The sequence below is a fragment of the Strongylocentrotus purpuratus genome, unplaced genomic scaffold (genome assembly GCF_000002235.5).
Source record: "Strongylocentrotus purpuratus isolate Spur 01 unplaced genomic scaffold, Spur_5.0 spur5_scaffold_20, whole genome shotgun sequence".
Classification (NCBI taxonomy): domain Eukaryota; kingdom Metazoa; phylum Echinodermata; class Echinoidea; order Camarodonta; family Strongylocentrotidae; genus Strongylocentrotus; species Strongylocentrotus purpuratus.
Genome location: NW_022145606.1, coordinates 22,238,206 through 22,310,294, shown reverse-complemented (window position 1 = coordinate 22,310,294; position 72,089 = coordinate 22,238,206). Strand labels below are relative to the sequence as shown.

The following is a 72,089-nucleotide window of genomic DNA, read 5'->3' as shown; positions in this document are numbered from 1 at the left end:
CTTCTTTGTCTCTCTTTGAAATGATGTAGGTTTTCTAGGTCACTAAACCCCGATCAAGATGCATTGTGTGTAAGTACGCTCTAATTGTTCGTGCCCGTACACTAGTCTGCAAGCACAGACCCTAATATGACACTTTATCAAAATAAAATCATTGTTTCTTGAAAGAAGCCTTACTCAGCTACTTACTGGTTGTGTAAATTTAGAACCAGCTATAGTACATGGCCTATGGTAGTTTTATAGTGCAAACTCTCTTTTACGACTGACCAGGGTTTGTGCCTGCAAACTACCCGTACGCCTCATTTGTCTCTTAATATTGAAGAAGGCAATGTTCACTTCCTACCGACTAGGTAACTAAAGTATCAAAAATAGCACTTCTTTGAACAATGTCATGACTTCAGTTCAGATTGGTCTTTACTCATATAATCTATTTTACGTGACACATTATATAATTTCGTTCAAGCCATAATTATAATTATACTAGCAGTACACAGCTATTTGCAATGCACATGGAATTTGGACTGTCGAGTAAAAGATTTTGATAGGAAATTGTAGCTAAGAACTTTATTAAGATAGGAAAATCATTTAAGTTCTACGCGTGTGGCGATCAATATATCAGGTGTGTTCCAAACAAAATCGAGTTAATTTTTATTGATGTTTCTTTATTCTCCTTTCCTATCCAAACAATCGATATTTTTTTCGCCAGAAATGTTGTCGTACTTGTTTTTTTACTCCCTTTTTAGCAATGTGTATGTTGTGTGTTGTAACAATGACGAGTTGTTCTTCATGTATGTCATCATAGGTTGAAATGGGGAACATCAAGGACTGCCATCTATCTACTGAGATGACGGAGAAGTTGTGGTCCAAGTTCAAGTCCTGCATCCTACTGAACCAGCTCACTATCTCAGACTCCTCTCTCAGTTTCCCTCCATCTCCTCCAGAGCTTACATCCGTCACTAAGCTATCAGCCGAGAGAGTGACGTCACAAACCTACGAAGGAGTGCTCTCATCGGTACCTGGTGTGAGAGAGATCGATGTCTCTATCGATGTTACAGAGGCGAGCAACACTCATACGATCACCGCCACCTCTAGATCTATGAGTCGGATCAGGGCTAAGGATGAAAAGTTCTTCGTTCATGTCGGACTACACGCTTGGCCACTACTCACCACACACGGGAACATAGATTCAGGCAGAACAAATGGAAGACTTAGTCTTCTATTTGGAGATCAAACCAGGAACCAACAGCGGTTGCATGTGTCCGGGGTAAAAGCCAGAGACGACGAGGCCTTGGTTGACTTGTTTGTTAGGACTCAACAACTAACGTCCTTTAATTCGGGGTACGTAGAACTAAACATAGATCTTAGTTCGTGTACAGATATTTGTATGCATGATGCTTTTTAAAACGACATGAACACAAACTATATTAAAATGTATAACTGTTGATGTTCTTTTTATCATTACTATTATTATTACTTTCAAAAGATGAGTATTATCATAATTGTTATTGTAAGTATTGCTGTTTTCAAAATGATCTTTATTACCCCTGTGCAGAGGAAACTTAAATTTCACTTATATTTTTTTTATTAATTTCCCAATAATTAATTGAATCATTTTCTTTCCCTCATTTTTGTTAATGAATGTTCTATGTAGGACTGGAAGTGGTTCTCTAAGAGACACAGACGCCGCCCAGGTGAGTAGAATTTCGAAATACGGGTGCTTGCATTTCGCTTTGATATATTTGAGAAAAGAATATTCTCTGCACTAACCGAGACATTTGCAACAAAGTACCATGGTTTGTTTGTTAAATCTTATCCTGCAACAAGGCTAATCCCCATTGTGCCAAGCCACATATCTCCCTAGTGCCAAATTTATAACAAGATAATCGGACTAACGCGATGGTACAACCAATAGCGGGTGCAAAACACTAGGCACAGTCCCATGGGCATAAACAATAATTGCTATTACGGATGCGTGTAATCATGCAAGAAGCAGAGGAACAGTAGCTTGCTCGCGTGTACAAAGCACTAGAACAATAGCATTAATACAGCCTCATGGCAGGCTTTGAGTTAATGAAATAATCAAATCAATTATTGGATTGTGAATTTAGATGTTTCAATTAATCATTGCATTTTCAACTTCACTGGTGTTGAATTTTATCTCCCCACATTAAGTCTCTTTGTTTATGTGTGCATTTCATTGCAGAATACTAGGCTTGAGATAAAGCAGTGCCAGCTTTCTACTGAGATGACCGAGAAGTTGTGGTCCTACCACAGACCCCTCACCTCACTGAATCAGCTCAGCATCTCAGACTCCTCTCTCAGTTTCCCTCCATCTCCTCCTGAGCTTCCATCCGTCACAAAGCTATCAGCCGAGAGAATGACGTCACAAAGCTATGAAGGTTTGCTCTCATCGCTTCCTGGCTTGGAAGAGGTCGATATCACTATCGGAGATGCAAATAAAGTAGACATATCTCGGATCCAGACTAGTCTACATCGACATCTGAAGGGACAAGATCTCGCACGCATCAACCCCCATTCCTTTACATCAGAGGGGGACGTATCAAGCATGTCGACACAGAGGATGAGAGGATTGGGCATTTTGGTCATAAGAAATCAGGTGATATTGTCCGGAGTAGTTTTTTTCGGACCCAAAGAAACAGTGAGCGATCTTCTCCAGTCTTCAGCGCGTTTAATGTCGGCTAGCCTGTATGTAGAACAGTGAGTAACTTATAAGCCTAGTAAAATTGATAACAGTTTTCTATTCTCTCCCGTTTTTTCCCAATTGTTATATAATAATAATAATAATAATAAGACTATATAACAATGATTATAATGCAATACATTATCGATAATTTTAAAACCCTATCCCCATTCCACCTCACTTGATATCATTTTCGATGCATGACTATATCTCTGTTTTTATTATTATTATTATTATTATTATTTATTTTTTTTATTTTTTTTTCGGGGGGGGGGGGGGGTTGTCGACACAAAAAACATTTTATTGATTTTTGTATGAGTGTATATGTTGTATATATATGTATCGCAATACCATGTAACACGAAGTATTTCCATTGTTAAATGGACAATAAATATGAACCTAATTATGAACCTTATGATATGGTAATCACCAAAAATCATATCAAATACCAAAGTATCAACCTGAAGTCGGTTTGACTTGCCAAAACGATTATTGAAGATTTTGTTTAGACAAAGGCTTTTTAATACTTATTCATATCTTTCAACGTTTTAAAGAAGATTCTCAAATACGAAATATAACAATTCTCTTAAAACGAAGCTTTTACCATCTGGTCACTAAACGATTTAGACTTAGAGAACAATTGGTTAAATTTTGAAGAAAAAAAATATAATTTGTGTTTGTCATATTTCCAGGGCAATTAAACAAATACCAAATTATTAGGACCGCTCCATGTGAATGGACATAATTTGCGGAAAAGAGTGGTTTCACAATATTATTTGTCAAATCTAAACATTTCAAACTTTGTACTGAATAATATCGGTATCATACGATCCTTGCTGACAGATTATTTTAGGTCACACATACGATGAGCCATGAATGATATTTAGAATAAGACTTCATTTGTCTTCATTTGTAAAAATTTAAGTCGTAATTTTTTATTCACACTCGTTTAAAGTGGTTACATGTCATCCTTACTTCTTTGTCTCTCTTTGAAATGATGTAGGTTTTCTAGGTCACTAAACCCCGATCAAGATGCATTGTGTGTAAGTACGCTCTAATTGTTCGTGCCCGTACACTAGTCTGCAAGCACAGACCCTAATATGACACTTTATCAAAATAAAATCATTGTTTCTTAAAAGAAGCCTTACTCAGCTACCTACTGGTTGTGTAAATTTAGAACCAGCTATAGTACATGGCCTATGGTAGTTTTATAGTGCAAACTCTCTTTTACGACTGACCAGGGTTTGTGCCTGCAAACTACCCGTACGCCTCATTTGTCTCTTAATATTGAAGAAGGCAATGTTCACTTCCTACCGACTAGGTAACTAAAGTATCAAAAATAGCACTTCTTTGAACAAATGCCATGACTTCAGTTCAGATTGGTCTTTACTCATATAATCTATTTTACGTGACACATTATATAATTTCGTTCAAGCCAAAATTATAATTATACTAGCAGTACACAGCTATTTGCAATGCACATGGAATTTGGACTGTCGAGTAAAAGATTTTGATAGGAAATTGTAGCTAAGAACTTTATTAAGATAGGAAAATCATTTAAGTTCTACGCTTGTGGCGATCAATATATCAGGTGTGTTCCAAACAAAATCGAGTTAATTTTTATTGATGTTTCTTTATTCTCCTTTCCTATCCAAACAATCGATATTTTTTTCGCCAGAAATGTTGTCGTACTTGTTTTTTTACTCCCTTTTTAGCAATGTGTATGTTGTGTGTTGTAACAATGACGAGTTCTTCTTCATGTATGTCATCATAGGTTGAAATGGGGAACATCAAGGACTGCCATCTATCTACTGAGATGACGGAGAAGTTGTGGTCCAAGTTCAAGTCCTGCATCCTACTGAACCAGCTCACTATCTCAGACTCCTCTCTCAGTTTCCCTCCATCTCCTCCAGAGCTTACATCCGTCACTAAGCTATCAGCCGAGAGAGTGACGTCACAAACCTACGAAGGAGTGCTCTCATCGGTACCTGGTGTGAGAGAGATCGATGTCTCTATCGATGTTACAGAGGCGAGCAACACTCATACAATCACCGCCACCTCTAGATCTATGAGTCGGATCAGGGCTAAGGATGAAAAGTTCTTCGTTCATGTCGGACTACACGCTTGGCCACTACTCACCACACACGGGAACATAGATTCAGGCAGAACAAATGGAAGACTTAGTCTTCTATTTGGAGATCAAACCAGAAACCAACAGCGGTTGCATGTGTCCGGGGTGAAAGCCAGATACGACGAGGCCTTGGTTGACTTGTTTGTTAGGACTCAACAACTAACGTCCTTTAATTCGGGGTACGTAGAACTAAACATAGATCTTAGTTCGCGTACAGATATTTGTATGCATGATGCTTTTTAAAACGACATGAACACAAACTATATTAAAATGTATAACTGTTGATGTTCTTTTTAATCATTACTATTATTATTACTTTCAAAAGATGAGTATTATCATAATTGTTATTGTAAGTATTGCTGCTTTCAAAATGATCTTTATTACCCCTGTGCAGAGGAAACTTAAATTTCACTTATATTTTTTATTAATTTCCCAATAATTAATTGAATCATTTTCTTTCCCTCATTTTTGTTGATGAATGTTCTATGTAGGACTGGAAGTGGTTCTCTAAGCGACACAGACGCCGCCCAGGTGAGTACAATTTCGAAATACGGGCGCATGCATTTTGCTTTGATATATTTGAGAAAAGAATATTCTCTGCACTAAATAAGACATTTGCGACAAAGTACCATGGCTTGTTTGGTTACGCAATAATTAAAACAATTATCGGATTGTGAATTTAGATTAATTAAAAAACAATTAATCATTGCATTTTCAACTTCACTGGTGTTGAATTTTATCTCCCCACATTAAGTCTCAATATTTATGTGTGCATTTCATTGCAGAATACTAGGCTTGAGATACAGCAGTGCCATCTATCTACTGAGATGACCGAGAAGTTGTGGTCCTACCACAGATCCCTCACCTCACTGAACAAACTTAGCATCTCAGACTCCTTTCTCAGTTTCCCTCCATCTCCTCCTGAGCTTCCATCCGTCACAAAGCTATCAGCCGAGAGAGTGATGTCACAAAGCTATGAAGGTCTGCTGTCATCGCTTCCTGGCTTGGAAGAGGTCGATATCGAAATCGGATATGCAAATAAAGTAGACATATCTCTGATCCAGACTAGTCTACGTCGACATCTGAAGGGACATGATCTTACACGCATCAACCCCGATTCCATCGCATCCGAGGGGAATGTATTAACCATGGCGAGAAAGGTGGTGAGAGGAGTTGGACTTCTCATCGCAAAACGTGTGGCGATTTTGTCCGGAGTAGTTTTCGGACCAAATGAAACAGTGATCGATCATGTCCAGACTTCAACGCGTTTAATGTCAGCTAGCCTGTATGTAGAACAGTGAGTAACTCTTAAGCCAAGTAAATTTGATTCCAGTTTTCTATTCCCTCCCGTTTTTTCCCCAATTGTTATATCATAATAATAATAACTAGACATCTAATACTTGTTTGGAACAAGTTTGGGTGGGCTAGTCCAACTAAAATTTGAGACAAAATAGAGCGAAAATAAGCGAGATACTGCTAAAAAACATTGTCATGTAGATTGATGTTGTGAACGAAATTCACCTTCCATAGGCATAACAAGCAACTTAAGATTTCTAATATGTGCCCTTTAATCGTAATTTTCACTATGATGACGTCATCAAAATGAAAAATGATGATAAGGAACTTGTAGAGAATTGTCTTAACAAACACATATCGAAATTTGGAAGGAAATCAATCAATATTTACAGAGATACAATCAACTTTACATAAATATGCTGACGTCAAAATATGCAAATTCGTATTTTGAGTTCCAAGGCCATTATAAAAATGTCACGATAAACTTAATGGCCACATGAGACATGAAATCATATCTCCCACTCATACTCTATCTAAATATGAAAAAGAATTGAGGGTCCCGGTGCATTCCAAAGAGCTATAATGGGATTTGTGTAGGCATGTTTTTGCCCATATATGCTATGTATTAAAGGAGCTTGCGCGTACGGACATTTATCTTGAATTGACGCTTATCTTGTTATTAATGTTCATAAAGAGATAAACATGGTATCAAATTTTACGAAACAATTATGAGAAATATCATAGAAGAAAAAAAAAATGGCGATTCTATGTTGTGTAATGGTGTAACGCGCGAAAACGCTCGCGCATGCGCGTGCGCGCGATTTTTTTTATAAAATGCTTTAAATGACCTGAAACGTATCCAACAAATATTTGAGACGATTTTGAGCACTGAAGCGCGGACCTACACTCACACGCGCCTTTTTTGACTGGAAATTGACTGGACTGATATCGACCTTGATCATGATAAATTTGAATGAGAAATGACTTTTAGTTATGAAGATATGATCATGAGTTAATTTTCACAAAATGGCGCTTAGATGACGTCATCAGTCAAGGTCAAGGTTGATTTTTTTTTTGGATATCTCTCTATGCCTATACATATGTGTCTTAAATTTCAAGGCATTTGATTGAGCCATTGTCAAGTTATCTTGCTAACAAAAAAGTGGGATGAAATTTAAAAAAAATAAACTAGATTTGTAATACTTGTTTGGAACAAGTATAGGTGGGCTGGTCCAACTAAAATTTGAGACAAAATAAAGGGCACACTTGAGATAGCATTTTGTTTCAGCTACATATTCAAAGTTCAGCGTAAACTAAGCTAAAACGACGTAGATATTGCTCGCGAAAGACGGGAATGTAGAATCGAGTTTTGAGAAAAAGTCATGTCCCATAGAGAATACACGCAAAATGTGAACAATTGACATGCCTCCTTTAATCGCAAAATTACACCATGATGCCTTTGTCATAATGAAGAATAATAAAGATTGCAATTGTAGAAAATTGTCTCAGCTAGAATATATCAGAATTTGGAAGAAAATCGATCAATATTTACAGAGTTACAATCAATTTCCCATAAATATGCTGACGTCATAATATGCAAATTGGAATTTTGAGTTGGGAGACCGTTATGATGACGTCATGAGTTAATTGAGGGTCGATCATTCCGGTATTAATAGTCATAAAGAGACAAACATGGTATAAATTTGTTTGTAAAAGTATGTGGAATATTATGAAAGAAAAAAATGGCGATTCTATGTTGTGTATTAGTTTTACGCGCGAAAACGCGCGCGCATGCGCGTGTGCGCGATTTTTTAATTAAATGCTTAGAATAGCCTAAAACGTATGCAAAATGATTTTGAGACGATTTTGAGAAATTTAAAATTTTGCGCGCTCATTGACGCGCAGACGTAAGCGCACGCGCGCGTTTTTTGACCTGAAATTGACTGGACGAATATTGACCTTGATCGTGGTAAATATGAATGAAAAATACCCTTTGGTTATGAAGTTATGATCATGAGTTGATTTTCTTAAAATTTTACAAAATGGCGCCTAGATGACGTCATCAGTGAAGGACAATGTTAAAAACGTTATTGTGCCTTGTACATATTCCTATACATATGTGTGTCAAATTTGAAGGCATTTGATTGAGCCATTTTCAAGTTATCGTGCTTACAAAAAAGTGGTTAGAAATAAGAAAAATAAAGAATAACTAGACATATAATATTTGTTTGGAACAACTAAAATTTGTGACAAAATAGAGCAAAAATAAGCGAGATACTGCTTAAAAATTCTAAAAAAACATTTTCATGTAGTTTCATGACGTGAACGAAATTCACCTTCTATAGGGATAACACGCAAATTAAGAAATTTCTGACATGAGGCCTTAAAGATGTAGTTGAGTTCTGGTCATGCGATTGCATTGTGAAAGAAACGGTGTGGAACCGACCAGAAAAGGTTGATCATCTAGCATATAAGAATTTGTGTGTATTGCAAGGTTCTGGAATCATCAAAATGATAAGAAATTTGACCAAGTCTTGGTAAAGTTACAAACACTTGCCCAGAAAGATGTATATGGGACTACACGAACACGTGGCGTAAAAAGCCGGCCCCCCGATTTTTACGATGTTACATGCATATTTAGAATATGAAGGCATTTGAAGAGCCATGCTTTTCAGGGAACATGTCTTAACTGATCTACACTTGCATAATAAGAATGAGTAATGCTCACAAATTATTTTTCACCTCTTCCCAGAACTCAACCTTCTCTTTAAATCAAAATTTTCATTATTTTGAGACAAAATAGAGCAAAAATAAGCGAGATACTGCTTAGAAATAATATCATGTAGTTTCATGATGTAAACGAAATTCACCTTCTATAGGGATAACACGCAAATTAAGAAATTGTTGACATGAGGCCTTAAATCGTAATTTTCACTATGATGACGTCATCAAAATTAAAAAATGATAACTGAGCTCGTAGAGAATTGTCTTTAATAGCTACAACATATCGAAATTTGGAAGAAAATCGATCAATATTTACAGATAAACAATCAATTTTCCATAAATATACTGACGTCATGATATGCAAATTTGTATTTTGAGTTCCAAGGCCCTTATGATGATATCACGATACACTTAATGGCCAAATGAGACATGGAATCATATCTCCAACTCATACTCTATCCAAATATGAAAACAGAATTGGGGTTCAGGTGCATCCCAAAGAGCTATTATGGATTTTGAATAAGCATGTTTTTGCCCATATATGGTATTTATTACAAGAGCTCGTGCGCACGGATATTTATCTTGAATGGACGCTCATTTTGTTTTTAATGGTCATAAAGAGGTAAACATGGTATCAAATTGTTCGAAAAAATATGAGAAATATCATGATAGAAAAAAAATGGCGATTCTATGTTGTGTAATGGTGTTAAGAAAATGGCGCCTAGATGATGTAATCAGTCAAGGTCAAGGTTGAAAACCTTACTGTGTTTTGTCCATATGCCTATACATATGTGTGCCAAATATCAGAGCATTTGATTGAACCATTTCAAAGTTATCTTGCTAACAAAAAAGTGGGTCGAAATAAAAAAATAAAAAAAAAAGGGCAATTTTAACTAAATTATGAGGTGGTCTGTATGAGATACAGCCCACCTGATAAATAATAATAAAGGCAATTAAAAAAAAAATGAGGTGGTCTGTATTAGATACAGCCCACCTGATAAAGGCAATTTTAACAAAACTATAAGGTGGTCTGTAATACTTGTTTGGCACAAGTATAGGTGGGCTATTCCAACTAAAATTTTATACAAAATAGAACAAAAATAAGCGAGATACTGCTAAAAAAAACAATGTCATGTAGTTGCATGATGTGAACGAAATTCACCTTCCATAGGCATAACATGCAAATAAAGAAATTTCTGATATGTGCCCTTTAATGAAAATGTTAACTATGATGACGTCTTCAAAATGAAAAATGTTGACGACTGAGCTTGTAGAGAATTGTCTTAACAAACACATATCGAAATTTGAAAGACAATCGATCAATATTTACAGAGATACATTTTCCATAAATATGCTAACGTCATAATATGCCGATTCGTAATTTGAGTTTAAATGCCATCATGATGACCTCAGAATATTTTTAATGGCCAAATGAGACATGAAATTATATCTCCGACTCATACTCTATCAAAATAAAAGAGCAATTTGGGGTCTAGGTGCATCCCAAAGAGCTATGATGGATTGTGTGTAAGCATGTTTTTGCCCATATATGCTATGTATTACACGTGCTCGTGTGCACGGCCATTTATCTTAAAGGTAATACAAAGTTTTGGTATGGGGTCATGAATTTGGTTCAAATGAACATATTGGAAGCATATGCGATCCTACAATATTCAGTGATCGTTGTCGCTGTTGAAATCGAGTCTAAAGTTATATAATTGTAAATAATAAACTGTTTATGCTGTATAGCTCCCTCTCAAGGTCAAGATATTTATTAAGCTTTAAATCAATGTTTGTTGACTAAAGTCGACCGATTAGCTATTCCCGTTTGGAAATTATATATCACAACTACATATTCTGACATTTTCATGGTCGCAGCTACCACTGTACGGCCGTAGGCCCTATTTGAAATTTATTAAAATTTACTAAGAGCACCGGTACGTTTTTATATTCAATTTTTCTCTAAAGCAGGAGCATTTTAGAGGCTAAACTTGTTAGTTTTGATAATAAACCAACAGGGGCATCCAAATGTATCAAAATTGTAAAGAATCACTATCAACCCAATTTTCCAAATTTCACAAAACTTTGTATTACCTTTAAACGGACGCTCATTCTTTTAGGAAATATCATGAAAGAAAAAAAATAGCGTTTCTATATTGTGTAATGGCGTTACACGCAACAAACGCGCGTGCATTATTTTTTCGAAATGCTTTAAATGGCCTAGAACATACTCTGTTTTGATTAAAAAGTGATTTTGAGCATTCTAAAATTCAGACGCCCGCGGATTTTGATGAGATGTTATATCGAACCTTGACCTGAAGTTCATGTGTTTTAAATATGGTTCAGTTTTGATGACTCGTTATGAAGATATGACTAAAAGTTGATTTCCACAAAATAGCGCCTCGATGACGTCACGATGATCTTGAGTTACTGAAAAGTAACACATTTCTAAGTTAGACTAATATTATACATAATGGCAAGTTTCATGATAATGGCTTTATTCATTCTTGAGATCTCCTGCGAACAAATTAATGGCAGAATAATAAATGTTAATAATAATTTGAATTTGTCACCTTGACGATTTAGGTGATACGTATGCTAATGTTATAAATAATGAAGAATGCATTTTCACGATTTGTTATTATCTTCTAAAATGCTCTTTATATCAAGGCATATCCATATGAAAAGTTTCAACTCTGTAGTATATTGACCCTTATGGATCTATGGAAGATAGATTGAGACAATATATGACCATTGACCCCATACAAGCAGTTACACCTTTGACCCTAATTGACATAACCAAGAATGATTTTTCACAATTTCATCTTCTTTCATGTTTTACCTATATTGTGCTGCGAATAGATTCAATCAGTTTATTTTTGGGCCATTACAAGAAGTGGGTTATTGATGTGGACAAATGCTCATTTACCCTTTAAGCTCATTTTATATATTTTATTACCAGAGGAAAAAAAGTCGGTCAGTCACTCAATAGTGTCTGACGGTAAAGTCTACACAGTAAAGGGGTTTCCTTGCTTATAATAAATACTAGGAAACGGCTAACGTTAACATTTCACAACTTGAATAGGGCATACGTGACATATGCATAATGCCTGCAATGTTCTACATAATTTGCAATTTTAACTTTCAATTGAAAATTGTGACATGTTCCCACCATCTGATTAACAAACAAAAGTCACAACTTTTTAAGCCCATAGTCTCAGCTATAACATACCAACATTTGGGAGATCATAGAGCACAAATAAGCTAGATAGTGCTCAAAGATGTCATGTAGATCCATGATTTGAACGAAATTGGCACCTTCCATATAGACCATGGGCCGAGTACTGAATATCAGGCTCTCTATTTCTTCATTTTCGTCACCCACCTCTGGTAACTACCCAATTTTTTGTATGAGAGGACATAAAAATTCATAGAATAAGAAATCATAACTCGGCAAAGCCGAAAGTTGCACACTAATTAGTATTCATAGTTAATGGAAATTAAGCATATCAACAGCGCCCTCCACGTCAACTAAATGAAAACCATGTACAAACGTATGGGGGGGGGAGTAAATGACTACTGCAAATTTGTGATAAATACATTTTTGATATCATAGCAATAATAACAATATTAATGATAATAATAATGACAGTAATAATAATAAACAATATCAATGATAATAATAATGACAAATAATATCAATAATAATAATAATATAATAATAATAATGATAATATAAATAATCATAATAATAATAATCATCTTCATCATCCAGGGGCAGACACAGCCGGCGACGAGATAGGGGGCCCAATTCGTCAGAAAATATTAAGCGATAAGCTGGGGGGAGGGGGAGGGGGGGGGGAGGTAGTCAGCACTCAAAAATACAACAAAATTGTAAATTGTGGTTACCATTTTATTTTTGCCAGGGGGGGGGGGCGTTTTCTTTTTTAAAGGTAAAATTAACGTTACCATTTTAAAAATATTTTTGTGGGGGCCAAGTGAGGGGGCACGGCCCCCTGGATACGCCCCTTTTATCATCATCATCATGCTTTATTAGCTGTTAGGATTATTCAGGCTGATTCAGAAACGGATTTATACCTCATCAATAATGTCACACACAGCAATCATAATGTCTGATCATTCTTACCACCCCCCCCCCCCATCATACTCCATTATTATCTTCTATTCAATTTCATATATTACATCTTCTTGTCATCTTTTTTTGTTCACATCACACTAACTCATGAAGCTTTCACTGACATTTCACTCACTCTCTGAACTGCATACTCATCTTCTTATCTCAGTATAATTTTTGTTAGATGTTTGGAGTATCCAGATGCTTTCCTTAATTACAATCAAACAACCCCCCAGTAACAAAAAGTAGTAAGTTACATTTGGTACAAATATTGCTTGCTTGCTCTGCTCGCTATAGCTCTTTAACATTTATGACGTTTTATTACGGGATAATCTTAAACCCTGCAACATTAAATAGGTAGACAATTTGGTAGCGCTCACTTGTTCCTCAGGGCTGGCCACATTGTAACAACTTTTCGATTCATTGATTTTAGTCTGAGTAGTCATAATGAACCTTCGAAGGTGGATACAGATACTTATTGTAGTGTGTATGACCTTTAGCCGAAAAGTACCCAATTTATTTAGGAATCACAAAACATGCTGAGACAAAAAAAAAACCATCTTGCCCTTTCAGGGCTAGAACATGGCAAAGGCGAAACAATTTGGGCGTTCGCTTGCGAGAGTTGATTATATTAATATTCAAATGGGGAGTTCAAGTGACAGTATCCATAATAAAGCATTTAAAATGAATTAAACGTAGAGATATCCCCCTTTCGACAGATTGGATTTATGCCACGCAATAAAATAGTATTCTTGCACATCCTTGAGGCAGAAAAAATGGCCTATCAAACACGAAAGCAAAACATACAAATTACTTAATTATTACTTCATAACTGCCAATTATTAAGTTAAGTGTACATATATATCTGGTCAATTAAAATAAAGATACATCTTGTGATACTGCTTTACTAGTTATTCTTAAACTGTGAGATATGGATATAAAAATTCACCAGCAGAAGAAATTCTATGAAGATTTCTGGAAATTAGAATATGTGAAACAGTCAAATTCGATTCTTTGATATGATACATGTACAGCGTATATGTTGCAAATCATACAAGAAACTTAATTATTACTTCATAACTGCCAATTATTAAGTTAAGTGTACATATATATCTGGTCAATTAAAATAAAGATACATCTTGTGATACTGCTTTACTAGTTATTCTTAAACTGTGAGATATGGATATAAAAATTCACCAGCAGAAGAAATTCTATGAAGATTTCTGGAAATTAGAATATGTGAAACAGTCAAATTCGATTCTTTGATATGATACATGTACAGCGTATATGTTGCAAATCATACAAGAAACTGGAAATGGTAGATGAATAATACTGACTGCCAACTGTTGATGTCACAGCCGATTCCAAAAACTATTAAATTCAAATAATAATTCAGATATTATTTTGGTTAAAAGATGGAGTATTAAATTTACATCATCAATATAGTGATTTGTCAGTTTACGACAGGTTTAGTGACCCAATCAGAGTTCTACTTCAAGTTCTACTCCAAGTACTTCGGTAATTAACATCTGCCTTTGTGTAAGATAACATAGCAAATGAATCTACAGTGGAAACTTAGTATAAAGAGATCTGAATATATTAAGGTAATATTCCGGTCCCATCTGTTTATATGTTTTTGTTTCTTAACCTGATATAACAAGATTCTTGCTATAACAAGGTAATTTTGATGGTCCCAAGGACCTCGTTGTATTGAATTTTTCGTTGCATATATTATGTATCTACCGCTTTCTGATACATGCGTAATTAGTAAGTTAGACATCACAATTATATTTGATTTCATAGAAGAAATGTCCTTCCTTGTGCAAGACATTTCCAGTCAAGACACCCATATCAGTTGCAAACGTACAAATATATAAAATACAGTGTACAAGCCCTTCAGTATTTAGACACTATTCTTCAATGATTTGTAATATTAATATGATATTCTGATATACTTCTTCTGGTTTGTTGTCTCAAATTAATTTGATTAATGTCTCAATACAAATTCAAGTAAAATGAGACACACAGATGTACATAAATTGAATACAACCTATTGCGCTAACAAGATGAATACAACACGTCTTCATCTTCAGTGTCTGTGTCTTCATCTAAGGATGTGCCATCAACTGGATTTTCACTATCAGTTCACTTGCACAGATCGGTGCATGGCACATTATGCTGCCTGCAAGAGCATCTTCCCTTGTTTTTCCCACTTGGGACTTTGCAGTTTGTCTTCTTGCAAAATGCAGTGGGTTAGTCTAGTGAACTGCTAGGGGCAGGGGGTTGCTCTCCCCAGACAATATCTGTTCCTCCATCTTCCACTTTCCAACCATGACCTGGAATGTCAGGGGTCTGCTCAAAACAACATTCATGTACTGCGGCCTGATAATTAGCTCTCCTTTGTTGGTGGGAGACAGGCTTCTGACTTTAATAATCAACATGAGAAACATGCTGTACCTTATTGACACTGTCACTTTCTTGTTCATCAATTATTGGCAAACAAATATCTCCAGTCCAGAGAAAACATCCTCCTCTATTGTGAATGGGCTACCTAGCTGCTGGAACGTGACTTTGAACTGTGCACTTTCTGCCATCAACTTATATGCTTTAGCTTTGGACTTCCATGGAAAGTGCTTTTATATACAGAGTCGCATCCAGTGAAACAATGGAAAGCATGATGATGATGATGATTATTTTAATTATTATTGATATGATTATGATTATTATTATTCTTCATAATTGTTGTTGTGATTGTTTATTATCATTATTATTAATGTCATTTTAATTTTTTTAATTATTATTATTGATATTATTATCATTAATATTGTTATTATTGATATGATATCAAAAATGTATTTATCACAAATTTGCAGTAGTCATTTACCTTTCCCCCCATACGTTTGTACATGGTTTTCATTTTATTGACGTAGAGGGCGCTGTTGATATGCTTAATTTCAATTAATTATGAATACTAATTAGTGTGCAACTTTCGGCTTTGCCGAGTTATGAATTCTTATTCTATGAATTTTTATGTCCTCTCATAGAAAAAATTGGGTAGTTACCAGAGGTGGGTCACGAAAGTAAAGAATTCTGGCCCTTGGCCCATCGTCTAATAGGCTTAACACTCAAATTAAGAAAATCTGTCAAGTTACCATTAATCGCAATTTTCACTATGATGACGTCATCAAAATGAGAAAAAAAATGTGTAGTGATCTTGTAGACAATTGCCTCAACTACAAGATATTAACGATAAGTAGAGAATAAATCAATATTTACAGATATACAATCAATTTTCCATAAATATGCTGACGTCATAATATGCAAATTCGTATTTTGAGTTCCAAGGTCAATATGATGATTACACGATATACTTAATGGCCAAATGAGACATCAAATCATATCTCCGACTCATACTCTATCCGAATTTGAAAAGAAATTTGAGTGTTCCCGTGCATCCCAAAGAACCATTGGGGTTTTGTATAGGCATGTTGTTGCCCATATATGCTATGTATTACAAGAGCTCGCTCGCACGGACATTTATCTTGAACGGACGCTCATTCCCTTATTAACGGTCATAAAGAGATAAACATGGTATCAAATTGTTCGGGGATAAAATGAGAAATACTGTGTCAAAAAAAATCTAGGAGGAATTATTTTGCGTTCGGCCGTGACAAACGAAAACGCATGCGCGTGCGCGGCTTTGTATAAAACGCTCTTGATAATAATGGCGTACGCGCGCGTTTTTTGACCTGAAATTGACCGGACTAATATTGACCTTGACCTTGATAAATATGAATGAGAAATTACTTTCCGTTATGAAGATGTGATCATATTTTGATTTTCACAAAATGGCGCCTAGATGACGTTATCAGTAAAGGTCAAGGTTGAAAACCTTACTCTGCTTTTTTCCTTATTCCTATTCATATGTGTGCCAAATTTCAAGGCATTTGATTGAGCCATTTTCAAGTTATCTTGCTAACAAAAAAGTGGGTCGAAATAAGAAAAATATTCTAACGAAAACATAAGGTGGTCTGTATTATATGCAGCACACCTGATAAAGGCAATTTTAACGAAAACATAAGGTGGTCTGTATTATATACAGCCTACCTGATAAGACTATATAACAATGATTATAATGCAATACATTATCGATAATTTTAAAACCCTATCCCCATTCCACCTCACTTGATATCATTTTCGATGCATGACTATATCTCTATTTTTATTGTTATTTAGGGTGGGTTTTTTTGTCGACACAAAAAACATGTTATTGATTTTTGTATGAGTGTATAATTATGTTGTATATATATATGTATCGCAATACCATGTAACACGAAGTATTTCCATTGTTAAATGGAAATTAAATATGAACCTAATTATGAACCTTATGATATGGGTATCACCAAAAATCATATTAATTACCCAAGTATCAACCTGAAGTCGCTTTGACTTGCCAAAACAATTATTGAAGATTTTGTTTAGACAAAGGCTTTTTAATATTTATTCATATCTTTCAACGTTTTAAAGAAGATTCCCAAACACGAAATATAATAATTCTCTTAAAACAAAACTTTTACCATCTGATCACTAAACTAAATTTTGAAGAAAAAAAAATTGTGTTAATCATATTTCCAGGGTAATTAAAAAAATACCAAATTATTAGGACCGCTTTATGTCAATGGACATAATTTACGAAAAAAGAGTGGTTTCACAATATTATTTGTCAAATTTAAACATTTCAAATTTGTACTGAATAATATAGGTATCATACGATCCTTGCTGTCAGATTATTTTAGGTCACACATAGTATTACGATAAGCCATGAATGATATTTAGAATAAGACTACATTTGTCTTCATTTGTAAACATTTAAGTCGTAATTTTTTATTCACACTCGTTTAAAGTGGTTACATGTCATCCTTACTTCTTTGTCTCTCTTTGAAATGATGTAGGTTTTCTAGGTCACTAAACTCCGATCAAGATGCATTGTGTGTAAGTACGCTCTAATGGTTAATGCCCGTACACTAGTCTGCGAGCACAGACCCTAAATTTACACTTTATCAAAATAAAATCATTGTGTCTTGAAAGAAGCCTAGCCCAGCTACCTACTGGTTGTGTCATTATAGAACCAGCTATAGTACATGGCCTATGGTAGTCTTATAGTGCAAACTCTCTTTTAAGACTGACCAGGGTTTGTGCCTGCAAACTTTTCGTATACCTCATTTGTGTCTTAATATTGAAGAAGGCAATGTTCACTTCCTACCGACTAGGTAACTAAAGTATCAGAAATAGCACTTCTTTGAACAAATGTCATGACTTCAGTTCAGATTGGTCTTTACCCATATAATCTATTTTACGTGACACATTATATAATTTCGTTCAAGCCATAGTTATAATTATACTAGCAGTACACAGCTATTTGCAATGCACATGGAATTTGGACTGTCGAGTAAAAGATTTTGATAGGAAATTGTAGCTAAAAACTTTATTAAGATAGGAAAATCATTTAAGTTCTACGCCCGTGACGATCAATATATCAGGTGTGTTCCCAAAAAAAATCAAGTTAATTTTTATTGATGTTTCTTTATTCTCCTTTCCTATCCAAACAATCGATATTTTTTCGCCAGATATGTTGTTGTACTTGTAGTTTTTACTCCCTTTTACGCAATGTGTATGTTGTGTGTTGTAACAATGACGAGTTGTTCTTCATGTATGTCATCATAGGTTGAAATGGGGAACATCATGGACTGCCATCTATCTACTGAGATGACGGAGAAGTTGTGGTTCAGCTTCAAGTCCTGCATCCTACTGGGCCAGCTCACCATCTCAGACTCCTCTCTCAGTTTCCCTCCATCTCCTCCGGAGCTTCCATCCGTCACAAAGCTGTCAGTCGAGAGAATGACGTCACAAAGCTATGAAGGTCTGCTCTCATCGCTTCCTGACTTGGAAGAGGTTGATATCACTATCGGAGATGCAAATACAGAAGACATATCAGTGATCCAGACTAGTCTACGTCGACATCTGACGGGACTGGATCTCATGCGCATCGACCCTCATTCCTTCACATCAGAAGGGAATGCATCAAGCATGTCGAGAAAGAGGATGAGAGGACTGGGTCTTTTCATCACAGACTCAGAGGCGATATTGTCCGGTGTAGTTTTTGAACCCAAGGAAACTATAATCGATCTTGTCCAGTCTTCAACTCGCTTAATGTCAGCTATACTGTATATATCAGAGTGAGTAATGTAAAGCTAAGTACAAATTGATGAAAGTTTTCTATTCCCTCCCGTTTTCTGCTTATTTGTTTTTTTATATGGGCATCACCTTACATTATATTCCATCCGATAGGCTGATGCTTTAAGCCAGTCCTTAAATTATGTTAATTACTAGAGTATTAACTTGAAGTCGATTTAATTTTCAAAAATGAATTGATTTTTTTGTTTTAATAGACAAAAGTCATTTAATACACTGTTGTTCATAAAGATACAATCATTATTTTTACCCCAATTTATGGAATGATTTTGACAATGCTTTATTTCATATAGATCTAAATAATAGTATACATTCTCAGATTTTATTGAGTATTATAAACCTTACTTAAGAAATCAAGCCATCTGATTGGTCGAAATTGCAATCGTGATTTTAGCCATTCCCGTAAAGAAACGTAAAATGCCAAACCTATGTAATAGTCCAAGAGTAAAACCCCGGCAAAATTCCAGTTACCGAGAAAATAATAAAATATCGGTGCGATACCTATTGGTTTATGTTTCTAATTTTTTTTGAGCGAGCGCGGATACCACACATTGTGTGTGCGCGAATTGGTTTAGGTTTTTTAATAAGACGAGCGGCGATATAGATCATATTACCAAATATGGCCTAGATTCTTCTTTTAGTTTCCAAACGAGGCTAAAATGGCAGAATAATCTACCTTGTCGAAATTTCTAGAGCGGGTAACCTTCTATAGATGGTATGATACCTGCAGGAGAATGATCTAATCGACAATCACCAGTCAGCTTACTGTGCAAATCACAGCTCGTCACCCTGTCCAATAACATCCTGACAGAAATGGATGTTGGTAGGATGACAGCAGTCGTGTTATTAGACCTGTCTGCAGCATTTGATACTCTGGACCATCGTATTCTGTTCATTGTATTGTCATCCATTGTAATTCAACACCACGCACTTGAATGGTTCATGTCCTATTTGGATGAACGGCAGCAATTGGTACGTGTAAATCATGAAAGATCCGATCCTGTCAAGCTCAGGTGTGGCGTCCCGCTGGGGTCAGTTGGAGGGCCGTTGCTGTTTTTCCTTGAACATCACTAGGCTCAAGCAACTTTTACAGCAGCATGATATCAAGTATCACTGCTATGCAGATGACATCCAGATCTACGCATTGTTTCTTCCCAAACAGAATGTCGCAAGTCGGACTGTCAAACTACTCGAAGCTTGCGTCAAAGATGAGCAAACTTGGATGAACTCGAACTCACTCAAACTGATTGATAGTAAAACTGAACTAATTTTATTTGGTTCGAAATCAAATCAAAGATACAGTCGTTCAATACATCCATATCAGATTCTGTAATCAGTCATTCCTCGCATTGTCATAACCTTGGTGTCATGTTAAACACGTCTATGTCATTGTCAACTCATGTTTCTAGTATTTGTATGTCAGTCAGATATCAACTGAGAAATCTAGGTTTTGAGAGAAACCACAGAGAAACTTGTACATGCTGTCATTTCACCACGCTTAGATTTCTGTAATTCTATTCTCTATCTGCTCCCTAACACACAACTTGTTCGACTCCAAAAAACTGCAAAATACTGCTGCATGTATTGTCACACTTTCTTCTCGTAGAACTTACATCACCCCCATTCTCAAAACTCTTCACTGGCTCCTGGTATGTAACCAAATCATTTTTAATTTGTTGTTGCTAGTTTTCCATTCCTTGTATGACTCTGATCCTTCCTACAATATCAAGTTGATTGTTTAGTATAAGCCTACAAGACATATTCGGTCATCTCAATCCTCATTATTAGTTGTCCCTAAGACGCGCAGTTCCTGTGGGGATAGAGCATTTTCTCATTCTGGTCCGTCCCTTTGGAATAAGCTGCCAATCAGGAATCGTAACTTAACTGCCCTCCATGACTTCAAAGTTGCTCTAAAAACCCATCTCTTTCTAAACAGTGCTATTTAATCATGTCACTGTAGCGTAATAATTGTGTTGTTTTAGTTAAGAAAGTTATATGTTTGTGAAAGTAATATGTACAGCGCCATGAGCGTCAGAGCCTGGCGAATACCGGCGCTATATAAATATCCATATTATTTACTATTATTATTATAAGAAACTCTTCCTAGATTTCAACTTCTTGATGATGATCAATTGCAAGACTTGATTATTTCTGCTGACAGCAAGATCACCAACAATTCCGTGAAATTCTCCATAAAAATATTCGAAGACTAGGCTACCTGCAAGTTATCACCACAGACATCGATAGACAAACTTCCAAATTCGGAGCTGGACAACGTATACTAGGCCTACTCCAAAAGTTTTACGCTGGTGGTATAGACGGAAAACGGTTCTCTATACATGAAGAAGTCAATGTTAACTATTAGATTCGGACTTCAGCGTCATTTTCCCCATTCTAACAATGTCGACATCGTTAAGCATGAAGTTGTTGTCCAATTCGACGAGAGTTTTTAAGTGTTTCTTGCAATGCTTAGACAACAAGGAAGGGGAGTTGTGACTCACAAACCGGCTATCTCAGCAGAAGACATGAACAAAATCCAAGGTTCGCTTGATTTGGATGATTCTGTAGGACTTCAGGACAAGGTATTTATTGATGTTACGTTGTATTTTTGCAACCGCGGGAGGGAGAATTTGCGTGAAATGACACTCGACAGCTTTGAAATTTGTGAGGAATTAGGGGGAAAATGCTACATAGATCTAGTCTAACTCTCATAGATGCACTAACAAAAAACAACCGTGCAGATAAACTAGAGAAAAGCCAAGGTGGTGTCATAAGTTGACTTCTTTTTTCAGTATATAAAAGTTATAATGACTGCTTTAGTATTCGAGGCATAGTTGTTTCTCAAAGCAGTCATTATTTCAATAATAGTTTGCGAGTGTTTGGTTTACTTGAATGCTAAAGCATGTATGCGCTACTTTGCTAATAAACTAGGGAACCTACGTCCATACGTCATAACTGAAAGTAATGAGGATTAATGCCTCACAAAACGGCACTAATATAGCTGATTAACATGTTTTTTTTATCATGGGGTCTCACATTAACGGGGCTATTGCTTAGTAGTACAGGGAATAAGCTCCCATATAATGAAAATGCACTTTTGGATAAAAGCATGAAACTAGCATAGTTTAGACCATAAGATTTATTTTCAAATGTGGAGGTAAGTCAGATTTGACATCTGATGACCCTGAGAGGTCAAATCCAAAATGGCCGCCAGTCTTCATGGTCTAATGGTCAAACACGTTTAAATTTTAAACGAAATTGTCCAGAAAAACCTTTAAGTGTAATTTCCAACTAAATTGGGGATGCCAATTCATTTGCAAATAAAGACGGCCATGGACGGCCATGCATTATGGCTCAAGGCATGGGCACACAGAAGATTTTTTTATGTTGGGGACCGGGGTAGAATGCAATAAATTATTGAAAATTTATTGCATTTTCTGTTTTTTTTTTCAATTTATGGAAACTGCCCCCTACCCTAGCCCCCGCTGCGTACAGTCATGGTTCAGTGACAAAGCAATGGCCTCGTAACTGTGAGGCCCCAGGATCAACACCGTGTCGATGTGCTATATTAGTGCCCTTTTGTGAGGCATTAATCCTCATTACTGTCATTTATGACTTAAGGGCATAGGTCCCCTAGTTAATAAACATAGTAGCATAATATACATGCTTTAGCAGTCACGCAAAACACATATTGGCAAATTATTATTCAATAAAATCTGAGACTGTATACTATTATCTAGATCTAGTATTTTTAAATTATTTTTAAAATAATTCCATAAATTGGGATAAAAAAAAATATTCCACCGTTATGAGCAACAGTGTAGATTAATGATGTGAACGAAATTCACCTTCCATAGGCATAACACGCAACTTAAGAAATTTCTGATATGTGCCTTTAATCGTAATTTTCACTATGATGACGTGATCAAAATGAAAAATGATGATGACCAAGCTTGTAGACAATCGTCTCAGCTAGAACATATCAAAATTTAGAAGAAAATCGATCAATATTTACAGAGATACAATTGATTTTCCAAAAATATGCTGACGTCATAATATCCAAATTGAAATTATGAGTTCGGAGCCCATTATGATGACGTCATGAGTTAATTGAGGGTCAAATCATATCTCCGATTCATACTCTAACAAAATATGAAAACAAAAATTGGATCACCATGTATCCTAAAGAGTTACAATGGATTTTGTATAGGCATGTTTTTGCCCATATATGCTATGTATTTCAAGAGCTCGCGCGCACGGAAATTTATGTTAAACGGTCGATCATTCCGTTATTAATAGTCATAAAGAGACAAACATGGTATCAATTTGTTTGTTAAAATATGTGAATTATTATGAAAGAAAAAAATGGCAATTCTATGTTGTGTAATAGTTTTACGCGCGAAAACGCGCGCGCATGTACGCGCGCGCGATTTTTTATATAATGCTTAGAATTGCCTAAAACGTATGCAAAATTATTTTGAGACGATTTTGAGCATTTTAAAATTTTGCGCGCGCATTAACGCGGGGACGTACGCGCACGCGCGCGTTATTTGACCTGAAATTGACCGGACGGATATTGACCTTGATCATGATAAATATGAATGAGAAATAGCTTTTGGAAATGGCAATTCTATGTTGTGTAATAGTTTTACGCGCGAAAACGCGCGCGCATTTACGAGCGCGTGATTTTTTATAAAATGCTTAGAATTGCCTAAAACGTATGCAAAATGATTTTGAGACGATTTTGAGCATTTTAAAATGTAGCGCGCGCATTAACGCGCGCGTTATTTGACCTGAAATTGACCGGACGGATATTGACCTTGATCATGATAAATATGAATGAGAAATAGCTTTTGATTATGAAGATATGATCATGAGTTGATTTTCGTAAGATTTTACAGAATGGCGCCTAGATGACGTAATCAGTCAAGTTCAAGATCAAGATTGTTTTGTACATATGCCTATACATATGTGTGCCAAATTTCAAGACATTTGATCGAGCCTTTTTCAAGTTATCTTGCCAACAAAAAAGTGGTTAGAAATAAGAAAAATATTTAATAATAATAATAATAACTAGACATATAATACTTGTTTGGAACAAGTATAGGTGGGCTGGTCAACTAAAATTTGAGACAAAATAGAGCAAAAAATAAGCGAGATACTACTAAAAAAACAACGTCATGTAGATTAATGATGTGAACGAAATTCACCTTCCATAGGCATAACAGGCAACTTAAGAAATTTCTGATATGTGCCCTTTAATCGTAATTTTCACTATGATGACGTGATCAAAATGAAAAATAATAGCAACTAAGCTTGTAGAGAATTGTCTTAGCTACAACATATCAAAATTTGATAGAAAATCGATCAATATTTACAGAGATACAATCAATTTTTCATAAATATGCTGACGTCATAATATGCAAATTCGTATTTTGAGTTCCAAGGCCATTATGATGATGTCACGATACACTTAATGGCCAAATGAGACATGGAATCATATCTCCGACTCATACTCTATCTAAATATGAAAAAAAATTGAAGGTCACGGTTCATTCCAAAGAGCTATAATGGATTTTGTATAGGCATGTTTTTGCCCATATATGTTATGTATTAAAAGAGCTCGTGCGCACGGACATTTATCTTGAATTGACGCTCATCTTGTTATTAATGGTCATAAAGAGATAAACATGGTATCAAATTCCTCGAAGAAATATGAGAAATATCATGAAAGAAAATAAATGGCAATTCTATGTTTTGTTATGGTGTTACGCGCGAAAACGCGCGCGCATGCGCGTGTGCGCGATTTTTTATAAAATGCTTAAAATGACCTGAAACATATACAAAATAAATTTGAGACGATTTTGAGCATTTAAAAATTTTGCGCGCGCAATGACGCATGGACGTACGCGCACGCGCGCGTTTTTTGACCTGATATTGACCGGAGTGATATTGACCTTAATCATAATAAATATGAATGAGAAATACCTTTTGGTTATGAAGATATGATCATGAGTAAATTTTCAGAAAATTTCACAAAATGGCGCTTAGATGACGTCATCAGTCAAGGTCAAGGTTGAAAACCTTACCGTGTTTTGTCCATATGCCTTTACATATGTGTGCCAAATTTCAAAGCATTTGATTGAATCATTTCAAAGTTATCTTGCTAACAAAAAGTGGGTCAAAATAAGAAAAATAAATAAATAACTAGACATAATACTTGTTTGGAACAAGTATAGGTGGGCTGGTCAAATTTGACACAAAATAGAGCAAAAATAAGCGAGATACTGCTAAAAAACAATGTCATGTAGATTAATGATGTGAACGAAATTCACCTTCCATAGGCATAACACGTAACTTAAGAAATTTCTGATATGTGCCTTTAATCGTAATTTTCACTATGATGACGTGATCAAAATGAAAAATGATGATGACTAAGCTTGTAGAGAATTGTCTTTGCTACAACATATCGAAATTTGGAAGAAAATCGATCAATATTTACAGAGATACAATCAATTTTCCATAAATATGCTGACGTCATAATATGCAAATTCGTATTTTGAGTTCCAAGGCCATTATGATGATGTCACGATACACTTAATGGCCAAATGAGACATGGAATCATATCTCCGACTCATACTCTATCAAAATATGAAAAAAAATTGGGGTCACCTTGCATCCTAAAGAGCTACAATGGATTTTGAATAGGCATGTTTTTGCCCATATATGCTATGTATTACAATAGCTCGCGCGCACGGAAATTTATGTTTAACGGTCGATCATTCCGTCATTAATAGTCATAAAGAGATAAACATGGTCATTAATAGTCATAAAGAGATAAACATGGTATCAATTTGTTTGTAAAAATATGTGGAATATTATGAAAGAAAAAAAATGGCGATTCTATGTTGTGCAATAGTTTTACGCGCGAAAACGCGCACGCACGCGCGTGTGCGCGATTTTTTATAAAATGCTTAGAATGGCCTAAAACGTATGCAAAATGATTTTGAGACGATTTTGAGCATTTTAAAATTTTGCGCGCGCATTGACGCGCGGACGTACTTGCATGCGCGCGTTATTTGACCTGAAATTGACCGGACGGATATTGACCTTGATCATGATAAATATGAATGAGAAATAGCTTTTGGTTATGAAGATATGATCATGAGTTGATTTTCGTAAAATTTTACAAAATGGCGCCTAGATGACGTCATCAGTGAAGGTCAATGTTGAAAACGTTATTGTGCTTTGTACATATGCCTATACAAATTTGTGTAAAATTTGAAGGCATTTGATTGAGCCATTTTCAAGTTATCTTGCGAACAAAAAAGTGGTTAGAAATAAGAAAAATATTTAATAACTAGACATATAATACTTGTTTGGAACAAGTATAGGTGGGCTGGTCAACTAAAACTTGAGACAAAATAGAGCAAAATTAAGCGAGATACTGCTTAAAAATTCTTAAAAAACACTATCATGTAGATTCATTACGTCAACGAAATTCACCTTCTATAGTCATAACACACAAATTATGAAACTTCTGACATGAGGCCTTTAATCAAAATTTTCACTCTGATGACCTCATCAAAATTAAAAAATAGTTATTTATGAACTTGTAGAGAATTATGATAGCTACAACATATCGAAATTTTGAAGAAAATCGATCAATATATACAGAGATACAATCAATTTTCCATAAATATGCTGACGTCATAATATGCAAATTCCTATTTTTAGTTCGAAGGTCATTATGATGATGTCACGATACACTTAATGGCCAAATGAGACATGGAATCATATCTCCGACTCATACTCTATCCAAATATGAAAACAAATTGAAGGTCACGGTTCATTTCAAAGAGCTATAATGGATTTTGTATAGGCATGTTTTTGCCTATAAATGCTATGTATTAAAGGAGGTCGCGCGCACGGACGTTTATCTTGAATGGACGCTCATCTTGTTATTAATGGTCATAAAGAGATAAAAATGGAATCAAATTCCTTGAAAAAATATGAGAAATATCATGATAGAAAAAAAATGGCGATTCTATGTTTTGTAATGGTTTTACGCGCAAAAACGCGCGCGCATGTGTGTGTGCGCGATTTTTTATAAAATGCTTAAAATTACCTGAAACGTATGCAAAATAAATTTGAGACAATTTTGAGCATTTAAAAAATTTGCGCGCGCACTGACGCGCGGACGTACGCGCACGCGCGCGTTTTTGGACCTGGAATTGACCGCACTGATATTGACCTTGATCATGATAAATATGAATGAGAAATAACTTTTGGTTATGAAGATATGATCATGAGTTTATTTTCAGAAAAATTCACAAAATGGCGCCTAGATGACGTCATCAGTCAAGGTCAAGGTTGAAAACCTTACCGTGCTTTGTCCATATGCATATACATATGTGTGCCAAATTTCAATTTATTTGATTAAGCCATTTTCAAGTTATCTTGCTAACAAAAAAGTGGTAAGAATTAAGAAAAACTAGACATATAATACTTGTTTGGAACAAGTATAGGTGGGCTGGTCAACTAAAATTTGACACAAAATGGAGCAAAAACTAGATTTGTAATACTTGTTTGGAACAAGTATAGGTGGGCTGATCCAACAAAAAATTGAGACAAAATAAAGGGTACATTTAAGATAGCTTTTTGTCTCAGCTACAACATACTCGAAGTTCAGCGTAAATGAAGCTAAAACGATGTAGATATTGCTCGCGAAAGACGGGAATGTAGAATCGAGTTTTGAGAAAAAGTCATGTCCCATAGAGAATACACGCAAAATGTGAAAAATTGACATGCCTCCTTTAATCGCAAAAATACGCCATGATGCCTTTGTCAAAATGAAATATAGTAGCAACTGCATTTGTAGGAAATTGTCTCAGCTAAAACATATCAAAATTTGTAAGAAAATCGATCAATATTTACAGAGATACAATCAATTTTCCATAAATATGCTGACGTCATAATATGCAAATTGGAATTTTGAGTTCGGAGGCTATTTTGATGACGTCATGAGTTAATTGAGGGTCAAATAAGACATGAAAAAATATCTCCGAATCATACTCTTTTAAAATATGAAAAAAAATTGGGGTCACCTTGCATCCAAAAGGGCTACAATGGATTTTGTATAGGCATGTTTTTTGCCCATATATGCTATGTATTACAAGAGCTCGCGCGCACGGAAATTTTTGTTAAACGGTCGATCATTCCGTTATTAATAGTCATAAAGAGACAAACATGGTATCAATTTGTTTGTAAATATATGTGGAATATTATGAAGAAAAAAAATGGCGATTCTATGTTGTGCAAAAGTTTTACGCGCGAAAACGCGCACGCATGTGCGTGTGCGCGATTTTTTATGAAATGCTTAGAATGGCCTAAAACGTATGCAAAATGATTTTGAGACGATTTTGAGCATTTCAAAATTTTGCGCGCGCATTGACGCGCGGACGTACGCGCACGCGCGCGTTATTTGACCTCAAATTGACCGGACGGATATTGACCTTGATCATGATAAATATGAATGAGAAATACCTTTTGGTTATGAAGATATGATCATGAGTTGATTTTCGTAAAATCTTACAAAATGGCGCCTAGATGACGTCATCAGTGAAGGTCAATGTTGAAAACATTATTGTGCTTTGTACATATGCCTATACATATGTGTGCCAAATTTCAAGGCATTTGATTGAGCCATTTCCAAGTTATCTTGCCAACAAAAAAGTGGTTAGAAATAAGAAAAATATATAATAATAAATAAATAAATAAAGGCAATTCTAACGAAATTATAAGGTGGTCTGTACGTTATGGCACAGTCACACGGCCACTTACGGTAGCTGCGGATGCTTACGGATAAAAGTCCGTAAGCATCCGCAAGGATCCGTATCATCCGTAAGCATCCGTATCCATCCGTAATTCAATCCGCAGGATCCGCAGACATACGCAGATCCGCAGCGGAATTTTGAAAATCTCAAAATTTTGCTGCGGATGAAATATACGTAAGCATCCGCAGAATATACGTTATCCATACGTAAAATACGTAACTCATACGTAAGATACGTAAACTCATCCGCAGGATACGTTAGATACGTAACTGATCCGCATACTTTGTCGGGTGTGCGGATGCCTGCGGATACATAGGGGTACGTAAACACTATTACGTAGGAGTTACGTATGTTTAACGTATTTTTGACATATATATTGCGGATCTTACGATAGGACTTGCGTATGCTTGCGGATGGGATACGAATATTACGGATGGGATACGGATGTTACGGATTGGATATGTATGTTACGGTTGAGATACGGATAATATGCGGAATTTTTACCTATGTCTTCTTTCATTTCGGCGGATGTCGCCCATGCCAAATGGTCTTCACTTGGGTATGCAACCCTGGATGCTGCCAGCATCCTCATCATTGTCAGTTCTTCAACTGTAGACTTTCACAGGTCACTCAAGATGGAGAGAGAACACCGCCTTGTGTTGCTGGATTGTTTGATGGCCATCCAACACAATCAGATGCAGATGAAGATCCTGATGGCCAAGATGCAAGCCATCCTTGAAAGGAGAAAAGAGAGGATGTGTTGGGTTCGTCACTGGATCACATTGCGACCACACCAGGGTGCCTATGGTAACCTGATGCACCTGCTACGCAATGAGGATGTTCAGGGCTTCCGCAACTTCACCCGCATCACACCTGCCATGTTTGCCGAAATGGTCACCCGCCTCACTCCTCGCTTACAGAAGTATGATACCTGGTACAGGAAGGCCCTTCCAGTAGGCTTGAAGGTCGCCATCACCATGCGCTACCTTGCCAGTGGGGACTCCTACCACAGCCTGATGTACCTATTCTATGTACCCCACAACACCATCTCACTCTTGGTGTTGGACGTGTGTCAGGCCATCTACGCTGAGTATGGCGAGGAGACCATCAGCAACCCATCTACTCCAGAGGGGTGGAAGGGCATTGCCCAGACCTTCTCCGACCGGTGGAACTTCCACCATTGCCTGGGAGCCTTAGATGGCAAGCACATCCGCATCAAGGCACCCGCGAACTGTGGCTCCCAGTTCTACAACTATAAGGGGTACAACTCGATTGTACTCCTTGCCCTGGTTGATGGCAACTACAAGTTCCGGTGGGTGGAGGTGGGAGCAGGTGGTGCGAGTTCTGATGCCCAGATTTGGAACACGTGCAGTCTGAAAGAGGCAATTGACGATGAGAACATTGGAATACCACCAGATGAGCCACTGCCTCATGACGATCGAGACATCCCTTATTTCGTGATTGCTGACGCTGCATTTGCACTACGCACCACCCTGATGAAGCCTTTTGGTGCCAAGCCACTGACCATGGAGGAGAGGATATTTAACTATAGACTTTCCAGAGCCAGGAGATGTGTGGAGAATGCCTTTGGCATTCTTGCAAACAGATTCCGGTGTCTTCTGAGTGCTATGGCACAGGTGCCTTCCACAGTGGAGACCATCGTCCTCGCCTGCCTGTACATCCACAACCTCCTGAGAGACCAGGCATCCGCTGAGCAGAATGGCATGATGGACAGAGAGGACGACCAGCACAACATCATCCCGGGTGCATGGAGAGAGGGGGGCGTGCTGGATGACATGCAACAGAGGCTTGCTGGCAACTACACCACCAAGATTGCCAAGCGCCAGCGCCTGTACCTCAAGCATTACTACAATGGCAACGCCGGAGCAGTTCCCTGGCAGCAGCGCATGGCCTAAGCAGTTGGCCAAACATAACAAACAGACAAATCATGCAACTCTTGATGCTTAAATTTGACAACAAAAAAATTGAACAAGGTAACGAAAGGATGTAAATTTATTTATAAAATCTGTGTTGAGAAAATCTTTAAAACTCCTATTTCACAAAACAAATGGAGGAACATTGTTTCAAAACCAATTGTTACTTGGGACAAAATTTATATGATTCCTTTTAAATGTTCTTTATCAAGAAAACTTAGATATTTACAATATAAAATCTTCATAATATCCTTGGTGTTAACAAGTATCTGAAAACTGTTGGTATATTAAATTTGTGTTCTTTTTGTTCAAAACACTCTGAAACTATTGCCCATTTATTTTGGGAATGCCCCTTCAATCGTCGATTTTTAGATGATTTTGAAAAATACACTCTCAAAAGTGAAATAATGTTATCTTTTAATGATTTTGTATTTGGCATACCAGGTGGAAATTATTCTTCTTTTAATTTTGATATTTTATATGCTAAATATTATATATTTTCAGCTAGGTGTTTAAATGGTTATTTATCGTTTTCATCATTGGGGGGTGGGGGAACCGTCAGCTCTGCCAGGGATGGTCCCTCTTCTTCTACCTTTTGAGCCTCTTCCTCTGCCTGGGGAGGCTGTTGTGGCTGCTCACTCACTGGAGGATTCTTCCTGGTTTTTCTGCTACTTCTTCTGCCAGACATGATGCACACGAAAGTCCAAAAAGATGGAGAAGAAACTGTTGAATAACTGGAACTAGATCTCAGACTTGATGAAATGCGACTGAAGCAAGCTCCGATCCACGTGGGTTTATATGCGGATGGTGCGGACGCCAGAGGAAGCCGACATGCGCAGACACGAGCGTAACTTATCCGTATCGTCCGTAAGTCATCCGTATCGTCCGTAAGTCATCCGTAAAATCCGTAAGTCATCCGCAAGTCGTCAGTAACATGTGTCAGCGGGTTGGCAGCGGATGGGTTCATCCGCAGGTTTTACCCGTAACATCCGTAATTCATACGTAACATCCGTAACTAATCCGTATCGTTCGCAGAATATAGGTAACTTTTGCTCAAATTTCCGTATTGGGGTTAAAAATTACGCATTTTCATTATCCAAATATACGCAGGCATCCGCAGGTCCGTAAAATGGCCGTGTGACTGTAGCATTATACAGCCCACCTGATAAGCGAGATACTGCTAAAAAACAATGTCATGTAGATTAATGATGTGAACGAAATTCACCTTCCATAGGCATAACACGCAACTTAAGAAATTTCTGATATGTGCCTTTAATCGTAAATTTCACTATGATGACGTGATCAAAATGAAAAATGATGATGACTGAGCTTGTAGAGAATTGTCTTTGCTACAACATATCGAAATTTGGAAGAAAATCGATCAATATTTACAGAGATACAATCAATTTTCCATAGGATTTCCATGGATTTTGTATAGGCATGTTTTTGCCCATATACGCTATGTATTAAAAGAGCTCGCGCGCACTGACATTTATCTTGAATTTACGCTCATCTTGTTAATAATGGTCATAAAGAGATAAACATGGTATCAAATTCCTTGAAAAAATATGAGAAATATCATGAAAGAAAAAAAAATGGCGATTCTATGTTTTGTAATGGTGTTACGCGCGAAAACGCGCGTGCATGCTCGTACGCGCGATTTTTTATAAAATGCTTAAAATGACCTGAAACGTATGCAAAATAAATTTGAGACGATTTTGAGCATTTAAATTTTTTGCGCGCGCACTGACGCGCGGACGTACGCGCACGCGTGCGTTTTTTGACCTAAAATTGACTGGACTGATATTGACCTTGATCATAATAAATATGAATGAGAAATACCTTTTGGTTATGAAGATATGATCATGAGTTGATTTTCAGAAAATTTCACAAAATGGCGCCTAGATGACGTCATCAGTCAAGGTCAAGGTTGAAAACCTTACATTGCTTTGTCCATATGCCTATACATATGTGTGTCAAATTTCATTTCATTTAATTCAGCCATTTCTAAGTTATCTTGCTAACAAAAAAGTGGTAAGAATTAAGAAAAATAAATAATAAAGAAATAAATAAAGGCGATTTTAACAAAAATATAAGGTGGTCTGTATTAGATACAGCCCACCTGATAAATAATAAAGAATAAATAAAGGCGATTTTAACAAAAATATAAGGTGGTCTGTATTAGATACAGCCCACCTGATAATAAATAAATAATTAGAAATTTAATTCGTCATGGGGACGAATTAGGTGGTCTGTTTTCAATTTTATGATCATTGAAAAGTCAAAAGAGAAAAAAAAAAGAAGAAAAAAAATTGTTGGAGACTCCCGGACTCGAACCAGGGATCTCGAGGTCCAGAGTCAAGTGCGTTACCGACATACCAAAACATTTCCCATAGCGATTACACGTAAACGGAAAATGAAATTCTCAAATCCCACTTTGCAAGTGAAATATGAGCATGATCCCGGCATCTGATCGAGAATTAAATGGCACATTTGTGATAGCTTATTGTCTCAGCTACAACATACTCGATGCTCAGCGAAAACCAAGCTAAAACGACGGAGATATTGCTCGTAAAAAACGGGAATGTAGAATCCAGTTTTCAGAAAAAGTCATGTCCCATAGAGAATACACGCAAAATGTAAAAAATTGACATGCCTGCATTAATCGCAAAAATACGCCATGATGCTTTCGTCAAAATGAAAATTCGTGTCAATTACATCTGTAGAGAATCGTCTCAGCTAGATCATATCAAAATTTGGAAGAAAATCGATCAATATTTACAGAGATACAGTCAATTTTCCAGAAATATGCTGACGTCATAATATGCAAATTGAAATTTTGAGTAGGGAGGCCATTATGATGACGTCATGAGTTAATAGAGGGTCGAATGAGACATGAACTCATATTTTTAATCCATACTCTATCAAAATATGGAAACAAAATTGGGTTCACCTTGCATCCTAAAGCGCGACAATGGATTTTGTAAAGGCATGTTTTTGCCCATGTATGCTATGTATTACAAGAGCTCGCACGCACGGAAATTATCTTAAACGGACGCTCATTCCGTTATTAATGGTCAGAAAAAGATGAACAAGGTATCAAAATGCTTGAAATAATGTGCGAAATATGATGACAGAGATAGTTTGGCGATTCTATGTTGGAAAATACCAGTACGTGCGAAAACGCGCGCGCATAAGTGCTCTCGCGCAATTTTTGAAAATGCTTAAAATGGCCTGAAACGTATGCAAAATTAATTTGAGACGATTTTGAGCATTTTAAAATTTTGCGCGCGCATTGACGCGCGGACGTACTTGCACGCGCGCGTTATTTGACCTGAATTTGACCGGACGGATATTGACCTCGATCATGATAAATATGAATGAGAAATAGCTTTTGGTTATGAAGATATGATCATGAGTTGATTTTTACAAAATGGCGCCTAGATGACGTCATCAGTAAAGGTCAATGTTGAAAACGTTATTGTGCTTTGTACATATGCCTATACATATGTGTGCCAAATTGCAAGGCATTTGATTGAGCGATTTTCAAGTTATCTTGCTAACAAAAAAGTGGTTAGAAATAAGAAAAATATTTAATAACTAGACATATAATACTTGTTTGGAACAAGTATAGGTGGGCTGGTCAACTAACATTTGAGACAAAATAGAGCAAAGATAAGCGACATAATGCTTACAAATTCTTAAAAGACAATATCATGTAGATTCATAACGTGAACTAAATTCACCTTCTATAGGCATAACACGCAAATTATGAAGTTTTTGACATGAGGCCTTTAATCAAAATTTTCACTATGATGACGTCATCAAAATGAAAAATGGTTATTACTGCGCTTGTAGAGAATTGTCTTAGCTACAACATATCGAAATTTTGAAGAAAATTGATCAATATTTACAGAGATACAATCAATTTTACATAAATATGCTGACGTCATAATATGCAAATTCGTATTTTGAGTTCCAAGGCCATTGTGATGATGTCACGATACACTTAATGGCCAAATGAGACATGGAATCATATTTCCGACTCATACTCTATCTTAATATGAAAACAAATTGAGGATCCCGGTGCATTCCAAAGAGCTATAACGGATTTTGTATAGGCATGTTTTTGCCCATATATGCTATGTATTAAAAGACCTCGCGCGCACTGACATTTATCTTGAATTTACGCTCATCTTGTTAATAATGGTCATAAAGAGATAAACATGGAATCAAATTCCTTGAAAAAATATGAGAAATATCATGAAAGAAAAAAAATGGCGATTCTATGTTTTTTAATGGTGTTACGCGCAAAAACGCGCGCGCATGCTCGTACGCGCGATTTTTTATAAAATGCTTAAAATGACCTAAAACGTATGCAAAATAAATTTGAGACGATTTTGAGCATTTCAAAATTTTGCGCGCGCATTGACGCGCGGACGTACGCGCACGCGCCTGTTTTTTGACCTGAAATTGACCGGACTGATATTGACCTTGATCATGATAAATATGAATGAGAAATACCTTTTGGTTATGAAGATATGATCATGAGTTGATTTTCAGAAAATTTCACAAAATGGCGCCTAGATGACGTCATCAGTCAAGGTCAAGGTTAAAATCCTTACTGTGTTTTGTCCATATGCCTATACATATGTGTGCCAAATTTCAAAGCATTTGATTGAATAATTTCAAAGATATCTTGCTAACAAAAAGTGGGTCGAAATAAGAAAAATAAATAATAAAGGCGATTTTAACAAAAATATAAGGTGGTCTGTATTAGATACAGCCCACCTGACTAGACATATAATACTTGTTTGGAACAAGTATAGGTGGGCTGGTCAACTAAAACTTGACACAAAATGGAGCAAAAACTAGATTTGTAATACTTGTTTGGAACAAGTATAGGTGGGCTGATCCAACAAAAAATTGAGACAAAATAAAGGGTACATTTAAGATAGCTTTTTGTCTCAGCTACAACATACTCGAAGTTCAGCGTAAATGAAGCTAAAACGATGTAGATATTGCTCGCGAAAGACGGGAATGTAGAATCGAGTTTTGAGAAAAAGTCATGTCCCATAGAGAATACACGCAAAATGTGAAAAATTGACATGCCTCCTTTAATCGCAAAAATACGCCATGATGCCTTTGTCAAAATGAAATATAGTAGCAACTGCATTTGTAGGAAATTGTCTCAGCTAAAACATATCAAAATTTGTAAGAAAATCGATCAATATTTACAGAGATACAATCAATTTTCCATAAATATGCTGACGTCATAATATGCAAATTGGAATTTTGAGTTCGGAGGCTATTTTGATGACGTCATGAGTTAATTGAGGGTCAAATAAGACATGAAAAAATATCTCCGAATCATACTCTTTTAAAATATGAAAAAAAATTGGGGTCACCTTGCATCCAAAAGGGCTACAATGGATTTTGTATAGGCATGTTTTTTGCCCATATATGCTATGTATTACAAGAGCTCGCGCGCACGGAAATTTTTGTTAAACGGTCGATCATTCCGTTATTAATAGTCATAAAGAGACAAACATGGTATCAATTTGTTTGTAAATATATGTGGAATATTATGAAGAAAAAAAATGGCGATTCTATGTTGTGCAAAAGTTTTACGCGCGAAAACGCGCACGCATGTGCGTGTGCGCGATTTTTTATGAAATGCTTAGAATGGCCTAAAACGTATGCAGAATGATTTTGAGACGATTTTGAGCATTTCAAAATTTTGCGCGCGCATTGACGCGCGGACGTACGCGCACGCGCGCGTTATTTGACCTCAAATTGACCGGACGGATATTGACCTTGATCATGATAAATATGAATGAGAAATACCTTTTGGTTATGAAGATATGATCATGAGTTGATTTTCGTAAAATCTTACAAAATGGCGCCTAGATGACGTCATCAGTGAAGGTCAATGTTGAAAACATTATTGTGCTTTGTACATATGCCTATACATATGTGTGCCAAATTTCAAGGCATTTGATTGAGCCATTTCCAAGTTATCTTGCCAACAAAAAAGTGGTTAGAAATAAGAAAAATATATAATAATAAATAAATAAACTAGAAATTTAATTCGTCATGGGGACGAATTAGGTGGTCTGTCTTCAAGTCTTATGATAGATTATAATATTTACTATATTGAGAAAGGGAGAAGTTATATAGACATGTAAACAATGATGATCATCATGATGATCATGATGATGATGATCTTGATAGTAATGGTGATGACGACTATGATGATGACGATGATCATGATGATGTTGATGATTATCATCAACAGACCACGATGACATTAGACTGAAAAAAATGAGAGAACATTTAGATAGTATATAGTCTCAGCTACAACATACTCAAAAATCAACAAAAATCAAGCCGAAATAACGGCGATATTGCTCGCAAAAGACAAGAATGTAGAATCCAGGTTTGAGAAAAAGTCATCTCCCATAAGGATTACACGCAAAAAGTAATGGATCTAGTGATAATAGGGTAATAATAAAGTAAATATGGTTGTTTATTACATTATTTGCGATTGTACGTGTTTTAATATTCAAAGGAGATGGTAGAGTGAAAGGTCAAAAAGAAAAAAAGTGAAAAAAAAATTGTTGGAGACGCCCGGACTCGAACCAGGGACCTTGAGGTCTGAAGTCAAGTGCGTTACCGATATACCAAAACATTTCCCATAGAGATTACACGTAAACGGAAAATGGAATTATCAAATCCCACTTTGTAAGTGAAATATGAGCATGATCCCGGCATCTGATCGAAAAATAAAGGGCACACTTGTGATAGCTTATTTTCTCAGCTACAACATACTCAAAGCTCAGCGTAAACAAAGATAAAACGACGGAGATATTGCTCGCGAAAGACGAGAATGTAGAATCCAGTTTTGAGAAAAAGTCATGTCCCATAGAGAATACACGCAAAATGTGAAAAAATGACATGCCTCCTTTAATCGCAAAAAAAACGCCATGATACCTTTGTCAAAATGAAATTTTGTGGTGACTGTATTTGTAGAGAATATTCTCAGGTAGAACATATCCCAATTCGAAAGAAAATTGATCAATATTTACAGAGATACAATCAATTTTCCAAAAATCTGCTGACGTCATAATATGCAAATTAAAATTATGAGTTCGGAGGCCATTATGATGACGTCATGAGTTAATTGAGGGTCAAATGACACATGAAATCATATCTCCAACTCATGCTTTTTCTAACCATGATATAAAAGTTGGGGTCAATTGACTATCTGAAGAGCTATTTCGATTTTTAAAATGGGATGTTTTTGATCAAATTTGCATTATATTGCCCATAGCAGCACGCGCAGATTTGAACTTTGACGCGCACTCACGGCCTTATGAAAGGTCAAGAGTGACTGAAATTAATGTAAATTGTCATTTACGGTAAGAGGAATCTAAATCATGTAACAAAATTGAATTTGACCTTTTCCGCGCGTTATGAGCGCGCGCAACGCGCGCGGTGACACGTACGGACGGAAAATTTTGAAATGCTTAAAATGACCTGATTCGTACTCTCCTTTAATAGTTAAGTGATTTTGAGCATTTTAAAATTTTGACGCGCGCGTACGTGCGGGTCATGACCTTTATGTGACCTTTGATGACATGACTTGTTGACCCTTGACCTGAAGTATATGTGATATGAATATGAATGACCGTTGCTCATGCATCATGAAGATATGATGGATAACGTGATTTAACAAAATGGCGCCTGGATGACGTCACGATGACCTGATGACCTTGAAAAGGTTACTGTCACGTCTCATGACAATGACCTATGACTGTTTTAAAATTGAAAGAAATTAACACAACCGATCTTGAGTTAACCGATGAACAAAAAACGGGGAGAAATAAAAATAAATAATAATAATAACTAGACATTTAATTCGTCATGGGGACGAATTAGGTGGTCTGTCTTCAAGTCTTATGATAGATTATAATATTTACTATATTGAGAAAGGGAGAAGTTATATAGACATGTAAACAATGATGATCATGATGATGATGATGATGATGATGATCTTGATAGTAATGGTGATGACGATGACGATGATGATGATGATCATGATGATGTTGATGATTATCATCAACAGACCACGATGACATCAGACTGAAAAAAATGAGAGAACATTTAGATAGTATATAGTCTCAGCTACAACATACTCAAAAATCAACAAAAATCAAGCCGAAATAACGGCGATATTGCTCGCAAAAAACAAGAATGTAGAATTCTGATTTGAGAAAAAGTCATCTCCCATAAGGATTACACGCAAAAAGTAATGGATCTAGTGATAATAGGGTAATAATAAAGTAAATATGGTTGTTTATTACATTATTTGCGATTGTACGTGTTTTAATATTCAAAGGAGATGGTACAGTGAATGGTCAAAAAGAAAAAAAAGTGAAGAAAAAAAATTGTTGGTGACGCCCGGACTCGAACCAGGGACCTCGAGGTCGGAAGTCAAGTGCGTTACCGATATACCAAAACATTTCCCATAGAGATTACGCGTAAACGGAAAATGGAATGCACAAATCCCACTTTGTAATTGAAATATGAGCATGATCCCGGCATCTGATCGAAAAATAAAGGGCACACTTGTGATAGCTTATTGTCTTAGCTACAACATACTCAAAGTTCAGCGTAAACAAAGCTAAAACGACGGAGATATTGCTCGCAAAAGACAGGATGTAGAATCCAGTTTTGAGAAAAAGTCATGTCCCATAGAGAATACACGCAAAATGTGAAAAATTGACATGCCTCCTTTAATCGCAAAAATACGCCATGATGCCATTGTCAAAATGAAATATCGTGACAACTACATTTGTAGAGAATTGTCTCAGCTAGATCATATCAAAATTTGGAAGAAAATTGATCAATATTTACAGTTGATACAGTCTATTTTCAAGAAATCTGCTGACGTCATAATATGCAAATTGAAATTTTGAGTTGGGAGGCCATTATGATGACGTCATGAGTTAATTGAGGGTCAAATGAGACATGAAATCATATTTCCAATTCATACTCTATCAAAATATGGAGAAAAAAATTGGGTTCAACTTCCATCCTAAAGCGCTACAATGGATTTTGTATAGGCATGTTTTTGCCCATGTATGCTATGTATTACAAGAGCTCGCACGCACGGAAATTATCTTAAACGGACGCTCATTCCGTTATTAATGGTCAGAAAAAGGTAAACAAGGTATCAAAATGCTTGAAAAAATGTGCCAAATATGATGACAGAGAAAAATTGGCGATTCTATGTTGGAAAATATCAGTACGCGCGAAAACGCGCGCGCATGCACGTGTGCGCGTTTTTTTGCAAAATGCTTAAAATGGCCTAAAACGTATGCAAAATTAATTTGATAGGATTTTGAGCATTTTAAAATTTTGCGCGCGAGCTGACGCGCGGACGTACGCATGCGCGCGCGTTTTTTGACCTGAAATTGACCGGACGGATATTGACCTTAATCGTGATAAATATGAATGAGAAATGCTTTTCCGTTATGAAGATATGATCATGAGTAAAAAGTACCAAAATAAACACAAAATGGCGCCTGGATGACGTCATGAAAATTTGATGAACTTGAAAATGTTACTGTCACGTCTCATGACAATGGCCTATGACTGTGCCAAAATTGAAGGAAATTGATTGAACCGATCTTGAGTTATCCTGTGAACAAAAAAGTGTGAAGAAATAAATAAAAATAAAGAATAACTAGAAATTTAATTCGTCATGGGGACGAATTAGGTGGTCTGTCTTCAAGTCTTATGAGAGATTATAATATTTACTATATTGAGAAAGGGAGAAGTTATATAGACATGTAAACAATGATGATCATCATGATGATCATGATGATGATGATCTTGATAGTAATGGGGATGACGATGATGATGATGATGATGATCATGATGATGTTGATGATTATCATCAACAGACCACGATGACATCAGACTGAACAAAATTAGAGAACATTTAGATAGCGTATAGTCTCAGCTACAACATACTCAAAAATCAACAAAAACCAAGCAGAAATAACAGCGATATTGCTCGCAAAAGACAAGAATGTAGAATCCAGATTTGAGAAAAAGTCATCTCCCATAAGGATTACACGCCAAAAGTAATGGATCTAGTGATAATAGGGTAATAATAAAGTAAATATGGTTGTTTATTGCATTATTTGCAATTGTACGTGTTTTAATATTCAAAGGAGATGGTAGAGTGAAAGGTCAAAAAGAAAAAAAAGTGAAGAAAAAAAATTGTTGGAGACGCCCGGACTCGAACCAGGGACCTCGAGGTCGGAAGTCAAGTGCGTTACCGATATACCAAAACATTTCCCATAGAGATTACACGTAAACGGAAAATGGAATTATCAAATCCCACTTTGTATGTGAGATATGAGCATGATCCCGGCATCTGATCGAGAAATAAAGGGCACACGTGTGATAGCTTATTGTCTCAGCTACAACACACTCAAAGCTCAGCGTAAACAAAGATAAAACGACGGAGATATGGCTCGCGAAAGACGAGAATGTAGAATCCAGTTTTGAGAAAAAGTCATGTCCCATAGAGAATACACGCAAAATGTGAAAAATTGACATGCCTCTTTTAATCGCAAAAATACGCCATGATACCATTGTCAAAATGAAATATCGTGGTAACTGCTTTTGTAGAGAATATTCTCAGGTAGAACATATCAAAATTTGAAAGAAAATTGATCAATATTTACAGAGATACAATCAATTTTCCAAAAATCTGCTGACGTCATAATATGCAAATTAAAATTTTGAGTTCGGAGGCCATTATGATGACGTCATGAGTTAATTGAGGGTCAAATTACACATGAAATCATATCTCCAACTCATGCTTTTTCCAACCATGATATAAAAGTTGGGATCAATTGATTATCTGAAGAGCTATTATGATTCTTAAAATGTCATGTTTTTGATCAAATTTGCATTATATTTCCCATAGCAGCACGCGCGGATTTTGAACTTTGACGCGCGCTCACGGCCTTATGAAAGGTCAAGGGTGACTGAAATTAATGTCAATTGTCATTTACGGTAAGAGGAATCTAAATCATGTAAAAAAAAATGAATTTGACCTTTTCCGCGCGTCGTGAGCGCGCGCAACGCGCGCGGGGACACTTACGGACGGAAAATTTTGAAATGCTTAAAATGACCTGATTCGTACTCTCCTTTAATAGTTAAGTGATTTTGAGCATTTTTAAATTTTGACGCGCGCGTACGTGCGCGTCATGACCTTTTTGTGACCTTTGATGACATAACTTGTTGACCCTTGACCTGAAGTATATGTGATATGAATATGAATGACCTTTGCTTATGCATCATGAAGATATGATGGATAACGTGATTTCACAAAATGGCGCCTGGATGACGTCATGATGACCTGATGACCTTGAAAAGGTTACTGTCACGTCTCATGACAATGACCTATGACTGTGTCAAAATTGAAAGAAATTAACACAACCGATCTTGAGTTAACCGATGAACAAAAAACGGGGAGAAATAAAAATAAATAATAATAATAATAATAATAAATAAATAAATAAATAAAGAAAGAAAATTCTGACGAAAACAATAGGTGATCTGTCGAACGACAGACCACCTAATAATAATAAATAAATAAATAAATAAATAAAGAAAGAAAATTCTGACGAAAACAATAGGTGATCTGTCGTTGACAGACCACCTAATAAATAAATAAAGAAAGAAAATTCTGACGAAAACAATAGGTGATCTGTCGTTGACAGACCACCTAATAAATAAATAAATAAATAAAGAAAGAAAATTCTGACGAAAACAATAGGTGATCTGTCGTTGACAGACCACCTAATAAAGAAAGAAAATTCTGACGAAAACAATAGGTGATCTGTCGTTGACAGACCACCTAATAAAGAAATAAAGAAAGAAAATTCTGACGAAAACAATAGGTAGTCTGTCGAAGACAGACCACCTAATAATAATAAAGAAAATCCTTCAAAGTTCTAGAAAATGTGCAATTTCAACTTTCAATTGAAAATTCCGACATGATCCCAACATCTGATCAAAAAACAAAGTACACCGGTTTTGTAGCCCATGGTCTCGGCTATAACATACCAAAAGTTGGGATAAAATAAAGCACGAATAAGCGAGATAGTGCTCAAAGATTAATGCCATGTAGATTCACGATGTGAACGAAATTCACCTTCCATAGACAATACACGCAAGTGAAGAAAATTCTGACATGTCGCCTTTAATTGAAATTTTCACCATGATGACGTCATCAAAATGAAAAACAATGGACACTGATCTTGTAGAGAATTGTCTCAGCTACAACATATCTAAGTTTAGAAGTAAATTATTTAAAATTGACAGAGATACAATCAATTTTCCATATATATGATGACGTCATCAAATGCAAATTCGTTTTTTGAGTTCCAAGGCCATTATGATGATGTCACGATATATATAATGGCCAAATGAGACCTAAAATCACATCTCCAACTCATATTCTATCCAAATATGAGAAAAAATTTGGGGTTTTGTGGACTTCCTAAAGAGCTATAATGGATTTTGTATAGGCATGTTTTTGCCCATATATGCTATGTATTACAAGATCACGCGCGTACGGACATGTATTTTAAACGGACGCTAATTCCGTCAATAATGGTCATGGAAAGCTAAACATGGTATCAAATTGTTCGGAAAAAGATAAGGAATACCCTCGTCAAAAAGACGTACTGAAAATTATTCTTCGTTTGGCCGCTACGAACGAAAACGCGCAAAAATGCGTGTTTTGCGTGATTTTTATGAAATGCTTAAAATGGCCTGAAACGTATCCAAAATGAATTTGAGGCAATTTGGAGCATTTTGAAATTTGCGCGCGCACTGACGCGCGGACGTACGTGCACGCGCACGTTTTTTGACCTGAAATTGACCGGACTGATATTGACCTTGATCATGGTAAATATGAATGAGAAATGACTTTCAGTTATGAAGTTATGATCATTTGAAATTTTCCAAAAAAAACACAAAATGGCGCCTGGATGACGTCATGAAGACTTGATGACCTTGAAAAGGTTCCTGTCACGTCTTATGGCAATGACCTATGACTGTGCCAAAATTGAAAGAAATTGGACGGTTCAATTTTGAGTTATCGTGCACACAAAAAAGTGGAAGAAATAAAAATAAAGAAATAAAGAAAGAAAATTCTGACGAAAACAATAGGTAGTCTGTCGAAGACAGACCACCTAATAAATAAATAAAGAAAGAAAATTCTGACGAAAACAATAGGTGATCTGTCGAAAACGACAGACCACCTAATAAAGGCAATTCTAACGAAATTATAAGGTGGTCTGTACGTTATACAGCCCACCTGATAAGCGAGATACTGCTAAAAAACAATGTCATGTAGATTAATGATGTGAACGAAATTCACCTTCCATAGGCATAACACGCAACTTAAGAAATTTCTGATATGTGCCTTTAATCGTAAATTTCACTATGATGACGTGATCAAAATGAAAAATGATGATGACTGAGCTTGTAGAGAATTGTCTTTGCTACAACATATCGAAATTTGGAAGAAAATCGATCAATATTTACAGAGATACAATCAATTTTCCATAGGATTTCCATGGATTTTGTATAGGCATGTTTTTGCCCATATACGCTATGTATTAAAAGAGCTCGCGCGCACTGACATTTATCTTGAATTTACGCTCATCTTGTTAATAATGGTCATAAAGAGATAAACATGGTATCAAATTCCTTGAAAAAATATGAGAAATATCATGAAAGAAAAAAAAATGGCGATTCTATGTTTTGTAATGGTGTTACGCGCGAAAACGCGCGTGCATGCTCGTACGCGCGATTTTTTATAAAATGCTTAAAATGACCTGAAACGTATGCAAAATAAATTTGAGACGATTTTGAGCATTTAAATTTTTTGCGCGCGCACTGACGCGCGGACGTACGCGCACGCGTGCGTTTTTTGACCTAAAATTGACTGGACTGATATTGACCTTGATCATAATAAATATGAATGAGAAATACCTTTTGGTTATGAAGATATGATCATGAGTTGATTTTCAGAAAATTTCACAAAATGGCGCCTAGATGACGTCATCAGTCAAGGTCAAGGTTGAAAACCTTACATTGCTTTGTCCATATGCCTATACATATGTGTGTCAAATTTCATTTCATTTAATTCAGCCATTTCTAAGTTATCTTGCTAACAAAAAAGTGGTAAGAATTAAGAAAAATAAATAATAAAGAAATAAATAAAGGCGATTTTAACAAAAATATAAGGTGGTCTGTATTAGATACAGCCCACCTGATAAATAATAAAGAATAAATAAAGGCGATTTTAACAAAAATATAAGGTGGTCTGTATTAGATACAGCCCACCTGATAATAAATAAATAATTAGAAATTTAATTCGTCATGGGGACGAATTAGGTGGTCTGTTTTCAATTTTATGATCATTGAAAAGTCAAAAGAGAAAAAAAAAAGAAGAAAAAAAATTGTTGGAGACTCCCGGACTCGAACCAGGGATCTCGAGGTCCAGAGTCAAGTGCGTTACCGACATACCAAAACATTTCCCATAGCGATTACACGTAAACGGAAAATGAAATTCTCAAATCCCACTTTGCAAGTGAAATATGAGCATGATCCCGGCATCTGATCGAGAATTAAATGGCACATTTGTGATAGCTTATTGTCTCAGCTACAACATACTCGATGCTCAGCGAAAACCAAGCTAAAACGACGGAGATATTGCTCGTAAAAAACGGGAATGTAGAATCCAGTTTTCAGAAAAAGTCATGTCCCATAGAGAATACACGCAAAATGTAAAAAATTGACATGCCTGCATTAATCGCAAAAATACGCCATGATGCTTACGTCAAAATGAAAATTCGTGTTAATTACATCTGTAGAGAATCGTCTCAGCTAGATCATATCAAAATTTGGAAGAAAATCGATCAATATTTACAGAGATACAGTCAATTTTCCAGAAATATGCTGACGTCATAATATGCAAATTGAAATTTTGAGTAGGGAGGCCATTATGATGACGTCATGAGTTAATAGAGGGTCGAATGAGACATGAACTCATATTTTTAATCCATACTCTATCAAAATATGGAAACAAAATTGGGTTCACCTTGCATCCTAAAGCGCGACAATGGATTTTGTAAAGGCATGTTTTTGCCCATGTATGCTATGTATTACAAGAGCTCGCACGCACGGAAATTATCTTAAACGGACGCTCATTCCGTTATTAATGGTCAGAAAAAGATGAACAAGGTATCAAAATGCTTGAAATAATGTGCGAAATATGATGACAGAGATAGTTTGGCGATTCTATGTTGGAAAATACCAGTACGTGCGAAAACGCGCGCGCATAAGTGCTCTCGCGCAATTTTTGAAAATGCTTAAAATGGCCTGAAACGTATGCAAAATTAATTTGAGACGATTTTGAGCATTTTAAAATTTTGCGCGCGCATTGACGCGCGGACGTACTTGCACGCGCGCGTTATTTGACCTGAATTTGACCGGACGGATATTGACCTCGATCATGATAAATATGAATGAGAAATAGCTTTTGGTTATGAAGATATGATCATGAGTTGATTTTTACAAAATGGCGCCTAGATGACGTCATCAGTGAAGGTCAATGTTGAAAACGTTATTGTGCTTTGTACATATGCCTATACATATGTGTGCCAAATTGCAAGGCATTTGATTGAGCCATTTTCAAGTTATCTTGCTAACAAAAAAGTGGTTAGAAATAAGAAAAATATTTAATAACTAGACATATAATACTTGTTTGGAACAAGTATAGGTGGGCTGGTCAACTAAAACTTGAGACAAAATAGAGCAAAAATAAGCGACATACTGCTTACAAATTCTTAAAAAACAATATCATGTAGATTCATAACGTGAACTAAATTCACCTTCTATAGGCATAACACGCAAATTATGAAGTTTTTGACATGAGGCCTTTAATCAAAATTTTCACTATGATGACGTCATCAAAATGAAAAATGGTTATAACTGCGCTTGTAGAGAATTGTCTTAGCTACAACATATCGAAATTTTGAAGAAAATTGATCAATATTTACAGAGATACAATGAATTTTACATAAATATGCTGACGTCATAATATGCAAATTCGTATTTTGAGTTCCAAGGCCATTGTGATGATGTCACGATACACTTAATGGCCAAATGAGACATGAAATCATATTTCCGACTCATACTCTATCTAAATATGAAAAATAATTGAGGATCCCGGTGCATTCCAAAGAGCTATAACGGATTTTGTATAGGCATGTTTTTGACAATATATGCTATGTATTAAAAGAGCTCGCGCGCACTGACATTTATCTTGAATTTACGCTCATCTTGTTCATAATGGTCATAAAGAGATAAACATGGTATCAAATTCCTTGAAAAAATATGAGAAATATCATGAAAGAAAAAAAAATGGCGATTCTATGTTTTGTAATGGTGTTACGCGCGAAAACGCGCGCGCATGCTCGTATGCGCGATTTTTTATAAAATGCTTAAAATGACCTGAAACGTATGCAAAAAAAATTTGAGACGATTTTGAGCATTTAAAAATTTTGCGCGCGCACTGACGCGCGGACGTACGCGCACGCGCGCGTTTTTTGACCTGAAATTGACTGGACTGATATTGACCTTGATCGTAATAAATATGAATGAGAAATACCTTTTGGTTATGAAGATATGATCATGAGTTTATTTTCAGAAAATTTCACAAAATGGCGCCTAGATGACGTCATCAGTCAAGGTCAAGGTTGAAAACCTTACTGTGTTTTGTCCATATGCCTATACATATGTGTGCCAAATTTCAAAGCATTTGATTGAATAATTTCAAAGATATCTTGCTAACAAAAAGTGGGTCGAAATAAGAAAAATAAATAATAAATAAAGGCGATTTTAACAAAAATATAAGGTGGTCTGTATTAGATACAGCCCACCTGACTAGACATATAATACTTGTTTGGAACAAGTATAGGTGGGCTGGTCAACTAACATTTGAGACAAAATAGAGCAAAAATAAGCGACATACTGCTTACAAATTCTTAAAAGACAATATCATTTAGATTCATAACGTGAACTAAATTCACCTTCTATAGGCATAACACGCAAATTATGAAGTTTTTGACATGAGGCCTTTAATCAAAATTTTCACTATGATGACGTCATCAAAATGAAAAATAGTTATTACTGTGCTTGTAGAGAATACGTGCCTTCACGGTTGTTTCATCGCAAAGCATGCCGGGACATAATTCTAGTCCATTTTCACCTTCGCCGTGATCAGCTGTCCTGTTGCAAACAACGGGATTCGTATCGAATCAACATCATAATCTTGTACATAGTCCGCTATTCTGCAGTGATTTTCTTCCAATCCAGTATCATTTGTACGGTAAGAAAACCAAAGTTTGTGGTTATTCATTTTTATGACTAATAAAGCTGATAATACGACGTAATGAGAGTGGGCCGAGATCCAACTTTAGTAAATGTATAAGCCTAGATCTAGTCCCGTATGTTCAAATGTGTGTGCATTTTAAGTAGACTGATTGTCTTTTAAGCTGCTTAAGTACACTCGTCTCGTGTTTTAGGTAGAAATGTACAGTAATATGAGATTTATGTCTCATGAAATATTAATAGACTTTCTAGATCCTATAATTGATAATGGAATAGGGTCTACTAGAATGGCTGACATTTAGATAGTGATTGCAATTAAGTGTAAAAAAGTAAAAGAGGCCATGAAAATGATAGATTTGTCGATCTGGATCTGGATATAAATTCTGATATCGATGAGCTCAACTTGAGCATCTACGTGTTGAAGAAGTGATAAGGATTCTTTTGTTACAATCATTCTTGTGGTCACGAACTTAATAAGATTGTCTTTTCCCTTATATTTATCAGTTGCAGCATCATCGAACACGGCCGATGAAACAGAAGATAACGTGCATGTACTTCTACTTCTATTCTACTTCTATTCTACTACTTGTCAAAGCCTGTTCAGCATCTAGACAAGGGTTATCTTTTGCCGACGGTGGACGGCTTGTGTAAATTTGTGCCAAAATATATACATGTTTATGGTGCAAGTAAAATGATAAAAATCATAAAAATCATAAAAAATGATGCTGTGACTATTCGCAGCTGATGGCTTCCTTGAACTGCTTCAATGTGGGCAGTTCAATGATATTTGTAGGAAGCTCATCCCAGTCTTTCATGGTGCGAGGAAAGAAGCTGTATTTGTAAGAATCGGAGGATGTACCAAGTCTGGTGAAACGAAGGTGATGTTGACACCTTGTAGCTCTGTCTTTCTGTGAGATGTAATCTGGAAGAGGGATGGCTATCTGGTGGTGGAGGATCTTGTACATCATGGCTAGACGTGATTCCAGTCGTCGCTCTTGTAGAGTTGGGAGTCCGATGTTCAATCGCATAGCCGTGAGGCTGTCTTCTCGGCTGTGATTCCCTGTGATGAAGCGTATCCCCCTCCTCTGAACTTTCTCAAGGCTATCTATCAGGTTTTGCCGATATGGATCCCATATAGCTGCCCCATATTCTAGTTGTGATCTGACTAGTGTTGTGTATGCCTGTTTCTTGATGGCAGATGAGCATAGGCTGAGGTTTCTTCGAATGAATCCAAGTGTTCTGTTGGCTTTGGCTGCGACTGCCTTGATGTGATGTTTCCAGCTAAGTTTTTCATGGATCTCCATCCCCAAGTAAGACTGGCTGGAAACAGCGGCAAGCACCTAACATGTAACATGTAACATGTAGATGTTACGAAAGAGCTCATTTCACAATGGACAACAGAAGTGTTACGTGACTTTCTACAAGGAGGGGACTCAAGCTTGGAAATCGAGTACCGGTAGTCATTATTTTATGGGTGTTCTCTGCCTTGATGCGGTAGCTGTTCAGCCATCCGAGGTAGACACTGTGAGGAACTGGACAATGGATGGATTGGGGGGGGGTGGGGGTAGGCATGCAGAACTGGCCTACTATGTTTGTATGTACCTACTGGATAAGGACCCTCCATCACTAGAGGGAAAAATAATGAGAGACTACAAAGAGGGGAAGGCATATAGTTATTTTGCCTTGTGAAAAAATTAGATTTAGCCCCTAAAAAAGTGTTCCTTCTGGTATCAAATGACGACAGGTGAAACCTCACAGTTGTAGAATTATTATCTGTAATGTGATTTCCAAACCATGTGACAGCAAATGGTGTATGGTGTATGTTGTAAAGGTATTGTAAAATGCATTGTTTAACAATGTATAACAATGTTTAAACCGAGATGGACGTATGGCCCTACGTGCTACCAGTGTCTGTGATATGGTGTATTAATACTGAAGCCCTAACAAAATTGTGCTTCAAAATGATCAAGAAGTGCCTCTAAAAAGTAAAAATCTTTGTTTGACCCCTTTTACCATACTCGTTTTCCCCAATAAACTGTAGTGTTATGAAAACCGTTTGGCAAACACAAAATTTGGTTTCGATTTCCAATCGTAAATATCTTGATAATCAGACAGGCGATCGGATTGTAAAAGTCATTGAGTTCCTGACTGACCTAAATTTATCATTGCAGCATGAGCTAAATCCAGGATTTTGTTTCAGAATCTGAGAGTAAGTTACCCGATCCCTTTAAATGTGTTTGCATTAAAGGTGGTACCCCCCCCCCCTTCTCAGCAAAAGTCCAGTGTGTAAAGTCAATACGGGCAGATCTTTTTCTTTGTTACGAGCCAGAGATTTTGGGAACACGCATGCGGTACCTCCGTTCCCGTTCCTGGAGGGGGGGGGGGCGGGGGTGGTACTACTTTTTCATAAGATGTCAACTTATATGCATTGCATTAAACCTGTTGATATTGATCTAACTTGTATTCATCTCATGGTTATATTTATTTTATCAATAAAATAAAACAACACAGAGAAGGTTGTAGATGAGTACTAAGCAATCATTACTGTATGTAGGACGCCGAGTTGAAGTTATTCATGATTTATTCAAGAGAGGAAGGTCAGACAGACCTGATGTTTTAAATATTTAACGAGAGAAAAATCATAGAAACAGAGAGAGGCATCGAGAGAGATGTCGACGCTTAATGAAAGAGAAAGAGTGATAATAAGGAGAGAGGAGAGAGAAAGAGACAGAGAGGGGAGGGAGAGATAGAGAGGGAGAGCAAGAATTAGGTGAGAAGAGGAAGATCTAAGAGAACAAGAGATTAAATTTTACAAATGTACACGTTTCCATGTGCCTTTACTTAATTTATATTATAATGTAAACGATATTGTGATGGTCTTTGCTTAATTTTAGTTTGCATTCTTTCCTCTAGCTTTATCTTCTAATTTACTATTCTAATTTAGTAAATGTTAGTATAAATATAATTTTGATTTCTATCTCTTCCCCTATGTCATAGCCTCCATTCTTGCTCTCCCTTCCTCATGTTAGTCTATCTCTCTTTCTCTCTCTCTCTCTGTAATGATAACCCCTCTATAAATCTTTTCTCCATTAACTCTTGATATGTTCCTCCTCTTCTCCTTCTCGTTCATCATCACGATCATCATCATCTCAAAACTGTATTAATCAATCTATAAGACTCTTTAGATTGATCAATACAGTTCTTATAACATATGACCTTTATGTACAAACAATAAACCAAATGGTCACAATCATTTAATATAAAGTGGTAAGAACAATTATTCCAACTCTATGGGCAACAACGTAATCTCCATTTTCTCCTCCTCGTTCAAATATTAGCTTCTTTTTCATTCTTTACTCGTGTTACTTCTCTATCTCTCTGACTATACTCACAAGAAAGTAGAATCAACGGTTTGACATGAAACAGTCTAGAAAATGAACTAAATTTATTCAAGTATCAAATGATTTTGAATTACAGACAGCTTTCTCCCACGAGATGAAACAAATATCTCCCTAACCAGAAACTGGCAAAATAACTAAATGCCTTTCCCTCTTTGTAGTCTCTCATTCTTCCCTCTAGTGATGGAGGGTCCTTATCTACTAGGTACACACAAATGTCTCTATACATAGTAGACGACCAGCTCTGCAGTCTGCATGCCTTTCTCCCCCCCCCCCCCCCCCGCCCCCTCTCCATCCATCGTCCAGTTTATCTCTACCTCGGATGGCTGAACAGTACCCCCAGAGTCAAGGCAGAGAACACCCATAAAATAATGACTACCAGTACTCGATTTCCAAGCTTGAGTCCCCTCCTTGTAGAAAGTCACGTAACACTTCTGTTGTCCATTGTGAAATGAGCTCTCTCGTAGCATCTACGTTATCTTCTGATTCATGGGTCATAGTGTTTGATGATGCTGCAACTGATAAATAAAAGGGAAAAGAAAATCAAATTTAAGTTTGTGACCAAAGAACCCTCATCACTTCTTCAACACTAGATCATGTAGCAGACGTGTATGCAGGGGGGAGGGAGTTTCGGGGGTTGAACCCCCCCCCCCTCCTCCAATTTTGTTTAGACTATGTGTGTGTGTGTTTTTGAGGAAACCCCCCCCCCCTCACTTTTTTAATAACAAAAATAAATTAAACATTTTTTGTGCTAAAGGGTGACCCAAAAAAGGTGACCTTACCCCACCAACTGAACAAAATATCGGTCTCCCAAATTTCATACTTTCGGGGAAAAAAAGAAGGGAAAAAAAAGGTGCTCTTACCACCCCCGGCTTATTCACCGACTGGCCGAGTCGTTGTGAAATTGACTGCGTGATTTTCAAATTTTACCCCCCGGCCCCCCCCCCCCCCCTCGAAAAAATCCTCCGTACGCCCCCGTCATGTAGATCCTCAAGTAGAGCTCATTGATATCAGACTATTATATTCAGATCCAGATCGAAAAAATCTATCGTTTTCATGGCCTCTTTTACTTTCTTACATTTATAATTTCTAATTGCAATCACTTTCTAGGCCTAACTGTCGACCATTCTAGTAGACCCTATTCCATTATCAATTATAGGATCTAGAAAGTCTATTCATATTTCATGAGACATAAATCTCATATTACTGTACATTTCTACCTAAAACACGAGACGAGTGTACTTAAGCAGCTTAAAAGACAATCAGTCTACTTAAAATGCACACACATTTGAACATACGGGACTAGATCTAGGCCTACATTTACTAAAGTTGGATCTCGGCCCACTCTCATTACATCGTATTATCAGCTTTATTAGTCATAAAAATGAATAACCACAAACTTTGGTTTTCTTACCGTACAAATGATACTGGATTGGAAGAAAATCACTGCAGAATAGCGGACTATGTACAAGATTATGATGTTGATTCGATACGAATCCCGTTGTTTGCAACAGGACAGCTGATCACGGCGAAGGTGAAAATGGACTAGAATTATGTCCCGGCATGCTTTGCGATGAAACAACCGTGAAGGCACGTATATCATATCGAAATTTTGAAGAAAATTGATCAATATTTACAGAGATACAATCAATTTTACATAAATATGCTGACGTCATAATATGCAAATTCGTATTTTGAGTTCCAAGGCCATTGTGATGATGTCACGATACACTTAATGGCCAAATGAGACATGGAATCATATTTCCGACTCATACTCTATCTTAATATGAAAAAAAATTGAGGATCCCGGTGCATTCCAAAGAGCTATAACGGATTTTGTATAGGCATGTTTTTGCCCATATATGCTATGTATTAAAAGACCTCGCGCGCACTGACATTTATCTTGAATTTACGCTCATCTTGTTAATAATGGTCATAAAGAGATAAACATGGAATCAAATTCCTTGAAAAACCAAGAGAAATATCATGAAAGAAAAAAAATGGCGATTCTATGTTTTTTAATGGTGTTACGCGCGAAAACGCGCGCGCATGCTCGTACGCGCGATTTTTTATAAAATGCTTAAAATGACCTAAAACGTATGCAAAATAAATTTGAGACGATTTTGAGCATTTAAAAATTTTGCGCGCGCATTGACGCGCGGACGTACGCGCACGCGCGCGTTTTTTGACCTGAAATTGACCGGACTGATATTGACCTTGATCATGATAAATATGAATGAGAAATAACTTACCGTTATGAAAATATGATCATAAGTAAATTTTCAGAAAATTTCACAAAATGGCGCCTAGATGACGTCATCAGTCAAGGTCAAGGTTGAAAACCTTACTTTTTTTTGTCCATATGGCTATACATATGTGTGCTAAATATCAAATCATTTGATCGAGCCATTTTCAACTAATCTTGCTAACAAAAAAGTGGGTCGAAATAAGAAAAATAAATAAATAAATAATAAAGGCAATTTTAACAAAATTATAAGGTGGTCTGTATTAGATACAGCCCACCTGACTAGACATAATACTTGTTCGGAACAAGTATAGGTGGGCTGGTCAACTAAAATTTGAGACAAAATAGAGCAAAAATAAGCGAGATACTGATAAAAACAATGTCATTGATGTAATGATGTAAACGAAATTCACCTTCCTTAGGCATAACACGCAACGTAAGAAATTTCTGATATGTGCCCTTTAATCGTAATTTTTACTAGGATGAAGCATCAAAATGAAAAATTGTGTAGACTGAGCTTGTAGAGAATTGTCTCAGCTACATCATATCGAAATTTGGAAGAAAATCGATCAATATGTACAGAGATACAATCAATGTTACATAAATATGCTGACGTCATTATATGCAAATTCGTATTTTGAGTTCCAAGGCCATTATGATGATGTCACGATACACTTAATGGCCAAATGAGACATGGAATCATATTTCCGACTCATACTCTATCTAAATATGAAAAAACATTGATGGTCACGGTGTATTCCAAAGAGCTATAATGGATTTTGTATAGGCATGTTTTGCCCATATATGCTATGTAATTAAAGAGCTCGCGCGCACGGACATTTATCTTGAATTGACGCTCATCTTGTTATTAATGTTCATAAAGAGATAAACATGGTCATAAATTCCTCGAAAAAATATGAGAAATATCATGAAAGAAAAAAAAATGGCGATTCTATGTTGTGTAATGGTGTTACGCGCGAAAACGCGCGCGCATGCGTGTGTGCGCGATTTTTTATAAAATGCTTAAAATGACCTGAAACGTCTGCAAAATAAATTTGAGACGATTTTGAGCATTTCATTTTTTGGCGCGCGCACTGACGCGCGGACGTACGCGCATGCGCGTGTTTTTTTACATGAAATTGACCGGACAGATATTGACCTTCATCATGATGAATATGAATGAAAAATGACTTTTGATTATGAAGATATGATCATGAGTTGATTTTCAGAAAATTTCACAAAATAGCGCCTAGATGACGTCATCAGTCAAGGTCAAGGTTTAAAACATTACTGTGTTTTGTTCATATGCCTATACATATGTGTGCCAAATTTCAAGGCATTTGATTGAGCCATTTTCAAGATATCTTGTTAACAAAAAAGTGGGTAGAATTAAGAAAAATAAACTAGATTTGTAATACTTGTTTGGAACAAGTATAGGTGGGCTGGTCGAACTAAAATTTGAGACAAAATAAAGGGCACATTTGAGATATCTTATTGTCTCAGCTACAACATACTCGAAGTTCAGCGTAAACGAAGCTAAAACGACAGAGATATTGCTCGCGAATGACGGGAATGTAGAATCCATATTTTTGAGAAAAAATCATGTCCCATAGAGAATAAATGCAAAATGTGCAAAATTGACATGCCTCCTTTAATCGCAAATATACGCCATGATGCCTTTGTCAAAATGTAAAATAATGGCTACTGATTTGTAGAAAATTGTCTCAGCTAGAACATATCAAAATTTGGAAGAAAATTGACAGATATTTACAGAGATACAATCAATTTTCCAAAAATATGATGACGTCATAATATGCAAATTGAAATTTTGAGTTCGGAGGCCATTATGATGACGTCATGAGTTAATTGAGGGTCAAATGAGACATGAAACAATATCTCCGAATCATACTCTATTAAAATATGAAAAAAAATTGGGGTCACCTTCCATCCTAAAGCGCGACAATGGATTTTGTAAAGGCATGTTTTTGCCCATGTATGCTATGTATTACAAGAGCTCGCACGCACGGAAATTATCTTAAACGGACGCTCAATCCGTTATTAATGGTCAGAAAAAGATGAACAAGGTATCAAAATGCTTGAAATAATGTGCCAAATATGATGACAGAGAAAGTTTGGCGATTCTATGTTGGAAAATACCAGTACGCGCGAAAACGCGCGCGCATAAGTGCTCTCGCGCAATTTTTGAAAATGCTTATAATGGCCTGAAACGTATGCAAAATTAATTTGAGACGATTTTGAGCATTTTAAAATTTTGCGCGCGCATTGACGCGCGGACGTACTTGCACGCGCGCGTTATTTGACCTGAAATTGACCGGACGGATATTGACCTCGATCATTATAAATATGAATGAGAAATACATTTTGGTTATGAAGATATGATCATGAGTTGATTTTCGTAAAATTTTACAAAATGGCGCCTAGATGACGTCATCAGTGAAGGACAATGTTGAAAACGTTATTGTGCTTTGTACATATGCCTTTACATATGTGTGCCAAATTTCAAGGCATTTGATTGAGCCATTTTCAAGTTATCTTGCTAACAAAAAAGTGGTTAGAAATAAGAAAAATATTTAATAATAATAATAAACTAGACATAATACTTGTTTAGAACAAGTATAGGTGGGCTGGTCAACTTAAATTTGAAAACAAAATAGAGCAAAATTAAGCGAGATACTGCTTGAAAATTCTTTAAAAACACTATCATGTAGATTCATTACGTGAACGAAATTCACCTTCTATAGTCATAACACGCAAATTATGAAATTTCTGACATGAGGCCTTTAATCAAAATTTTCACTCTGATGACGTCATCAAAATGAAAAAGGGTTATCATTGAACTTGTAGAGAATTATCTTAGCTACAACATATTGACATTTTGAAGAAAATCAATCAATATATACAGAGATACAATCAATTATCCATAAATATGCTGACGTCATAATATGCAAATTCGTATTTTGAGTTCCAAGGCCATTAAGATGATGTCACGATACACTTAATGGCCAAATGAGACATGAAATCATATTTCTGACTCATACTCTTTTCAAATATTAAAACAGAATTGGGGTCCAGGTGCATCCCAAAGAGCTATAATGGATTGTGTATAGGCATTTTTTTTGCCCATGTATGTTATGTATTACAAGAGCTCGTGCGCACTGACATTTATCTTGAATTTACGCTCATCTTGTTAATAATGGTCATAAAGAGATAAACATGGTATCAAATTCCTTGAAAAAATATAAGAAATATCATGAAAGAAAAAAAAATGGCGATTCTATGTTTTGTAATGATGTTACGCGCGAAAACGCGCGCGCATGCTCGTACGCGCGATTTTTTATAAAATGCTTAATATGACCTGAAACGTATGCAAAAAATTTTTTTAGACGAATTTGAGCATTAACAAAATTTGCGCGCGCACTGACGCGCGGACGTACGCGCACGCGCGCGTTTTTTGACCTGAAATTAACCGGACTGATATTGACCTTAATCATGATAAATATGAATGAAAAACACCTTTTGGTTATGAAGATATGATCATGAGATGATTTTCAGAAAATTTCACAAAATGGCGCCTAGATGACGTCATCAGTCAAGGTCAAGGTTAAAAACTTTATGGTAATTTCTCTATATGCCTATACATATGAGTGCCAAATTTTAAGTTATTTGATTCAGGCAATTTCAAGTTATCTTGCTAACAAAAAAGTGGCAAGAATTAAGAAAAATAAATAAATAAATAGACATGTTATACTTGTTTGGAACAAGTATAGGTGGGCTGGTCAACTAAAATTTGAGACAAAATAGAGCAAAAATAAGCGAGATACTGCTTAAAAATTCTTAAAAAAACAATATCATGTAGATTCATGACTTCACCTTCTATAGGCATAACACCCAATTATGAAATTTCTGACATTGGGCCTTTAATCGAAATTTTCACTATGATGACGTCATCAAAATGATAAATGATGTACATTCAGCTTGTAGAAATTTATCTAAGCTACAACATATCGAAATTTGAGAGAAAATCGATCAATAATTACAGATATACAATCAATTTTCCATAAATATGCTGACGTCATAATATGCAAATTCGTATTTTGAGTTCCAAGGCCATTATGATGACGTCATAAAATTTGTAATGGCCAAATGAGACATGAAATCATATCTCCGACTCATACTCTATCAAAATATGAAAAAAATATTGGTGTCCAGTTGCATTCTACAGAGCTATAATGGATTTTGTATAGGCCTGATTTTGCCCATATATGCTATGTATTAAAAGAGCTCGCGCGCACGGACATTTATCTTGAATGGACGCTCATCTTATTATTAATGGTCATAAAGACATAAACATGGTATTAAATTGTTCGAAAAAACATGAAAAACATCATGAAAGAAAAAAAATTACGATTCTATGTTGTGTAATGGTGTTACGCGCGCGCATGCGCGCGCATGCGCGTGTGCGCGATTTTTTTATGAAATGCTTAAAATAATCTAAAACGTATGCAAAAAAAAATTGAGACGATTTTGAGCATTTAAACAATTTGCGCGCGCATTGACGCACGGAAATACGCGCATGCGCGCGTTTTTTGACATGAAATTGACCGGACGGATATTGACCTTAATCATGGAAAATATGAATGGGAAATGATTTACCGTTATGAAAATATGATCATAAGTAAATTTTCAGAAAATTTCACAAAATGGCGCCTAGATGACGTCATCAGTCAAGGTCAAGGTTAAAAACATTTCTTTGTTTTGTTGATATGCCTATACATATGTGTGCCAAATTTCAAGGCATTTGATTGAGCCATTTTCAACTTATCTTGTTAACAAAAAAGTGGGTAGAATTAAGAAAAATAAATAATAAAGAATAAATAAAGGCGATTTTAACAAAAATATAAGGTGGTCTGTATTAGATACAGCCCACCTGATAAACTAGATTTGTAATACTTGTTTGGAACAAGTATAGGTGGGCTGATCCAACAAAAAATTGAGACAAAATAAAGGGTACATTTGAAATAGCTTTTTGTCTCAGCTACAACATATTCGGAGTTCAGCGTAAATGAAGCTAACACGACGTAGATATTGCTCGCGAAAGACGGGAATGTAGAATCAAGTTTTGAGAAAAAGTCATGTCCCATAGAGAATACACGCAAAATGTGAAAAAATTGGCATGCCTCCTTTAATCGCAAAAATACGCCATGATGCCTTTGTCAAAATGAAAAATTGTGACAATTGGATTTGTAGAGAATTGTCTCAGCTAGAACATATCAAAATTTTGAAGAAAATTAATCAATTTTTAGAAAGATACAATCAATTTTCCCAAAAAATGCTGACGTCATAATAGGCAAATTGAAATTTTGAGTTCGGAGGCCATTATGATGACGTCATGAGTTAATTGAGGGTCAAATGAGACATGAAATCATATCTCTGATTTATACTCGCTCAAAATATGAAAAAAAATTGGGGTCACCTTGCATCCTAAAGAGCTATAATGGATTTTGCATAGGCATGTTTTTGCCCATATATGCTATGTATTACAAGAGCTCGCGCGCATTGAAATTTATGTTAAACGGTCGATTATTCAATTATTTATAGTCATAAAGAGACAAACATGGTATCAATTCGTTTGTAAGAATATGTGGAATATTATGAAAGAAAAAAAATGTCGATTCTATGGTGTCTAATAGTTTTACGCGCGAAAACGCGCGCGCATGCGCGTGTGCGCGATTTTTAAAAAAATGCTTAGAATGGCCTAAAACGTATGCAAAATGATTTTGAGACGATTTTGAGCATTTTAAAATTTTGCGCGCGCATTGACGCGCGGACGTACGCGCACGCGCGCGTTATTTGACCTGAAATTGACCGGACGGATATTGACCTCAATCATTATAAATATGAATGAGAAATACCTTTTGGTTATGAAGATATGATCATGAGTTGATTTTCGTAAAATTTTACAAAATGGCGCCTAGATGACGTCATCAGTGAAGGACAATGTTGAAAACGTTATTGTGCTTTGTACATATGCCTTTACATATGTGTGCCAAATTTCAAGGCATTTGATTGAGCCATTTTCAAGTTATCTTGCTAACAAAAAAGTGGTTAGAAATAAGAAAAATATTTAATAACTAGACATAATACTTGTTTGGAACAAGTATAGGTGGGCTGGTCAACTAACATTTGAGACAAAATAGAGCAAAAATAAGCGAGATACTGCTTAAAAAATCTTAAAAAACAATATCATGTAGATTCATTACGTGAACGAAATTCACCTTCTATAGTCATAACACGCAAATTATGAAATTTCTGACATGAGGCCTTTAATCGAAATTTTCACTCTGATGACGTCATCAAAATGAAAAATGATGAATATTTAGCTTGTAGAGAATTATCTTAGCTACAACATATCGAAATTTAAAAGAAAATCGATCAATATTTACAAAAATACAATCATTTTTCCATAAATATGCTGACGTCATAATATGCAAATTCGTATTTTGAGTTTCAAGGCCATTATGATGATGTCACAATACATTTAATGGCCAAATGAGACATGGTATCATATCTCCGCCTCATACTCTATCTAAATATGAAAAAAATTGGGGGTCCAGTTCCATCCCAAAGAGTTATAATGGAATTTGAATAGGCATGTTTTTGCCAATATATGCTATGTATTAAAAGAGCTCGCGCGCGCCGACATTTATCTTAAATTGACGCTCATCTTGTTATTAATGGTCATAAAGAGATAAACATGGTATCAAATTCCTCGAAAAAATATGAGAAATATCATGAAAGAAAAAAAAATGGCGATTCTATGTTTTGTAATGGTGTTACGCGCGAAAACGCGCGCGCATGCTCGTACGCGCGATTTTTTATAAAATGCATAAAATGACCTAAAACGTATGCAAAGAAAAATTTGAGACGATTTTGAGCATTTAAAATTTTTGCGCGCGTATTGACGCGCGGACGTACGCGCACGCGCGCGTTTTTTGACCTGAAATTGACTGGACTGATATTGACCTTGATCATGATAAATATGAATGAGAAATAACCTTTGGTTATGAAGATATGATCAAGAGTTTATTTTCAGAAAATTTCACAAAATGGTGCCTAGATGACGTCATCAGTCAAGGTCAAGGTTGAAAACCTTACTGTGTTTTCTCCATATGCCTATACATATGTGTGCTAAATTTCAAGTTATTTGATTAAGCTTTTTCTAAGTTATCTTGCTAACAAAAAGTGGGTCGAAATAAGAAAAATAAATAAATAATAAATAAATAATAAAGGCGATTTTAACAAAAATATAAGGTGGTCTGTATTAGATACAGCCCACCTGATAATAAATAAATAAAGGCAATTCTAACGAAATTATAAGGTGGTCTGTACGATATACAGCCCACCTGATAAAGGCAATTCTAACGAAATTATAAGGTGGTCTGTACGATATACAGCCCACCTGATAATAAACTAGACTTTAATTCGTCACTTAGACGATTTAGGTGATACGTATGATAATGGTCTGCATAACGAATAATGCATTACACGATATATTATTTTGTAAAATGCTTCTCCCATTGATATACTTCTCCCATTATGATCTATTCATATGTCAAGATTAAATTGTGTCTCCTTGATCATCATGGATCTAGGGAAGATAGATTGAAACAATATATGACCTTTGACCCTGAGAAGTAACCAGTTTCACACTTGACTCTAATTTACATCATGAAGAACACCTTCTGACGATTTTTATCTTATTCAAAGAAATGAAAATGTAATTGATAAATGATTATCATCATTATGATAATGATGATCATGATGGTCATGATCATGATCATGAGCGCGATCATGACATCTTATTGAAAAAATGAGGGTTGATTTAGATAGCATATAGTCTCAGCTACAACATACTCAAAAATCAACAAAATCCAAGCAGAAATAATGGCGATATTGCTCGCAAAAGACAGGAATGTAGACTCCAGATTTTAGAAAAAGTCATCTCCCATAGGGATTACACGCAAAAAATAATGGATTAAGTGAAAATAGGGTAATAATAAAGTAAAAAGGGTTATTTATGACATTATTTGCGAATCTCCGTGTTTAAATAATCAAAGGAGATGGTACAGTGAAGGTCAAAAGGAAAAAAAAAGTGAAAAAAAAGTGTTGGAGACACCCGGACTCGAACCAGGGATCTCGAGGTTGGAAGTCGAGTGCGTTACCGATATACCAAAACATCTCCCATAGCGATTACACGTAAACGGGAAATGGAATTCAGAAATCATACTTTGCAAGTGAAATATGAGCATGATCCCGGAATCTAATCGAAAAATAAAGGATACACTTTTGATAGCTCATTGTCTCAGCTACAACATATTCGAAACTCAACGAAAACAAAGCTAAAACAACGAAGATTTTGCTCGCGAAAGACAGGAGTGTAGAATCCAATTTTGAGAAAAAGTCATGTCCCATAGAGAATACACGCAAAATGCGAAAAATTGACATGCCTCCTTTAATCGCAAAAATACACCATGATACTTTTGTCAAAAATAAAAATTGTGAATACTACATTTGTAGAAAATTGTCTCAGCTAGAACATATCAAAATTTGAAAGAAAATTGATCCATATTTACAGAGATACAATCCATTTTCCAAAAATATGCTGACGTCATAATATGCAAATTGAAATTTTGAGTTTGGAGGCCATTATGATGACGTCATGAGTTAATTGAGGATCAAATGAGACATGAAATCATATTTCCGACTCATCATCTATCCAAATATGAAAAAATATTAGGAGTTTCTGTTTATTCTAAAGAGTTACAATGAATTTTATATAGGCATGTTTTTGCCCATGTATTGTGGATAAAGATAACGCAAATCCGCGCGTGCTGTCAACTTTGACGGACGCTCATTGCGTTATTAAAAGGTGAACAAGTTATCAAAATGCTTGGAAAAATGTACCAAATATGATGTCAGAAAAAAATCGGCGATTCTATGTTGCAAAATGCCAGTACGCGCGAAAACGCGCGCGCATGCGCGTGTGCGTAATTTTTTTCTCAAATGCTCCATATGGCCTGAAACGTATGCAAAAAAAATTTGGGATGATTTAGAGCATTTAAATTTTTTGCGCGCGCGTAAACGCGCGGACGAGCGCGCACGCGCGCATTTACGGACGTTTATTGACTTGAAATTGACCGGACGGATATTGATCTTAATCGTGATGAATATGAATGAAAAATTACTATTCGTTATGAAGATATGATCATTAGTTGATTTTCACAAAATGGCGCCTGGATGACGTCACGATAATTTTGAGTCTTTGAAAATTCACGCAGTTCTAAGTTAGACTAAGATCTATCATCATTGAAAGATTCATAACAATGGCTTCATTCAGTCTTGAGATATCCTGCGAACAAATTCGAGGAAGAATAATAATAAATAATAAATAACAATCTTGACGAAATCAATAGGTGATACGTAGACTTCGTTACGTATCACCTAATAACAATCTTGACGAAATCAATAGGTGATACGTAGACTTCGTTACGTATCACCTAATAAATAAAAATCTTGACGAAATCAATAGGTGATACGTAGACTTCGTTACGTATCACCTAATGATACGTATACTTCGTACACATCACCTAATGATTCCTTCAAAATTTGCAATTTCAACTTTCGATTGAAAATTTCGATATGATCTCAACATCTGATCGAAAAACAAAGTACACCGTTTTTATAGCCCATGGTCTCAGCTATAACATACCCAAATTTGGGAGAAAACAACAGAGCACAAATAAGAAAGATAGTACTCATAGATGAATGCCATGTAGATTCATGATGTGAACGAAATTCACCTTCCATAGACAATTTTGAGCAATTTAAAATTTTGCGCGCGCGCCTACGCGTACGCGCATTTTTGCGCGCATTTATTGACCTCAAATTGACCCGACGGATATTGATCTTAATCTTGATAAATATGAATGTAAAATTACTTTCCGTTATGAAGATATGATCATAAGTTGATTTTTACAAAATGGCGCCTGGATGACGTCACGATGACTTTGAGTCTTTAAAAAGTCACGCAGTTCTAAGTTAGACTAAGATCTATCATCATTGAAAGTTTCATGACAATGGCTTTATTCAGTCTTGAGATATCCTGCGAACAAAATCGAGGAAGAATAATAGGAAGAAGAAGAAGAATAACTAGAAATTTAATTCGTCATGGGGACGAATTAGGTGGTCTGTTTTCAATGTTATGATCATTGAAAAGTCAAAAAAGAAAAAAAATGAAGAAAAAAAAAATTGTTGGAGACTCCCGGACTCGAACCAGGGACCTCGAGGTCGGAAGTCAAGTGCGTTACCGATATACCAAAACATTTCCCATAGAGTTTACACGTAAACGGAAAATGGAATTATCAAATCCCACTTTGTAAGTGAGATACGAGCATGATCCCGGCATCTGATCGAAAAATAAAGGTCACACTTGTGATAGCTTATTTTCTCAGCTACAACATACTCAAAGCTCAGCGTAAACAAAGATAAAACGACGGAGATATTGCTCGCGAAAGACGAGAATGTAGAATCCAGTTTGAGAAAAAGTCATGTCCCATAGAGAATACACGCAAAATGTGAAAAATTGACATGCCTCCTTTAATCGCAAAAATACGCCATGATGCCATTGTCAAAATGAAATATCGTGTTAACTACATTTGTAGAGAATATTCTCAGGTAGAACATATCAACATTTGAAAGAAAATTGATCAGTATTTACAGAGATACAATCAATTTTACAAAAATATGCTGACGTCATAATATGCAAATTGAAATTTTGAGTTCGGGGGCCATTATGATGACGTCATGAGTTAATTGAGGGTCAAATGACACATGAAATCATATCTCCAACTCATGCTTTTTCCAATCATGATATAAAAGTTAGGAGCCAATCGACTATCTGAAGAGCTATTTTGATTTTTAAAATGGCATGTTTTTGATCAAATTTGCATTAAATTTCCCATAGCAGCACGCGCGGATTTTGAAGTTTGACGCGCGCTCACGGCCTTATGAAAGGTCAAGAGTGACTGAAATTAATGTAAATTGTCATTTACGGTAAGAGGAATCGAAATTAAGTTTTAAAAAATGGAATTTGATCTTTTCCGCGCGTTGTGAGCGCGCGCAACGCGCGCGGGGACACGTACGGACGGAAAATTTTGAAATGCTTCAAATGACCTGATTCGTACTCTCGTTTAATAGTTAAGTGATTTTGAGCTTTTTGAAATTTTGACGCACACGTACGCGCGCGTCATGACCTTTATGTGACCTTTGATGACATGACCTGTTGACCCTTGACCTAAAGTATATGTGATATGAATATGAATGACCTTTGATGACGCATTATGAAGATATGATGGATAACGTGATTTCACAAAATGGCGCCTGGATGACGTCACGATAACCTAATGACCTTGAAAATGTTCCTGTCACGTCTCATGACAATGACCTATGACTGTGCCAAAATTAAAAGAAATTAATTAAACTGATCTTCAGTTATCCTCTGAACAAAAAAGGGGGAGAAATAAAAATAAAGAATAAATAAATAATAATAATAAAGAAGAAAGAAAATTCTGACGAAAACAATAGGTGATCTGTTTTCAACAGACCACCTAATAAACTAGAAATTTAATTCGTCACGAAGACGAATAAGGTGGTCTGTCTATGTCTTATGATAGATTTGAGAATGGGAGAAGTTATATAGACATGTAAACAATGATGATCATGATGAACATGATGATGATCATGATAGTAAAGGTGATGATGATCATGATAATGAAAATGTTATATGATGATAAAAACGATAATGTTAATGATGATGATGATAATGATCATGATCATGGTGATGTTGATGATCATCATCTTCAGACCATGATGATGATGATGATGATAATGATCATGATCACGGTGATGTTGATGATCATCATCTTCAGACCATGATGATGATGATGGTGACATTGATGATGATGATGATAATGATGATATTGATGATGATGATGACGATGATGAGTATGAACATGATCCTGACATCCGATTGAAAAAATGAGGAAATATTTAGATAGCAAATAGTCTCAGCTACAACATACTAAAATTTGGGAGAAAACTGTTGAATAATAACCGAGATACTGGTCAAAACACATTGTCATGCAGATGCATGTTTTGAAAAAAGTGACCTCCCATAGACATAACACGCAAATATGACAAATTATGCATTGTCGCCTTTAATCGAATATTTTACTATGATGACGTCATCTAAATGAAAAATAAATAGCATATTTCTGATAGAAAATTATCTCAGCTACAACATATCAAAATCTGGGAGAAAATCGATTACCGAGAAGTGAGATAATCTCAATTAAACAAAGACAAAAATGACGTCATCAACAAAATACATTTGTTTGAGTTTAGATGCCAATATGATGACTTTATTTCACTTTGTACGAGTCAGGGTGGTATGAAATCATATCTCCAACTCATGCTTTCTCTAACCATGATATAAAAATTGGGGGTCAATGGACTATCTGAAGAGCTATTTCGATTTTTAAAATGGCATGTTTTTGATCAAATTTGCACTATATTGCCCATAGCAGTACGCTCGGATTTTGAACTTTGACGCACGCTCACGGCCTTATGAAATATGAAGAGTGACTGAAATTAATGTAAATTGTCAATTACGTTAAGAGGAATCCAAATCATGTAAACAATTTGAATTTGACCTTTTCCGCGCGTTATGAGCGCGCGCAACGCGCGCGGTGACACTTACGGACGGAAAATTTTGAAATGCTTAAAATGACCTGATTCGTACTCTCGTTTAATAGTTAAGTGATTTTGAGCATTTTTAAATTTTGACGCGCGCGTACGTGCGCGTAATGACCTTTATGTGACCTTTGATGACATGACTTGTTGACCCTTGACCTGAGGTATATGTGATATGAATATGAATGACCTTTGCTTATGCATCATGAAGATATGATGGATAACGTGATTTCACAAAATGGCGCCTGGATGACGTCACGATGACCTGATGACCTTGAAAAGGTTACTGTCACGTCTCATGACAATGACCTATGACTGTGTCGAAATTGAAAGAAATTAACACAACCGATCTTGAATTAACCGATAAACAAAAAACGGGAAGAAATAAAAATAAATAATAATAACTAGAAATTTAATTCGTCATGGGGACGAATTAGGTGGTCTGTTTTCAATTTTATGATCATTGAAAAGTCAAAAAAAAAAAAAAAAAGAAAAGAAAAAAATTGTTGGAGACTCCCGGACTCGAACCAGGGACCTCGAGGTCGGAAGTCAAGTGCGTTACCGATATGCCAAAACATTTCCCATAGAGATTACACGTAAACGGAAAATAGAATTCACAAATCCCACTTTATAAGTGAAATATGAGCATGATCCCGGCATCTGATCGAAAAATAAAGGGCACACTCGTGTTAGCTCATTCTCTCAGCTACATCATACTCAAAGCTCAGCATAAACAAAGATAAAACGATGGAGATATTGCTCGCGAAAGACGAGAATGTAGAATCCAGTTTTGAGAAAAAGTCATGTCTCATAGAGAATACACGCAAAATGTGAAAAATTGACATGCCTGCTTTAATCGCAAAAAATACGCCATGATGCCCTTGTCAAAATGAAATATCGTGGAGACTGCATTTGTAGACAATATTATCAGGTAGAACATATCAAAATTTGAAAGAAAATGAATTAATATTTACAGAGATACAATCAATTTTATAAAAATATGTTGACGTCATAATATGCAAATTGAAATTTTGAGTTCGGAGGCCATTATGATGGCGTCATGAGTTAATTGAGGGTCAAATGACACATGAAATCATATCTCCAACTCATGTTTTTTCCAACCATGATATAAAAGTTGGGGTCAATTGACTATCTGAAGAGCTATTTTGATTTTTAAAATGGGATGTTTTTGATCAAATTTGCATTATAGTGCCCATAGCAGCACGCGCGGATTTTGAACTTTGACGCGCGCTCACGGCCTTATGAAAGGTCAAGAGTGACTGAAATTAATGTAAATTGTCATTTACGGTAAGAGGAATATAAATCATGTAAAACAAATGAATTTGACCTTTTCCGCGCGTTGTGAGCGCGCGCAACGCGCGCGGGGACACTTACGGACGGAAAATGTTGAAATGCTTAAAATGACCTGATTCGTACTCTCCTTTGATAGTTAAGTGATTTTGAGCATTTTAATATTTTGACGCACGCGTACGCGCGCGTCGTGACCTTTATGTGACCTTTGATGACATGACCTGTTGACCCTTGACCTGAAATATATGTGATATGAATATGAATGACCTTTGGTTATGCATCACGAAGATATGATGGATAACGTGATTTCACAAAATGGCGCCTGGATGACGTCACGATAACCTGATGACCTTGAAAATGTTCCTGTCACGTCTCATGACAATGACCTATGACTGTGTCAAAATTGAAAGAAATTAAAACAACCGATCTTGAGTTAACCGATAAACAAAAAACGGGAAGAAATAAAAATAAATAATAATAATAAATAAATAAAGAAAGAAAATTCTGACGAAAACAATAGGTGATCTGTCGAAAACGACAGACCACCTAATAATAACTAGAATTTAATTCGTCACGAAGACGAATAAGGTGGTCTGTCTATGTCTTATGACAGATTTGAGAATGGGAGAAGTTATATAGACATGTAAACAATGATGATCATGATGAACATGATGATAATCATGATAGTAAAGGTGATGATGATGATAATGATAATGTTATATGACGATAAAAACGATAATGTTAATGATGATGATGAGCATAAGCATAATCCTGACAACTGATTAAAAAAAATGAGAAAATATTAGATAGCAAATAGTCTCAGCTACAACATACTAAAATTTGTGAGAAAACTGTTGAATAACAACCGAGATACTGGTCAAAACACCTTGTCATGCAGATTCATGTTTTGAAAAAAGTGACCTCCCATAGACATAACACGCAAATATGACAAATTATGCATTGTCGCCTTTAATCGAATATTTCACTATGATGATGTCATCTAAATGAAAAATAAATAATATATTTCTAATAGAGAATTATCTCATCTACAACATATCAAAATCTGGGAGAAAATCGATCACTAATAAGTGAGATAATCTCAATTAAACAAAGACAAAAATGACGTCATCAACAAAATACATTTGTTTGAGTTTAGATGCCAATATGATGACTTTATTTCACTTTGTACGAGTCAGGGTGGTATGAAATCATATCTCCAACTCATGCTTTTTCCAACCATGATATAAAAATTGGGGGTCAATGGACTATCTGAAGAGCTATTTTGATTTTTAAAATGGCATGTTTTTGATCAAATTTGCATTATATTGCCCATAGCAGTACGCGCGGATTTTGAACTTTGACGCGCGCTCACGGCCTTATGAAAGGTCAAGAGTGACTGAAATTAATGTAAATTGTCATTTACCGTAAGAGGAATCTAAATCATGTAAACAAATTGAATTTGACCTTTTCCGCGCGTTGTGAGCGCGCGCACCGCGCGCGGGGACAAGTACGGACGGAAATTTTTGAAATGCTTAAAATGACCTGATTCGTACTCTCGTTTAATAGTTAAGTGATTTTGAGCATTTTAAAATTTTGACGCGCGCGTACGTGCGCGTCATAACCTTTATGTGACCTTTGATGACATGACTTGTTGACCCTTGACCTGAAGTATATGTGATATCAATATGAATGACCTTTGCTAATGCATCATGAAGATATGATGGATAACGTGATTTCACAAAATGGCGCCTGGATGACGTCACGATGACCTGATGACCTTGAAAAGGTTACTGTCACGTCTCATGACAATAACCTATGACTGTGTTAAAATTGAAAGAAATTAACACAACCGATCTTGAATTAACCGATGAACAAAAAACGGGGAGAAATAAAAATAAATAATAACTAGAAATTTAATTCGTCACGAAGACGAATAAGGTGGTCTGTCTAAGTCTTATGATAGATTTGGGAATGGGAGAAGTTATATAGACATGTAAACAATGATGATCATGATGAACATGATGATGATCATAATAGTAAAGGTGATGATGATGAAGATAATGATAATGTTATATGACGATAAAAACGATAATTTTCATGATGATGATGGTAATGATCATGATCATGATGATGATGGTGACATTGATGATAATGATGATGATGATATTGATGATGATGATGATGATGAGCATGCATGAGCATGATCCTGACATCTGATTGAAGAAAAAGGAAGTATTTAGATAGCAAATAGTCCCAGCTACAACATACTAAAATTTGGGAGAAAACTGTTGAATAATAACCGAGATACTGGTCAAAACACATTGTCATGCAGATACATGTTTTGACAAAAGTGACCTCCCATAGACGTAACACGCAAATATAACAAATTATGCATTGTCGCCTTTAATCGAATATTTCACTATGATGATGTCATTTAAATGAAAAATAAATGGCATATTTCTGGTAAAGAATTATCTTAGCTACAACATATCGAAATCTGGGAGAAAATCGATCACTGATAAGCGAGATAATCTCAATTAAACAAAGACAAAAATGACGTCATCAACAAAATACATTTTCTTTAGTTTAGATGCAAATATGAAGATTTTGTTTCACTTTGTACGAGTCAGGGTGGTATGAAATCATATCTCCAACTCATGCTTTTTCCAACCATGATATAAAAATTGGGGGTCAATGGACTATCTGAAGAGCTATTTCGATTTTTAAAATGGCATGTTTTTGATCAAATTTGCATTATATTGCCCATAGCAGTACGCGCGGATTTTGAACTTTGACGCGCGCTCACGGCCTTATGAAAGGTCAAGAGTGACTGAAATTAATGTAAATTGTCATTTACGGTAAGAGGAATCTAAATCATGTAAACAAATTGAATTTGACCTTTTCCGCGCGTTGTGAGCGCGCGCACCGCGCGCGGGAACAAGTACGGACGGAAATTTTTGAAATGCTTAAAATGACCTGATTCGTACTCTCGTTTAATAGTTAAGTGATTTTGAGCATTTTAAAATTTTGACGCGCGCGTACGTGCGCGTCATGACCTTTATGTGACCTTTGATGACATGACTTGTTGACCCTTGACCTGAAGTATATGTGATATCAATATGAATGACCTTTGCTTATGCATCATGAAGATATGATGGATAACGTGATTTCACAAAATGGCGCCTGGATGACGTCACGATGACCTGATGACCTTGAAAAGGTTACTGTCACGTCTCATGACAATGACCTATGACTGTGTCAAAATTGAAAGAAATTAACACAACCGATCTTGAATTAACCGATGAACAAAAAACGGGGAGAAATAAAAATAAATAATAATAAAGAAAGAAAATTCTGACGAAAACAATAGGTGATCTGTCGTTGACAGACCACCTAATAAAGAAAGAAAATTCTGACGAAAACAATAGGTGATCTGTCGTTGACAGACCACCTAATAAACTAGAAATTTAATTCGTCACGAAGACGAATAAGGTGGTCTGTCTATGTCTTATGATAGATTTGAGAATGGGAGAAGTTATATAGACATGTAAACAATGATGATCATGATGAACATTATGATGATCATGATAGTAAAGGTGATGATGATCATGATAATGATAATGTTATATGATGATAAAAACGATAATGTTACTGATGATGATGATAATGATCATGATCATGGTAATGTTGATGATCATTATCTTCAGACCATGATGATGATGATGGTGACATTGATGATGATGATGATGATGATGATAATATTGATGATGATGATGACGATGATGAGTATGAGCATGATCCT

The 72,089-nt window shown here is 35.9% G+C and overlaps 1 protein-coding gene and 1 long non-coding RNA gene across 2 annotated transcripts; one reads left to right on the top strand and one right to left on the bottom strand.

Annotated features, from left to right (window-relative positions):
- Positions 1-29,358: 29,358 nt before the first annotated feature.
- LOC115927295 lies at positions 29,359-31,919 on the top strand. The gene is made up of 2 exons (XM_030993036.1): positions 29,359-30,627; positions 31,631-31,919. Exons 1-2 carry the CDS (start codon positions 29,579-29,581, stop codon positions 31,734-31,736), a joined length of 1,155 nt encoding a protein of 384 aa, XP_030848896.1. The 5' UTR covers positions 29,359-29,578; the 3' UTR covers positions 31,737-31,919.
- A 19,935-nt stretch (positions 31,920-51,854) lies between these two features.
- Positions 51,855-53,363, bottom strand: LOC115927294. The gene is made up of 2 exons (XR_004065550.1): positions 53,315-53,363; positions 51,855-52,418 (listed from the first exon to the last, which is right to left on the bottom strand). It is a non-coding gene; the product is annotated as an uncharacterized LOC115927294 (long non-coding RNA).
- Positions 53,364-72,089: the final 18,726 nt, after the last annotated feature.

What these genes read in the sequence shown, in the direction of transcription:
- LOC115927295 (XM_030993036.1), top strand. Translation starts at nt 29,579, where the DNA reads ATGTCTTCTTTCATTTCGGCGGATGTCGCCCATGCCAAATGGTCTTCA. An exon ending in AGGATATTTAACTATAGACT is followed by an intron (nt 30,628 to 31,630) that starts TTCCAGAGCCAG and finishes CCTGGGGAGGCT; the next exon opens with GTTGTGGCTGCTCACTCACT.